The following is a 72,089-nucleotide window of genomic DNA, read 5'->3' on the forward strand; positions in this document are numbered from 1 at the left end:
GGATCTTTTATTGCATGACCCGGCTCCAGCATCCCAGCCTGAGCCGGAACAGGAGACAGAGAGGCCAGCCAAGAGGAAGAGGGTGATTCCCCTTGTCGATGATGCCGTTATAGAGTTGGAGGACCCGCAAGGAGGTTCCTCTAGCCAGCCCCAGATTCCAGTACAGTCCTAGGACATAGTACAGGCCTAGGTCCCAGTGGAGATACAGGTTGCAGAGAGCCAGTCACAGGTTCCCGAGCAGTCCGAGGGCCCATAGACCCATACTCTTGATCCTATGCAGACGGAGGGTCAGTAGGGAGTTTCTTTTTTACTCTCTATCGTTTTTTGAGCTTATTTTGGCTAGTTATCATTGAGGACAATGCTAGCTTTCATTTGAGGGGGTAGTCCTATTTAGATGATTTGGGTTGTATATATGACACTATTTTCTTTTATTATGCTTTCTTTTTTACTTTTGGTATATACATAATTTTACCATTCTAGTTTATTTTTCGTACTTTGAAACTTTGGTCTATATATAAAATTACTTTCTGATGTATATATTCATTCCCCCTTATGTATATTCATCTAAATCCCCTCTTATACATATTCATTCTACTTTTCTTATTTTCTCGTTCATAGCTTCTTATTTTATTTTGATAGCTTCTTATTTTGAGTTTTGCGTTCAATAAGCCTTTGGTTTTCTTAATGCCACGATTCTTTCCAAAGGTGGAATTTGTGTGAACCGGGTGGCTCTTCCCGATGATGGATGGCATGACAACCTTCTTAAGGGTTTGAGTCTGTTTTATTTTTGCTTTTTTGTGTAAATAGTAGCTAGTTGGTAAGGGTGCCTCAAGCAAAGCTTCACTTGGGCCTATCACATTTGCCTTTGATCCTATGGTCAAAAACAAATTGTTATGCATAGGATGGTGAAAGTTGTGACCTTGAGACTCTTGTGTTGGCCGATAATCATCAAGTGGTTTTTCGGGACCATTCGTGTTGCTCAAATCTTAGCTAAGGTTGTTGTGGGCCCCCGGCTCGGTCTCTTTAGCAATCCTATAGCTTGTGTGGTGAGAATTTGAATTGCAAGTCCAAGTCCCGAGACATTAGTCTAGAACTTGCCCTGAATGTTTGTCTAGGTGAAATTCTAAGTGTGGTTTGACTTGAGATGTAATTATAGGCTCTCCTTGATCCGAACGATATCTTGAAAGCTTCCATAGCCCACCAATGATAATATTCCTAGTCAACCCTTTTGAGCCATAGACCTTTTTCTTTCAAAAACCACGATATAAGCCTTTACCCTTTTTAAAAATACCCTCTCTTGGCACCCGATCTTTCCTTAGCACAAGGGAAAAGCATAAGTTTGTTTGAGAGACAAGGAATGCAACAAAGTGGTAAAAGGTACAAAATGAAGAAAAGGAAAGGTAAGGAAAAAGTAAGAAAAATCAAAAAGACAAAAAGAATGATCCATGTAGAAAAAAATGAAGGGATTCAATAAAAGTAAAGAAATGAAAGGTGTGGAAAGTTGAGAAAGGAGAAAAAGGTTTGAAATGAACAAGAAAGATGACATTGTGTCTGTCTGACTCCTAAGAAAGAAGTTAATGACTCAAAAAGTCTAGAGAATGTGTGCCTAAATGAAGCAAATGAAGTGCTAAAGGGAAGATGGAACCTACTTAGACTAAATATTTCCTACCCTAAACCAAAAGCCTTCACTATATCTCCACAAAAGCCCTATATGATTTTGAGTTGAATGAAGCTTACATTAGTGGTGACTCACATAAAAGGTAAGCTTATGGTACTTAGAGCCAGACTTGTGACCTTTCTTTGAGAGAGATGAGTGTGTTTTCCACAATCCTCGTTCTGAGTGCTACAATCTAAAAGTGAGGTCTGCTTAGGGAGAGTTGAGGAGTATGAGTTTGGGTTCCACAATGACCAAAGTAGTAGAAAGAATTTCTTTGATGGGTTGAGTCAACTCTTGATGCTCTTGTGTCGCACTAAATCCATGGTGTTTAGAAGGTCGAATGTTGTTAATGATTCATTTGAATTGAGGGAAATTTTTAGTCCCACTTGATGCTAGATGAGGTCACTCTAGGTCAGCTGAATTTTCTTGGATTTACTCTTAAGAGGTGGGTCTTGTTTTGTTTGCTTGAGGACAAGCAAAAGCTTAAGTTTGGGGGAGTTGATAACAAGGGATTCTAGTCCATTTTACACTCCATTTTACTTGAGTTTTGATTAAAAATATATACAGATTAATCCCAAATGCTTACATGTTAAACTTTGTTACAGGGTTTGGTCAAAAAGGTAACAATTAGTCAAAAAGGAGTGAAACATGCACAAGTACCAAGAACAAGTCCAAGCATAGTTAAAACAGATCCACTGTGGCCACAATCCATTTAGTGCGGTCCGCAGTGAGGAGAATCAGAGAGGTGCACTTTTGGAGCCTAAGGCAATGCGGACCGCAGAGGATTTAGTACGGTCACAGTGGCCTCTTTGCGGCCGCAACCCATTTTGTGCGATCCGCAAAGATGGGGGATCAGAGAGTTATGAGTTTGAAGATGAAGGCCAATGCGGTTCGCGGTCCTTTTTGTGTGGACCGCAACTGATGCCACCGCGGCCGCGGTGCATTCTATGCGGCCCGCGGTGGCCCGATTCAAAAAATGCGTTATCAAGATAAAAATCCTCATTGCGGTCCACGATGCATTTTGTGCGGACCGCACTACCTCGTCAAGGGTATTTTTGTCCAGAAAATTTAGCCTAGTATAAATACTTTCTTTTCACATTTTTAGGGTATCTTTTGTAATCTACTTTTCAGCAGAGCTCGTGAACGACTGTATTTGACTATTTTGAGTAATTTTATAGTGGGTTTATCATTGAATCTTCAATTATTAGCTTGTAATTAAATCTTATGAGTTATTCTTCATCTATTTCTCTGTTTTCTTTCATTATTATGAGTAGATAGACCCATTAGCTAGGGTTGTGGCTCAACCCTAGTGTGGGTATTTGATGGGTCTTTTGATTTAAGGCTTAGATATTTATGGGTAGTTGATATTTGGACTGATTTGTGTTTTCCATATTGAATTGGTGGTTGCAAACACTAATTTGTGCCTATTTGACTTGGCTTCTCCTGGAGAAAGAGAACTTAAGTCTAGGAAAATCGGTCCAACAAGGAATTGGGGTGTAATCAAGAGATTGATAGCCCCAATTAAAGGGTTAAACCTAGAGATAGTAATACCCGACTTGAGCCTATATTGCTTGCACAATTTTGACACCCAATTGGTCTTGAGAAAGTCAATTAGGGAAATTCACTCAAGCTACCGAGAGGTATAAAGTGCATAAATCTGTGCATTGGCCATATCACAATCCCCAACATAACGTCTTTGTCTTAGGCTTTAGATCCCGTCAAGTATTTACCTAGAAGAAAGTCACTTCCCTAGTGCCTCTTTAACTAATTAGAAAACCCTACAAGCAATCATTCTTAGTTTAATTTAGCTTATCATTAGCATAAATATTAGAAGTAATATCCAACCAAAAGAGGATTGGAAGAGTAATTAAGAGCATTACACATCTCTAGTTTAGATAGGAATCCAATTACCACTTCTAGCTCCTTGTGGATTCGATCCCGACCATCTCGGGTAAAAGCTTCTTCGACTACTCTCGCCACTCTGTAGTGGTGTAGGGTTGGCTCCCATCACTCGGCCTCTTCTGTTGGCTTGAGGTTCAAGAGGAACCTCATCCACTTGCTCATCCTCGACATCCATATCCCCCAAAGCAATATTTCTGAGCTAATTGTTTGCCATGGTTGTATCTACGATTTCTCAAACAAGTTAGTAACATGTAAGGAAAAGAAGATATTCCAAAAACACACCCAAATATAAAGATAACACCGTCTTTAACTCCCCGGCAACGATGCCAAAAAATTGATCACATCCAAATGTACACCTCAAAAGAGATATGACACGATTGTATGCAATAATAAACCCAATTAAGAGTCAGAGTCGAATTCATAGGGAGATAAGATGGGAGTTAGGGGTATATATTTCAATGTGAGTGATTGAATTATCTAGATTTCACTTTCACACAAAGATTTGTTTTCTACTTCTAATTTTACTCTAAATATTGCAAAATAAAGAAAAAAGACTAGAGATAATTGTTTTTGAGTTTTTTCTAAACTGATAAATAGCCTAGGGTTTTGACCATTACCTAAGTGTTTGCCTAATGGATAAAGACTTTAATGCTTGTTTCGTTGATTGGGGGTGTATTATAGCTATCAACTCTAATTTACCCACTCAATACCTCTCGGTCAAAGAGTGGTTTTTCCCAATTTAACTTTCTCAAGACCAAATGGGTATCACACAAAGTAGTTAATAAAAGCTCAAGTAGGGTTATGTATCTCTAGGTTGAACTTTAATTGGGTTAATCAATCTCTTGATTGACCCAATTCTTTGTAAGCTAAGTTATCCTAGACTAGGTCTCTCTTTCTCAAGTAGAGACTAAGTCAAATAGGCATGAACTAATATTTGCAACCACTAATTCCATAATTAAAGCATGAACTAAGCTAAATAATAAACACCCAACCATAAATAAGCACTAAATTAGATACACATAAGGTTTATACTAGGGTTGGGTCACAACCCAAATAAAAATCTAGCTACTCATACTTGGGTTTGAAAAAAATAGAGAAGAAAGACTAATTAAACTCATAATGAAATCTAAAAATGATTAAATCTATTGTAAAATACACCAAAGCAAAGTAAACTTCTGAAAATGGCAAAGAAAAACGACTACTGGACTTTCAGATGTTCAAACTTGACCTAGTTCGTGAAACTCGTCTATTTATACAAGGCTGAAAATCTCGTACAAAAATGCCCCTCGACAGGTTATGCAGTTGCACAATTCCATGTGATGTCCGTAGATTTTTTATCTTGGCAGGAAGTGGAGTTCTGCAGCCGTACATTTCTGAACTACAGTCGCGAGGCAACCTTCTGCAGTCTACATATTTAGGTCTGCGGCCGCTCAATTCTTGTGCAGTCCACAATATAAAGACTCCTGGATTTGGTCTTTTTGCACACTCTCTAATCTTCAACTCTTATCCCCGCTTTGCGGCTGCACAATTCATGTGTAGTCCGCAATTTGTACACTTGATTGTTGATTTTTTCTTCTTTGATTGTGACCGCAGATGGAATTCTGCGGTCCGCAATTTCTTCTGCGGCCGTAGAATTCCTTCTGCGGACCGCACCTTGTGTGCTTCTGTGCCCTTTATTGCCTTGTGCTTGGATTGTTCATTTTTGAGTTGGATTTCATCTCAGGAGCCTAAGTTCCAGCATTCCTGCAATTTTGCATAATTTCATTAGTTTTGGGGACACAATTCAATGCTTTTAGGCTAAAACAAAAACTAAAAGGCGTTAATAAGCAGTCAAAATCTCCACTTATCAGATGTCACATTGTTTGGGGGGAATATGATATAGTGGAAGATGATAACTCTCGCTTCCGAGTCCTACTTACCAATCTTAGTACCATGAGGTTGGGTACCAGGTCTTTTCTGTCTTCGGTTGATAAGCAACCAACAACTAGCACTGCTTTTGCCACAACTGATTCTCAACCTATAATGCCATTAGCTTCATCACCTTCTTTGCCACTATTTCTTTTGCCGTCGGCAACTGGTATATCATCTCCACCGGCCGCAGTTGTCCGAGAGGAGGATACCCCCTTCCCAAGTCTCTAGTTCATGGGAATTTGGGACATAACTATTCGGCCTCCTTCGATGATCCCCAAAGGAGGAGAAATGTTTCCCTCTCGGTTTCTACTAGATGCCATCTGCTGTCCCGATCGATGAAACTTGCTAATTATCTGAAGTCTCTGGATTCGGCAAAGGACATGAATAAAATACAGTCTCTCTTTCTCGAGAGTGTTTGGTGAACAATGCCATGCATAACGCATCGACAGTATGATCTTTGTTCCTTCTGTTGTTCCTTTTATCTGTTATGGAAAGATTTCTAATTTGTACTACTGTTTTGCAGGCTAACTTCCTTGCTTCCGAGGGGCTTCAGATATTGATCTTTGACAAAGAGAAACTTACCTCAAAACAGGATCAATTGTTGGCCGAGCGGGATCAAATTGTTTCTCGCCTCCCGGAACTGAAAGCATGAGTTGCTAAGGCCGTTGAGTTGGAGGCTCGGTTGCAGCAAAGCGAGCAAGAGGTAGTGACCCTTAGCCAAGAGGCCGCCCTGTTAAGGGTATGATTTGAAGAAGCTAAGGAAAAGTGTGTTGAGGTCCGAAATGCCATTCTTGCTGCTGCCAATCGCGAGCCTGCCTCTACTAATAGACTGGATAATTTGGAGGCAGCCTTAAACTCCAAAGCTGAAGAAGTCGCTGCTGCTGAGGAGAAGTATGCTCGGTTGGAAGATAGGCATAAGAGAGTCATAGAGCATAATAAAGTTTTTAAATTATTAGTGATCTTAATGTCAGCCTCTGGGCTGTTAGATCTGAGCGGGATAACCTTTCGACCGAGGTTGACCGTCTTAAGGAAGAACTTCAGTGCCGAGCGGCTTCCATCATTGTTGAAAAAACATGTTCTATGTATAGCATGAGGAGAAAAACCTTGGAAGAGGCCAACGTAGGCATCATTGACTTTGATGCCGAAATCGCCAAGGCCCATGAGTTGGAATCAACTGCCGGAAAGGGTCTCCCGATCCAACCTGATGCCTCTGACTCTTCTGGTTACGATTCCGAGTTCTTGGGAACTAAAGAAGAACCTGAAGGGGATGATGGTGAAGGCCAAGATCTTGAGCAGGCGGTGGATCCGCCTACTTCTCATGGGGGTGCAGATGTTTCTCTTCCTCTGGATTCGGGGGTGCAGTAGCTTTGCTTTTTGCTTTCTTTTTACTTTTCTTTTCTTTTCCATACCTTTGTACTCGTGCTATTTGGCACGTTTATTGTATATAAAAGTATTTTTTCGTTTAGGTATTGCACAATTTTTTCTTTTTACGTCGAGTTATGCGAGGCTTAGGGTGCAATTTTCCCTGATAGAATTTGGACTCGAGGCAGAAGTTCTTCTGGAATCAACCCTTTACCGTGAGGGTTTCATATGAGAGGGCCCTCTTATGTTTACAGTTCTCTTGAAGAGTATGTCTCCTTTTCATTATGGCACTAGCATTTGAAATACGTATTTAACTTTCAAATAATAAAATTAATTCATCATTCAGATAAGAAACAAGATAAAAATAAAAGGACTTTACTTTATTCCTTCCATTTCAAAAGTACATAAGTATTCGTTGTGCTAAAAAGAAATTGCCATTACTTTTGGCTAACTTGTACAACTTGTTTCTTCGGGGCTGGCCGCCCAGTCCCCGGTCCCAATAATAAAACTTTGTTCCCAGATTTCGTAGTCCCAGACAATGTGGCAGTTATTGCCACATTCTGATATCATTTCCCCCTCCCCAGTGTTTAAATGTGAAGAATACAAATTTGAACACTGGAATTCTTGCTCCTTTGAAGATTCCACTAGTGAATGGTTGGATAATCTTTTGTTCGATAGCAAACTTCACTCCCCATTAGGAATTTTGCTATTGAGACAACAATTATCTAACAATCTCCTAGTGGATTATCTAACAATCCCTCAGTGGCTTGCACTCTTGAACGGTCGGGTAATTTTTGGCCCGATAGCAAACTTTACTTCCCGGTGACAACATTGCTACCAAGAAAAAAACTATCTAACCTATAACGACCCGGCTGGTCATTTTAAAAATTAACGCTCCAATCCCCTATTAACTGCTTTCCCCGTGTTATTTTCTGCTATTGTGAGTTGTCGGGAGGATTCGTTTGGAGTTTTTGAGTGTTTTGGGACACTTAGTCCCTAAATGAGAGTTTAAGCTTTAGAATTTGGACCGTAGTCGGAGCAGTGTGAAGACGGCCGTGGAATGGAATTCTGTTGGTTTCGTTAGCTCCGTAGGGTGATTTCAGGATTAGGGGAATGTTCGGATTGTGTTTCGGAGTCCGTAGCTTATTTAGGCTTGAAATGCCGAAAGTTGAATTTTTGAAGTTTCCAGTTCGATAGGGAGATTTTGATATAGGGGTCAAAATGGAATTCTGGAAAGTTGAGTAGGTCTGGGGTGTCATTTGGGACGTGTGTGAAAAATTTCAGGTCATTCAGACGAGGTTTGATAGACTTTTTGATCGAAAGCGGAATTTGGAAGTTTTGGAATCCTTAGGCTTGAATCCGAGGGTGATTTGGTGTTCTAGCATTGTTTTGAGTGTTCCGAGGATTGGTACAAGTTTGCATAGTGTTATGTGACTTGTTGGCATGTTTGGTTGAGGTCCCGAGGGCTTCGGGTGAGTTTTAGGTGCTTAAAGGAAGTGGAATTGGACTTAGGAAAATCTGACGCTTTGCTGAACCTATCATAATCGCACCTGCGTGTATGGGACCACTGGTGCGGCACCATAGAAGCGGTTAGGGGACCGCAGGTGCGGTCTGAGGCAATGTTGAAATTGGTCACAGATGCGGCCTAGGTACAGCAGAAGCGACCAAGGTACCGCAGATGCGGCACCGCATCTGCGGGTAAGAGGTCGTATGTGCGGAAGTTGGACTTTAATGAAAAGTCACAGGTGCGATCCATTTTCCACAGAAGCAGTACCACAGGTGCGGTCCCATGGTCGCAGAAGCAGATTCGATGGTGAGAAAAAGGGAAGAACGAGGGTTTGAACTTAAAACTTAGAAAAACGATTTGGAGCTCGGTTGAGAGCGATTTCTCGAGGGTTTTTGAAGGAGAAACATTGGGTACCAATTTCTATCTTGATTTTAAATTTAGAACTATAATCTATTGTTATTTTCCTCTTCTAATTAAGGAAATTGGGAGTAAAAGTTGGGAAAATGGGAGAAGGTTTCCACAATTGAAAATTTGAGTGGGATTTTGACATCGGATTTTGGTGATTTTTGTTTGAGTGTGTTCGTGAGTGATCGAGGGTTCTGAATTTGTTAATTTTATCCAATTTTGAGACGTGGACCCGGGGGACTTTTTGGGCGATTTTCTTAATTTTGCGTGTTAGCTTCGAATTAATTAGTTAAATTAGTTACTTGAAGTTATATTTACATTATGCAATTACTTTAAATAGATTTGTGCCATTTGGAGTCGGGTACTCGTGGCAGGAATGTGATTTCGAGTTGATTGAGCTGGTTTGAGGTAAGTGGCTTGTCTAACCTTGTGTGGGGGAACTCCCCTTAGGATTTAGTATTGTTGTTATATGAGTGCCGTGTACATGAGGTGACGAGTGTGTACACGTGCTAATTGTTGAAAATCCCATTTTTATTAAGCTAATACTTACGTTTTATTGTAATTTGGAAAATACTTGTACTTGAAGCCTCTTGTTTAGATTAGGAAAGGCATGCTTACGTGACTTAATTCTCTTACCTGTCTAAATTGTCTACTTCTACTCTGTGTAGCATGTTAGAGTAGAAATTCCTGTTTAATTCTTGAATAGAACTGTATATTCTTCTGAGATGGTTGTGTGTTTACTTTGAGACTATAGGACGATATCCCGAGAGATCCCCTGCTTGTCTACTTTGGGACTACGGATCGGTATTCCGGTAGATCCCTCTGCACATTTATGATTGGGACTATGGGACAACACCTGGTAGATTCCCCGTACTAGATATTTGCTTTGGGACTATGGGAAAACACCTGGTAGATTCCCCGTACTAGATATTTACTTTGGGACTATGGATTGGTATTCCGGGAGTTTCCCTTGCACATTTATGATTCGGACTATGGGACGATATCCCGGGAGATCCTCTGGACATTTACATTTGGGATTACGAGACGATCTGGGAGATCCCCTGTTGCTATTTCTATGTACCGAGTTAGATTCTTTCTGTAATTTTATTTGTTATAGACTGATAGCATTTTAATTATATTATTGCATTCTATACTGTTTTACCTTGTTTTTCATCTATAATCAGTAGGGCCCTGACCTTCCTCATCACTACTCGATCTAGGTTAGGCTTGGCACTTACTGAGTATCGCTGTGGTGTACTCATGCCCTTTCCTGCACATGTTTTTCGTGTGCAGATCCAGGTTCTTCGGCTCAGCCCTATCTCCATTAAGGCAAGGCGATCTTCAGAGACTTCGAGGTATATCTATCGCGTCCACAGACCAAGGAGTCCCTCTCTATTCTCCCTTTTAGCTTTAGCTCTCATGTATTTACTTTTATTTAGATATTCTGGAGTTATAACACTTTGTAGTTATTCCATAGCTTGTGTATTCATGAGATTCCGGGTTTTGGGAGTTGATTCAGTTTGAGAGTTTATATTTGTATGTGCCGAGCAGCATCTTAAACGTTTTATTTATGTTTTATCCGCAGTTTTTGGCTAATTTTATCTTTCGTTTTCTTTTTTCACAAATTATTAGGCTTACCTAGTCATAGAGACTAGGTGCCGTCACGATAGTTCACGGAGGGCGAACTTGGGTAGTGACATAACCGCTCCGTAGTGACTCATGATCTGTATGCCTTGTTATTTCAAGGTCTTAATTTTGTTGATGAAGTTTCTTTTGTAGTATGCTTTTTGTTGCTGCCTCATTAAAAACCTTGCTAGAAAAACCCAACTGGGACAAAAATTGGACAAAGGGAAAAAGAGTGCAGCACATACTTTCAGTATAGGCGATGCTCTTCAACAATAGTACCTTTTGAGGTGTTCCACATTTCAGTTGCTCGGCAACTTTACTCCGTTTTGATTTTCCAATTCATATGACCTTTTCCCGGTGACAGTTGAAACCCGTAGGGGCCTTCCACGTTGGACCTAACTTTTCTACATTGAACTCCCGGGTGTTCTGAGTTACTTTCCTTAAAACCAAGTCTCCTACTTTGAAATGACGCAGGTTGACTCTTCGATATTAATATCTATCTATTCTCTATTTTTGGGATGCCATCCTTATATGTGCTTAGTCCCTGCATTCGTCGAGCAACTCCAATTTGACCTACAATGCTTCGTTGTTTGTTTCTTTGTCTGCCTGAAAATATCTCAAGGCAGGTTCCCATACTTCCACCAGGATTAAGGCATCCGCTCCGTATACAAGAGAGAAAGGAGTCTCCCCCGTGCTTGATTTGGCTATTGTTCGATACAGCCATAGTACTCCTGGTAGCTCTTCAGGCCATCTGCCTTTGGCCGCTTCCAATCTCTTTTTGAGATTTTGGATAATCACCTTGTTTGTTGATTCTGCTTGACCGTTTGCACTCGGGTGATAGGGTGATGATGTGATCTTTTTGATTTTCAAGTCTTCAAGGAATATTGTGACCTTTGCGCCTATAAATTGTGGCCCATTGTCGTAGGCTACCTCTTTTGGTATCCAGAATCTGCAAATTATATTCTCCCACAAGAAATGTACCACTTTGCGCTCGCCGAGTTTTTGGTAAGGACCAGCTTCAACCTACTTAGAAAAATAATTAGTTAAAATCAAAATAAATCTTACCTTACCGGGTGCTGGCGGCAGTGGACCGACTATATCCATTCCCCACTTCATGAATGGCCAGGGCAATAAAATCGAGTGTAGTAGCTTTGCCAGTTGATGTACTAGCGGTGCGTAGCGTTGACACTTATCGTATTTCTGAACATAAGCCTTAGCGTCTTGTTCCATCAGGGACTAGTAGTATCCTGCTCTAATTAGCTTTAACACTAAGGAATCCGCGATCGAGTGATTTTTGCAGATCTCTTCGTGGACTTCTCTCATGACATAGTTAGCTTTGGAAGCTCCCAAACATCGATCCAACAGGCCTTGGAAAGATCTTCTATATAATTGTCCTCCCTTGAAGCTGTATCGAGCTGCTTTAGAGCATGTCCAAGATGCCTTGGGATCTTCAGGCAGTTTTTTTGTGTTCGAGATAGTCAATGATCTCATTTCTCCAGTCCCATACCAAATTGGTTGCGTTTACTTCATAATAATCGTCTGCATCCAATACCAAATGCATAAGTTGCATGACTGTGCTGGAGTCAAATCCTTTTATTTCCGCAAATGATCCCAGATTGGCTAGTGTGTCTGCCTCTGTGCTTTCTTCTCTTGGGATGTGGGTGATTGACCATGCCCTGAACCATGAGAGCAGAGCTTGGACCTTCACTACATATTGTTGCATGCGTTCCTCTTTGGCTTTGAAGATCCTGTAGACCCGTTACTACCAATTTGGAGTTGCATTTGATTTCTATGACCTCAGAGTCCATTCCCCGGGCCAACTCGAGTCCTGCAATCAAAGCTTCATACTCTGCTTCATTATTAGTCAGAGGAACAGTTCTTATGGCTTGTCATAGGGTTTCCCCCTAGACCGAGCCTAGACCCTTTCATATCGAAAGTTCCGTCCGTGAACAAAGTCCAAACTCCTGATGTTGATTCTGACACCATCACTGCTTCTTTGGTAGCCAAAGGTAACAGTCCCAGACTAAAATCGGCCACAAAGTCGGCTAAAACTTGTGACTTAATCGCAGTCCTCAGTTTATACTTTATGTCAAATTCACTCATTTTGGCTTCCCACTTAGCCAACCTACTTGAATGTTTGGGTTTATGAAGGATATTCTTCAGGGGAAAAGTGGTCACCATGGTTGTCGGATGACATTGGAAAAAAGGCCTAAACTTTCGAGCGGCGATTACGAGAGCTAAGGCCAATTTTTCCAGATGTAGCTAGTGAATTTATGCTCCCTTTAAAATTTTACTAACATAATAGATAGGAGATTGCGTACTTTCCTCCTCGCGGACTAAAACGACACTTACCTCTACCTCCGAGACCGCTAAGTAGATCTATATTTGTTCACCTTTCTACGCTTTTGACAGTAATGGAGGACTCGATAAATACCTTGTCAGATCCTTCAGAGCCTGTCGGCATTCCAGAGTCCATTCAAAGTTATTCTTCTTTTTGAGGAGTGAAAAGAAGTGATGACATTTTTCCTAAGACCGGTAAATGAACCTGCTTAAAGTGGCCAGTCTTCTTGTCAACCTTTGGACCTCTTTTATGCTTGATAGCTGGTCAGGGATGTGTTCGATGGTTTAATTTTATCGGGATTAACCTCGATCCCCCTTTGGGACACCAGGAATCCCAAGAACTTACCGGAGCTGACTCCAAATGCACACTTCTCGGGGTTAAGCTTCCTGTTGTGCTTTCTTAGGATGTCAAAGGTTTCTTGCAGGTGTTTAAGATGATCACCTGTGTTCAAAGACTTAACCAGCATATCATCTGTGTAAACTTACATGGTTTTCGCTATTTTCTTTTCAAACATTTTGTTTATAAGCCACTGATAAGTGGCTCTGACATTTTTAGCCCGAAAGGCATCACATTATAGCAATATGTGCCGAAGTTCTTTATGAACGTAGTTTTTTTCTGTCAAGACCCAAACCGGTGGGCCGCGATGGGTGCCCGAGTCCTACCTGTCGAACACCCTTAAGCAAGCGTCTAGGATATAAACATGAATATCATCTGCTGAATTACGAGAATAGCATATATGAGGAAACCTGTCCAAAAGACATATATACATGCACATGCAAAATACATGGAGCGAGCCGACAAGGTTGCTATAGACAACTGCATAGCCAAAACTGGAAGCCGACAAGCCACATACTATCCAACTATACATAACTGTCTATAGATCTCTAACAGAATATACAACTATACAAGGGCGGGACTGGGACCCATCATACTCATATATGTATACAAACATAGCGTACCAAAATCCAAAGTAGCTCCAGATCAAATGGAGCACACCAACTCTCGCTGATCAAGGATCCTAAGAAGGTGGGGGACCGTCAGTTTGTCTACCTGCACCTGTGGGCACGAAATGCAGGCCCTGAGAAATAGGGCGTCAGTATGAATAATGTACTGAGTATGTAAGGCATGAAAATCAGTAATTAAGAGACATAGATGAAACATGGAATAAGGAATTCCGCCTGTAACTTTAAATAACTTTGTAAATCCTGAAACAGTTATAACGTCATGCACATGCATGTAAATGCCGTGTCGTGCATAGGTATAGGTGTACATAACATCATCAAGACTCTGAAGGCATCCCATCATATCATCTCGGCCAATGTGGGCAACATTATTAACGTATACCAGTTGATCAGGTGGTGGTAAGTATATAACATCATAACCTTTTCCCATATTTCATATATATATATATATATATATATATATATATACAAATATATACACGTATACAACGCCATCTGGTCATGGATTAATGTACATGTATAAATGAATGCAATGCATGAGAAGTACGTCTAAAATCCTTTGGAGAGTCATAAGACCATTTTACCTTGATTAATATCATGAAGTAAACTTTATCAACTTACGTATTTTCTAAGACCCATGAACAGACGATAGAATAATAAGACATATGGGAATTCAAGAACATAGGCATCTCTAATACTTTTATGAATAGAGTCATTTATGGAATTTGTGCATTTACTCGTTTTGTTTTTATCGTATGGATCATGCCAAAAAGAAAGGGATAGCCTTAAAATACCTGGAGTAGGGGAAAATTCATATGATATTCTTGGAAATGGTTGCACCGTACTCCCTTAGAATCGCAAAATCTCACGTTGCTAATGTGCTAAGAAATCTCATTGGATTTTGGTTGAAGAAATCACGTTGTAGCATTTTTGTAGGAATCTGCAGGAATTTGTATGAAATCACATTGCTAATATGCAAAATCTCACGTCCGATTATACATTCAAGCTTGTCGGTGGAGTCTTTGAGGTTAGTATAGAGTTCCTAATCTTTAGTGAGCCTTCAAACTTGCCTTCAACTTGCTGATTGCAGTGTTGTTAGAAATGAAAACATAAGACATGAAATGTCTTTTAATGAACATATTAGGTGGCAGTGTTATTGGAAATGAAAATATTAGACATGGAATTTCTTGTAACGAACATATTAGGTTGCCACCTAATTAAAAAGGACTAAGAGCCATTTGTTTGGAAAATGGCTTGCTGCCACGTGGGGGTGGGGGTGGGGGTGGGGGTGGGGGGAATTTTAATAGTTATCCATAACGTATTAGTTAATTAGGTAATATTCCGTTACCAGGTAATTAACCAATTACCCACATAATTAAGAATTATCTCAAATTACTTAAAATACTACTCATTTTTAATATACTTTATACATCATACTATCATGGTCATACGGTACATTGTATGGTACTAGTTCATAAATATCAGGTATTATAGCTCGGACCGTATTTTATCCCAATCCGACAACCTTCAACGAAACTCATTTTCTTTAATTCATGTACCCTTTATCCTTCATGGCGGTTGCTTATCCCTTGTTATAAATAGCCTAAATGCTTATAACCTCAAGATAACTTTATCCCCGAGGCTAAGTCGATTAACTTACGACGAAACTTTTACGTACGAAATGCGGGATATAACATCCTTTCCCCCTTAAAAACATTCGTCCTCAAATGTTTAACTCTCCAGAATCTAAATAAATTTTGGCAGAGTCGCCTTTGTAAAAATACTACTACCAACTCTTCCTGTAGAAACTCAATAATTCAAGCCACATAGGACCATAATCATCGATAATGACAATGGCCTCACACGACCAATGACAATAACTAACACAAGAATCCATACACATACCTTAAGGTTGTGATGTCTCAGTCGGATCCTTCTTTGGAAAAGGAAATAAGTGAGGATATCTAGACTTTATGTCTTCTTTGGTTTCCCAAGCCGTTTCTTCCACTTTATTGTTTCTCCAAAGTACTTTCACTGAGGCTGCGTCTTTAGTCCTCAACCTTCGAACCTGTTTGTCTAATATAGCAATGGGAGTTTTTTTCATATGATAGCTGCTATGTGACCTGAACGTCGTCAACTGATACAATTCTGGAAGGATCTCCAATACATTTATGGAGCATAGACACATGAAAGACTAGATGTACAGACTCCAAGTCCGAAGGCTAGTTTAACTCATATGCTACCTGGCCTACCTTGTGTATGATCCTATATGGTCCAATGTACCGAGGCTAAGTTTTCCTTTCTTACCAAACCTCATAACGCCTTCTACGGTGATACCTTTAGGACTAACCAATTGTCAAGCTGGGACTCTAAATCTCGATGTCGATTATCCGCATAAGACTTCTAACGGCTTTGAGCTGCTAATAGCCTTTCCTGTATAAGTTTAATTTTCTCAATTGCCTGTTGTACCAGTTCTGGTCCTACGAACGTAGTTTCCCCAACATCAAACCACCCTATAGGCGACCTACACTTCTGCCATAAAGAGCTTCGTATGGAGCCATCTGAATACTGGAATGGTAGCTATTGTTACATGCAAACTCAATAAGCGGCAGATGATCATCCCAGCAACCTTTGAAGTCTATCACACAAACTCGTAACATATCCTCAAGTGTCTGAATAGTACGATCAGCCTGTCCGTCTGTCTGGGGATGAAATGTTGTACTAAGACTTACATGAGTCCCCAATCCTTTTTGGAAGGACCTCCAGAAGTTAGCTGTAAATTGAGCTCCTCTATCCAAGATAATAGATACAGGGATACCATGCAGTCGTACTATCTTCTTAATATAAAGCCATGCATAATCCTTTGCGGAATATGTAGTCCTAATGGGAAAAAAATGGGCTGACTTTGTAAGCCTATCAACAATCACCCATATCGAACCGAACTTACGCTAGGTATGAGGTAAGCCTATGATGAAATCCATATTGATTACTTCCTATTTCCAAGCTAGAATTTCCATAGCCTGCAATAGTCCACCAGGTTTTTGATGCTCAATCTTGACCTACTGACAGTTAACTCTGCTATATCCTTTTTCATTCTGTCCCACCAATATACTCCCTTGATATCATAATACATCTTTGTCACTCCTAGATGGATAGAATAACGAGAATTGTGAATTTTTCCCATAACTAGCTGACGCAGCCCTGCAACATTAGGGACATATAATCGTCCTCGATATCTGAGGACCCCATCTTCTATAATTTCAAATGGTGTCTTCTCCTTCTGAGGGGTGGTATCCCTATAATGAGCTAACACAGGATCCTCGTACTGGCGTTCCTCTACTTTAGTTACTAAAGAGGATGTTGCCATATCCTGAATGGTAATTCCAATATCACCTAAGTCTAGTAACCGAACTCCAAGACTAGCTAGTTGATGAATCTCATGGGCTATTCCCTTCTTTTCTGGCTGTAAATATGACAGGCTACCATAGATCTATGGCTGAGGGCGTCGGCTACTAGGTTCGTTTTCCCCGGATAGTATAAAACATCAACGTCATAGTCTTTAAGTAACTTCAACCATCTCCTTTGACGTAAATTCAATTCCTTTTGCTTGAAGATATACTGGAGGCTCTTATGATCCGTATATATATCAACATGAATGCCATACAAGTAGTGCCTCCACATCTTTAGTGCATGAATCACCGCGGCTAACTCTAAATCGTGGGTCAGGTAGTTCTTCTCGTGCTTTCTTAGTTGTCTAGAAGCATAAGTTACAACCTTACCCTGCTGCATCAGTACATAACCAATCCAACGCCTGAAGCATCACAATAGATAACATAACCATCGGTCCCTTCTGGAAGCGTTAGAATTGGTGCTAAAATTAGTCTATCCTTTAATGCCTGGAAACTCCGTTCGCAAGCATCAACCCACTGAAACTTAGCTCTGAGTCAACTTACATAGGTATTCTAATCTTTTACAATTCATGAAATTCTTCCTTTTGAAAGCCCAAATGTCATCCTTTATCTATCACAATTACGCCATTATTCCACTACAAAAGCACCATTCCATCTCTTCTAAGTGCTACTGGTCTTAGACTCCTTTGAGTTCATTCAGGCTATACTGAGATTTCTATGACTTTAGAGAAACCATCAGCTCTCTTATTTTCATGCGCTTAATCCCAAGTACTTATCCATCCTCGTGACCTTCTCACTCACCTTTTCTTATCCTTACTCTTGTCTTCTTAAAACCTTGTCGCTATACCATACTTTAGCTTGTGACCTACACATATCTATTTATACTTATTCGCAACCATCCTTTAACTTGCTTGCACCATAGATTTTCTTATGTTATTCTAGAACATTAAGCGAGACATTACATACCACTCTTGACAAAGGTGCTATAAGAGAAGAAAATCCCTTTACAAGTCTCGTGTAATAATCTGCCAAATCGAGAAAGTTACGAACCTCCGTCGGTGTCATGGGTATAGGCCAAGTCTTTACTGCCTCAATCTTTTGTGTATCAACCCAGATACCTTCACCTGAAATGATATGGCCAATGAAAGCTACAGAGTTCAACCAAAATTCACATTTAGAGAATTTTGCATAAAACTTCCCTTTCTATAAAACCTTGAGCACAATATACAAATGATCTGCATGTCCAGTCTCTGAACGAGAATAAACCAATATATCATCTATAAATACGATCATGAACAAATCTAGAAAGGGTTTGAACACACGGTTCATCAAATCCATGAATACTACTGGGTCATTGGTCAAATCGAATGACATAACACGAAACTCAAACTGCCCGTATCTGGTCCTAAATGCTGTCTTCGGAATATCTTTATCCTTAACCCTTACCTGATGGTACTCGAACCTCAAGTCTATCTTTGAGAAACACTTGGCACCTTCTAACTGATCAAATAAATCATCAATCCTCGGGAGCGGGTACTTATTCTTGATCGTCATCTTATTCAACTGTCTATAATCAATACACATCCGTAAGGAACCATCTTTCTTCCTCACAAATAATACTGGTGCTCCCCACGGTGATGTACTAGGTTTGATAAAGCCTTTTTCAAGCAAGTCCTTTATTTGTTCCTTTAACTCTTTCAGCTTTGCGGGGGCCATTCTATAGGGAGAAATAGATATTGGATGAGTATCTGGTAGTAGGTTGATAGCAAACTCAATTTCTCGTTCTGGAAGAAGACCCAGAAGCTCATCAGGAAACTCATTAACCACATGGATGGAATTAATGGTTGGTGACTCTACTTTCACAGTCTTTACCTTAACTAAGTGATAATCATAACCTTTTATGATTATCTTCCTTGCCTTAAGATAGGAAATAAATCTACCTTTCGACGATGCCATATTACCTTTCTATTCCAAAAAAGGATCTCCTGGAAATTAGAACCGAACCACCTTTGATCTATAATCAACGTTAGAATAACAAGAAGCCAATCAATCCATACCTATTATAACATCAAATTCTACCCAACCAAGTGCCACGTACCTCATCCTTATTTGTTATCAAACTTATCATGAGTCATAACAGGCCACATCTATATATACATAACAACATTAGGACTTAATTCATAGAACTCATTCAAAGCATGAAAAGGTTTATATAGATGCATAAGGGCGACAAGGCCGTAGACATGTCATACCCAAAACTATATATAGGATACTATCTGCAAAACCTCTAAGTAAACATAACCATAATATATACAAGTCGGGACAGGGCTCCCTACGTCCTCGTAAAACAACCTAACATATTTAGAACCCTGAATTGGTAATACTCCAAGAAGAAGTGGAGCTCACCAACCAAAAGCTGACGTCTGGAGGAAGTCTATAGTAGAGGGTCCTTGCCTCGTCCTATATGAGATCCTCGATCAGACACACTTCGAAGCAGAATCATCATATCCTTATCAGTTACCTTCCTCCTCTTAGCCCGACTACTATCCTTTTCCTCCGCATATCCCATAATATACACTGACGAACCTTGATTGACGGACTCCCAAGACTGTGGACTATCTGGAGCCTCAAAAGAGTTGTGTCCACAAATACCCTAACATAGTTTTGAGCTTGAGGGGAAACTGGTTGTGCCAATCCATGCACCACTCCCCTTATACCCTGATTAATGGGACCTGATCATGAAACTAAGGGCCTTGGTGAGGTCGGAACTCCTCTCACCTCATCTACTGCCGGCAAAATCGAAACTACTTGAACCGATGACTCATATGGATCCTCGGATAGATCCTCCTCGATAGAACCCACGATCTCTGCTGGATCTAACTCATAGTGTAACTTATATCTCCTTCTAACACCTTCATATCTTTCGGACCATTGCTAGCAGCTTGCGTCTATTGTCTAGTAGTAATAGGCATCACTAAAAACATAAATAAGGTAAATATTAGGAGCGAATAATTATGACTCAGTTCTATCGCACAATCTGGATTAGAAGGAAAAGTAAACATCCTAAATATCCTGTAGCCTCCTACTTATAAGTGTGGTGCACAACACACCCATAAACAAGACTCTACGAGACACGGTCTGTAGACAACCCTAGGACATAACTGCTCTGATACCACTTTTGTCACGACCCAAACCGGTGGGCCGCGATGGGTGCCCGAGTCCTACCTGTCGAATACCCTTAAGCATGCGTCTAAGATATAAACATGAATAACATCTGCTGAACTATGAGAATAGCATACGTGAGTAAAACTATCCAAAAGACATATACATACACATGAAAAATACGTGGGGCGAGCCGATAAGGCTGCTATAGACAACTGCATATTCAAAACTAGAAGCCGAAAAGGCCTCATACTATCCAACTATACATAACTATCTACAGATCTCTAACAGAATATACAACCGTATAAGGGTAGGACTGGGACCCATCATACTCATATATGTATACAAACATAGCGTACCAAAATCCAAAGTATCTGCCGATCAAATGGAGCACACCAACTCTCGTTGATCAAGGATCCTAAGAAGAGGAGGGGACCGTTAGTTTGTCTACCTGCACCTGCGGGCATGAAACACAGGCCACATGAAATAGGGCATCAATACGAATAATGTACTGAGTATGTAAGGCATGAAAATCAGTACATAAGAGACATAGATGAAACATCGAATAAGGAATTCTGCTTGTAAATCTAAACAACTTTGTAAATCCCGAAACAATTATAATGTCATGCACGTGCGTGTAAATGTTATGTCATGCATAGGTATAGGTGTACATAACATCATCAAGCCTTTGAGGGCATCCCATCATATCATCTCGACCACTGTGGGCAACATTATCAACGTATACCAGCTGATCAGGTGGTGATGCATCAATAACGTCGTAACCTTTTCCCATCACACACACACACACACACACACACACACACACACACATATATACGCGTATATAATGCCATCTGGTCATGGGTCAATGTACATGTATAAATGAATGCAATGCATGAGAAGTACGTCAATAAAATCCTTCGGAGTGTCATAAGACCGTTTTGCCTTTGATTAATATCATGAAGTAAACTTTATCAACTTACGTATTTTTTGAGACCCATGAACAAATAATAGAATAATAAGACATATGGGAATTCAAGAACATAGGCATCTCTAATACTTCTATGAATAAAGTCTTTTATGGAATTTATGCATTTGCTTGTTTCGTTTGTATCGTATGGATCATGCAAAAAAAAAAGAAGAAGGGATAGCCTTAACATACCTGGAGTAGGGGAAAATCCGTATGATATTCTTGGAAAAGGTTGCAATGTATTCCTTAGAATCGTAAAATCTCGCATTGCTAATATGCTAAGAAATCTCGTTGGATTTTGGTTAAAGAAATCACGTTGCTAATGTGCAAAATCTCACGTCTAATTTTACATTCAAGCTTGTGGTTGGGGTCTTTGAGGTTAGTATAGAGTTCCTCATCTTCAGTGAGACTTCAAAATTGCCTTCAACTTGCTGATTGTAGTGTTGTTAGAAATGAAAACATTAGACATGAAATGTCTTGTAATGAACATATTATGTGACAGTGTTGTTGGAAATGAAAATATTAGACATGAAATGTCTTGTAATGAACATATTATGTTGCCACCTAATTAAAAGGGACTAAGAGTCATTTGTTTGGAAAGTGGCTTGCTGCCACGTGGGGGTAGGGGGCGGAGAATTTTAATCTTTATCCATAACTTATTAGTTAATTAGGTAATATTCCGTTATCTGGTAATTAACCAATTATCCACATAATTAATAATTATCTCAGATTACTTAAAATACTACTCATTTTTAATATACTTTATACATCACACTATCATGGTCATATGGTACCTTGTATGGTACTAGTCCATTAATATCGGGTATTATAGCTCGGACCATATTTTATCCCGAACTGAGAACCTTCAACGAAACTCATTTAATTCGTGTACCTTTTATCCTTCATGACACTTGCTTATCGCTTAATATAAATAGCCTAAATGCTTATGACCTTAAGATAATTTTATCCCTGAGGCTACGTCGATTAACTTACGACGAAACTTTTACGTACGAAATGCGGGATATAACATTTCCTAATCCTACGGGTTCATCTTGATTTTGTTTTACCTGGAGTAAGCATCGAGGAAACTCATTAACTCGTGCCTGGCCATCGCATTAATCATTTTATCAATGTTCGCAATGGGAACGAGTCTCTTGGGCATGCCTTATTTAGATTCTTATAGTCTACGCACATGTGAAATTTATTATTCTTCTTTAGAACTACTTTTATGTTAGCTAGCCAGTCAGGATACTTTACCTCTTGGATTGAACCGATATCGAGCAAACGAGTTACCTCTTCTTTGACGAATTTGTTTCTGACCTCGGAAATAGGACATTTTTTCTGCCTTACCGGAGGGATCTTAGGATCCAGGCTTAGTTTTTGAAGTGCCACATCCGACAGGATACCTTTCATATCCGCGTGCAACCACGCAAAAATGGCCAACATTAAATTTAAGGAATTCGATAAATCCAGACATGAACTCGGGGTTTAGTCATGTCCCCAAGTGGAACTTCCTCTCCAAGAACATTTTGAACGACGCGACTTACTCAAGTTCTTCCACTATGGACTTTGTTGCGTCCGTTTCTTATGGTACCTGGAAATATCTTGGTACATGATTGGATTTTGACGAATCCTCCCCTGGTCGACTTCGCTCGACTCGGGAGCAGGCGTCGGTTCCTGTAATTGCTATGCTGCATGCTCCTTCCCTTTTCTACTGGAAACTTAGATTGTATTTATCTCCCTTGCTGTCGGTTGGTTGCCTCTTATTTGTTTAATTCATCGCCTCGATTGAGTTAGGAATTTCAGTAATTGATGGAACAACCTTTATCTCATGCAACCATGGTCTCCCCAGAATAATATTTTAGCCTATATCACTATCCACTACTTCAAAGAGTCTCGTCTTCATTACCCCCTTGGCATTCGTGGGCAGCAAAATCTCTCTTCGGGTAGTCAAGCTTGCTAAATTGAACCCGGCGAGGAGTTTTGTGGCTGGAATGATACTTCCGGTCTGCTTGGCTTGCTCCGGCACTCTCCACTGGATAATGTTGGCCGAACTTCCTGGGTCTACACGTTTAATTTTAAAATCTAACACATTAAGAGAGACTACCAAGGCATCATTGTGCGGTAGAAGTAGTCCATCTGCATCTTCCTCTATGAAAGTAATATCGTCCTCCGCAACTTCCCGGAGTCTCTTACTGTGGGTTACTGATACCTTCGTCTTCTTTGCCACCAAAAATGTCATACCATTAATCTCGTTCCTCCCGAATATCATGTTGATCATCAGACGAGGAAGATCTTCTCCTGCTTTTGAAGGTTCCGCGTTATCATGATTGCGATCGTAGTTGTTGTCACGACCCACTTCCTATTATAGACCATGATGACGCTCAACGTCGTCTCTAGGCAAGCAAACAATGAACTATCCATGTAATTGTTCATTTTAATAATTTAAAATTCATTGATTTAATTGATTAAGAGAACGATTAATAGGTGATTGTAATAATGTAAAACATGAAATAAATGAAAGTGTGAAGTAGTGAATTTAACAATCAAAACCATAAAATATCTACTAGAATCTCCCAAAACTCGATGTCACAAGTGCATGAGCAAACTCGTAGAATATACAAAACCTCCTATACTATTGTCTGGAGTAATATTGACAGAAAAATCAACACAACAAGAAGAAACTCTAGGGGATGCAGAACGGGCATAGAGAGCAGTTCACCACTAAGTCTCTAGGCAGCGGGGGTACGCGCCTGTATGGTTGCCAGATGCACCTGTCTCAGATCCTGCACGATTAGTGCAAAAGTGTAGCGTGAGTACATACACAACATGTACCCAGTAAGTATCTAGTCTAACCTCAGAGAAGTAGTAACGAGAGGTCAACATCGACACTTACTAAGGGTCAATAAATAAAGTGCAGAAGTTATAAATAGGCATGGAATACATCAGTAATAATGCAATAATAAACAATAAATGAGTGGTTCTTAACTAGATATCAATTGGAATCTCGAACGATCACATACTAATTTTAACAAATAAGAGCCAATCAAGTAATTATAAATTCTCAAGTCATGGAAGTAATGTCAAGTATAATCGGACTCCAAGTAATATCACGCATGATTTATGCCGAGATTGTACGACCCGATCCAGAATAGTGTGTACAATACCAAGGGTCGACCGTGTTTCACCCCATATTTTCGTACGTGGAAGTACGCCATAAATAAATTGATGAAAGCTCGGAAGGGAGATGTTACATCCTGCATTTGTTTTGTACGTTAAAGTTTTGTCGTAAGTTAATCAACGTAAGTTTGGGAATGAGATTATTTTGGTATTATAATTATTATGCTATTTCAAACAAGTGATAAGTAAATTCGTGAAGATGAGAGGGTAAGAGAATCGAAAGAAATAAGTTTTCGTCGAAGTTTGGCATTTTGAAGAAAAAAATACGGTCCAAGCTATAATACCACGTATTTATGGGCTAGTTCCATACAAGGTACCACATGACCGTAATAGTAAGGTGTATAAGATGTGTTAAAAGTAAGTATCATTGTAAGTAATTTGAGATGATTCTTAATTATGTGGGTAATTAGTTAATTATTGGTTAGTGGGAGATTAATAAATTATCAATTAATTGGAATTAGATAAGTTTGAGGGATCTTACCTTTAACGTGACAACCCATGAATTTATTGATAAAATCCACTAAGTGACTCATACAAAATATAGAAAGGTGTTACATTATTAGAGCATGGAAAGGTTAACATTTTCTTTAGCCTTCTACACGTGAATTCCTTAAATACATTCACCTTAACAATACAAGATAATGTTTTCTTACCCCCCCACCCCTTAAGATTAGAAGATGAAGCATCACATTGCAGAGAGATTGCATGTGTGATTTGCAATGATCGGAGCAACAATGGGAAATTTTGCAAATTATAAGAGAGTACGGTGCTATCTTTCTCAAGAATATCATACGGATTTTTCCCTACTCCGATCTTGTCATCACGTGTTTTGTCGCAATTAACGTGTGTTAGAAGGATTGTCAAGAGAATCGACCCAGGTATGTTAAGGCTATCCCTTCTTTCTTTTTGGCATGATCCATACGATACAAACGAAATGAGCAAATGCACAACTTCCATAAATGACTCTATTCATAGAAATGCTAGAGATGCTTATATTCTTGATTACCTATGACTTATTATTCTATCATCAATTCCTGGGTCTCAGAAAATACGTAAGTTGATAAAAGTTATTTCATGATATTAATCAGTGGCATAGTGTTCTTATGACACTCCGAAAGATTTTATTGATGTACTTCTCATGCATTACATTCATTTATACTTGTACCTTGACCCATGACCAGATGGCGTTATATACGCGTACATATGTAAATTATATGTATATGGGATATAGGAAAAGGTTACGGCATCATATACGCACAACCACCTAATCAACTGGTATACATTGATAATTTGCCCACAGTGGCCGAGATGATATGATGAGATGCCCTCAGAGGCTTGATGATGTTATGAACGCACATACTCATGCATGGTATGACATTTATAAGCATATGCATGAAATTTTAAATATTAAAGGATTCACAGAGCTATTCAGACTTATATGTCGAGTCTTTTACTCCATGTTTCTCTCATGTCTATTATTTACAGATTTTCATTCCTTACATACTCAGTATATTATTTGTACTGATGTCCCTTTTGCTCGGGGACACTATATTTCATGCCCGCAGGTCTCGATAGACAGGTCAAGAGTTCTCCAAGTAGGCTATCAGCTCAGCGGAAGATTTTGGTGCGCTCCATTTACTCTGGAGTTGCTTATTTGGTCAATATGATTTAGACATGCATTGATTAGTATGGCGGGGCTCTGTCCCGACCTTTATGATATTGTATACTCTTAGAGGCTTATAGACAGATGTCATGTATATGGATACTTGTATGGCCTTATCGGCCTATGTTTTGAGTTTACGAATGATCATGTTGGCCTTGTAGGCCCGTATGTCACATATGTAAGTTTTTATATCAGGTTGGGTCATTCCATGTCGAGTATTCTCTCATGTTTATTCCACTTATCTCACGACAACCTCTTCGGCTCATTTACTATGATAGTATGACATGAAATATATATTATGTTGGTACTCAGTTGAGTAAGGTATCGGGTGCCCATCGTGGTCCATCAGTTTGGGTCGTGACAAAAGTGGTATCAGAGCAGTTCTATCCTGGGGAGTCTACAAGCCGTGTCTAGTAGAGTCTTGTTTATGGGCGTGTCGTGCACCATACTTATAAGCAGGAGGCTACAGGGCATTTAGGACTGTCACTCTTTCTTCTTACTCTAGATCGTGTGGTAGAACTCAGTTGTAAGAACTCAATTTCCTAAACTGTATCTTATTCATAATACAACTATGCCTACATTTAGAAAGACGGTCGGTAAGAGATATAGCTGTGGAAGTGTTGAGTTAGAGGAACTCGATTTTGCATCTTGCTTATGATGAGTAAATGTGATGTCTTCAGCAGATCATGCATGTACTAAAAGGTGTAAGGTTCTTGATAAGGAGCTTTAAGGCAAGAATACTTATCCACTCTTAAGGTAAAAAGGAATAACAGAATCGGAAGTTAGACACAAGTTTCAGCAGGTAAAAGAAGCAAGGTGAAAAAGGGTACGAGGTACCCATTAAAAAAGATTATCATTATTTACCATTCAGGAAGGGAGATATAAGCATTTTGAGTTACCTTCAATAGTAACAAATATATGTACAATCAGCTACACCAATCTTAGTTATGCCCTATGGGAGCTAATAGATATAGTTTAAGAGAAGGACGGGTTATTAGGATCCGACTGGGGTTAGAGTAACCCAAAATAGTGAATGGATTGTTTGCGTTAGTTGACATTTCCGAAGGATATTGCAAATGTGCTAACATGTCTCTTTGTGAGACACCAGATGATGCATTCTAAAATAGTACAGCTAGATATAGGTACAATAATGATAAGCATTGGAAGCCTGGAAGGGATAAAAATACCTTAGTGTAGCTCCCGTCCCTGGTAGAGGAGAATGCTAGGCAATTCAAGAAGCTAATGGATGGAGCAAGGGGAGCTAAAAGCAAAATAATATTTTGTTCGAATTTTCAGAATAAAGTGATAGACAGAAATGTTAGCAAGAAAATAAGAAGAAAGTTAATGAAGCATTATGAGTAAAATGTGGTACATGGAGGACAACGGTGGATAAAAAAATGATAGTATTACAGAGTCTATAGTCAAGTGAAGGAAAAGATGAGAGATAACAAGCCTTGAGACAACAAGAGAGTATAGGCCATAAAGTCATATCCTCATTTCGAGAAATAAGTTCGTGACTCCAACGCAACTACCATAAAGGAGAGTTAAACCCCAGAGTAATAGAAATCATTATAGGCTGGTGAACAAGATAAACTAAACATGAATTAGGACCTAAGTGATTTGATAATAGTCAGCATCATGAGAATTTTGGATTGCATTCCGGCAATAATAGAATGGACAATAGAAGAAGATTTATGAGGAATTTTAAGAATGGTCGTTTAGGAAGACACTTCCCTAAAGCAAGCAATATGAGCAAAGTTAATCTTAAGGGACTGTAGGTGCTAGTTACACTAGGTGTCTCCCTCGTCAGTAAGGAAATTTGTTATCCTTGGTATAGAACGATTACCGCAAGGAGAGTGAGGGTCATCGATGATGTGAAAAAATGCCAAAGATGAAGAGGTAAAACATTTTTACGTAAATCATCGTAGCACTAAATGTTAGTACTCCCCTAAAGGGGGGAATATGAAGTGATGTGGCATGAAGTCAGAATTAAAGGGTTCTAGTAATTATGGAATGGTAAAGGAAGAATGCGATAAAAAATGAAAAAGATACAAGATTGCACTTATTTAAAGCCTATAAATATGCTACAATTCCAGAACATTATGCAAACACGACGTCAAGAAAAGGAAGTAAGGGTCCCTGCCCAAGATGTTATTGATAGATAAGGAGTCAGTGCGAGACATAAGTTAAGACAAATGAAATAACCCAAGAAAGATTACGCGGAATATTGATATGAGAATGGGCCAACGAGTAGTCAGTAATTGATTCAGGGAGAGCCTAGTTATGGCTAAATAGGAGGTTATAGACGAGTTAGCAGATCGTGCAAGATAAACATAGTAAAACCCAATATGGTGAATTCAATCTCACAAATATGACATCGTGATCCTTGAGAAATATTCAGATAGGTTTTGGGGTAGTTAAAGGTACCATATGAGTGTTACTGAAATAAAAGAGAAAGCCACAGGGAAGACAGTAAAAATATTAAGTTCAGAAGCAACCCTACAAGTACACGAGCGTAAACTACGGATAATTATAGGCGAGAAAGGACAACAATTTTTTTTTGTCAAGTATTCGGTGGAATTAGCTCGTAGCTTTACAAGAGTCAGAGAATCCTCCCTAAGTACTACAATGAAAGACTAGCTGAGAAAGTAAGGAAGAAAGCTTTAACCTAAGCTCAGTGACCTAAGGATGAAATGGTCTTATAACAACATTCTCACAACAACATTGTATGTACTCCACAAGAAAATGGCACCTACCGTGGCTAATGAACGGGAAGTAAAATCAGAAGTGATATTTAAGATCATATGAGTTGTATGGAATTCCAATATGTAAGGGCACTAAGATAAGCTAAGTATGTACACAAAAAGAGGGCAGAAAAACCATGAAAAGTAATTGCTTACATTTGAAGAAAGTTGGGATGGAACAAAAAGGATTATTCGATTCATGATCCAGAGTTAGTTACGTTATGAACGCACTTAAGAGTTTGGAGTTTGGTAGCAGACCTCAGTAACGACAAATCGGGTTAAGAGTTATGGTATATTACGACCTACTTAGATGCAGTAAAGTCATGCGGATAGATAACCGGACTTATGAAATAAGATATAGCAATATTCATATAAAGTACCGAGTGAAGAACTTTAATATACTTATAAATGCCCAGAGGGACATCTTATTAAGCTCTGTATATGTTTACCAAATGAGTCCTAGAGGTTGGCTAGAAGCTGGAGGAAAAAGGAGAGAAGAGTCGCATAGGCACATTTACAAAGTCAGAGTCGTACAGGTTGCATGATAAAAGGGTAGCAACAGTTAAAAGATTGGAAGAATTCCGATCACGAGTCATGGTGTGAGAAAGAGGCTTAAAAGGGGGGAATGCCCTGCCCTTTGGAATTATTCACAGAACAAGTGCCAAGATGGCAAGGAAAGTACTAAAGTATTCGGAAGGCATAAGTCATGAAAATGATAAATGCATCAGTCAACATTCGAGGACGAATATTCCAAAGGGGAGAATGATGTTTCACCCCATATTTTTGTACGTGAAAGTACGCCAAAAATAAATTGATGAAAGCTCGGAAGGGAGATGTTACATCCCGCATTTTTTTGTACTTTAAAGTTTCGTCGTAAGTTAATTGACATAAGTTTGGGAATGAGATTATTTTGGAATTATAAGTATTATGCTAATTCAAACAAGTAATAAGTAAATTCGTGAAGGTGAGAGGGAAAACAAATCGAAGAAAATAAGTTTTCGTCGAAGTTTGGCATTTTGAGGAAAAAAATACGGTCCAAGCTATAATACCACGTATTTATGGACTAGTTGCATACAAGATATAAATGACCGTAATAGTAAGGTGTGTTAAAAGTAAGTATCATTTTAAGTAATTTGAGATAATTCTTAATTATGTGGGTAATTGGTTAATTATTGGTTAGTGGGAGATTAATAAATTATCAATTAATTAGAATTGGATAAGTTTGAGGGATCTTACCTTTAACGTGGCAACCCATGAATTTATTAGTAAAAGCCACTAAGTGACTCATACAAGATATAGAAAGGTGTTACATTATTAGAGCATGACAAGATTAACATTTTCTTTAGACTTCTACACGTAAATTGCCTAAATACATTCACCTTAACAATGCAAGATAATGTTTTCTTATCCCCCCTGAAGATTAGACGATGAAGCATCACGTTGCAGAGAAATTGCATGCGTGATTTGCAATGATCGGAGCAACAACGTGAGATTTGGCAAATTATAAGGGAGTACGGTGCAATCTTTCTCAAGAATATCATATGGATTTTTTCCTACTCTGATCTTGCCGTCACTTGTTTAATCGCAATTAACGTGTGTTAGAGGGATTGTCAAGAGAATCGACCCAGATATGTTAAGGCTATCCCTTCTTTTTTGGCATGATCCATACGATACAATCGAAACGAGCAAATGCACAACTTCCATAAATGACTCTATTCATAGAAATGCTAGAGATGCTTATATTCTTGATTCCCCATAAATTATTATTCTATCATCTGTTCGTGGGTTTCAGAAAATACGTAAGTTGATAAAAGTTATTTCATGATATTAATTAGAGGCATAATGGTCTTATAACACTCCGAAAGATTTTATTGATGTACTTCTCATGCATTACATTCATTTATACATGTACATTGACTTGTGATGCTGTTATATACGCATATATATGTAAATTATATGTATATGGGATATGGGAAAAGGTTAAAGTGTTATATACGTACTACCACCTGATCAGCTGGTATACGTTGATGATTTGCCCATAGTGGCCGAGATAATATGATGGGATGCCCTCATAGACTTGATGATGTTATGAACACATATATCCATGCATGGTATGGTATTTATACTCATATGCATGATATTTTAAATATTAAAGGATTCATAGAGCTATTCAGACTTACATGTCGAGTCTTTTACTCTATGTTTCTCTCATGTCTATTATTTACTAATTTTCATTCCGTACATACTCGGTACATTATTGTACTGACATCCCTTTTGCCCGAGGACGCTACGTTTCATGCGCGCAAGTCCCGATAGATAGGTCGAGAGTCCTCCAAGTAGGCTATCAGCTCAGCGAAAAATGTTGGTGCTCTCTATTTGCTCCGGAGTTGCTTATTTGGTCAGTATGATTTAGACATGCATTGATTGATATGGCGAGGCTCTGTTCTGACCTTTATGATATTGTGTACTCTTAGAGGCTTGTAGACAGATGTCATATATATGGATATTTGTATGGCCTTGTCGGCCTATGTTTTGAGTTTACGAATGATCATGTTGGCCTTGTAGGCTCGTATGTCACATATGTAAGTTTCTATATCAGGCTGGGTCATCCCATGTCGAGTATTCTCTCATGATTATTCTACTTATCTCACGACAGCCTCTCCGGCTCATTTACTATGATAGTATGACACGAAAGATACATTACGTTGGTACTCGGTTGAGTAAGGTACTAGGTGCCTGTCGCGGCCCATCCGTTTGGGCCGTGACAAAAGTGGTATCAGAGTAGTTCTGTCCTAGGGAGTCTACAAGTCGTGTCTAGTTGAGTCTTGTTTATGGGTGTGTCGTGCACCACACTTATAAGTAGGAGGCTAAAGGGTATTTAGGACTGTCACTCTTTCTTCTTACTCTAGATCGTGTGGTAGAGCTTAGTTGTAAGAACTCAATTTCCTAAAATCTATCTTATTCGTAGTACAACGATGCCTACATTTAGAAAGACGGTCGGTAAGAGATATTGCTGTGGAAGTGTTGAGAGAATACTCTACGAACTTCGATTAACGGCTACTACATAAGGATAATACTCAAGGAAGATATAATTTCCACCAACAGTCTAACCCGCCAAAACTCAAAGTAGTGAAACTTAGTCTTTACAAATCCTTCATCCAATCTTCAAATATAATTTAAGGAATTAAACTAACAAGTTGGGTCTAAATAGTGCAAGAAGCACATGGTAGAGTCCTAAAACTACCCGGACATAAGCATGATTTTAGCTACATGCGAACTCTCATCACATTGTGCGCACCTAGCATCCACAATTATTAACAAACAATCACTTATAGCACCTAGTGGGATAATTTCCTCTTACAAGGTTAGGCAACAAACTTACCTCTTTTTCAAGTCCTCTTCCAGGTCCACAATTCACACTAAATCCTCAAATCGGTGCCCCACAATCCGAAACTAGCCAAATATTATATAAATTAATCAATATATGCTCAAAAGTCTATAATTTAGCTATTAGAGTAATTATCCAACCAAATTGGAAGATTCCTAAAATTCACCCCGGGCACGCGTGCCCGGATTCCAAAAAAATTTATAAATAAAAGTTACTTATAACCTCACGAACACAAATATATAATTTCTACTCAATTCCATAATCAGTTTTGTTGTCTAATCCTATTTTTATCAAAACCTAGGTTTCTCAACTAAATCCTATAATTTCCATAATTTATATGTTAAAATCTACCCAAAATCGTGTATTAAACTCACATTAAGTGAAATCGGCTAACCCAAAGTGAAATGAGAGAAGATGAACCCAATCTCCAATTTAAAAGAAGTCTCTGCCCAGCTGACCATTCTCCGCGATCTCGAAAGAAGCCTCGCGATCGCGAAGGGAAACCTAGCCCAGGCCCTGAGATCCTTATTCACGAACACGACTTCTCTCTCGCGAACGCGAAGGCTTGACTGCTTGAGTTTCGCGAACGTGAAGGCTTAACTCGCCTGAGCTTCGCGAACACAGGGTCCTCTTCGCGAACCGCAAAGAGTAACAAAGCTGCCCCTCCAGGCCCCTTTTCCCCTCTGCGAATGCGGGCCCTTTTGCACGAATGCGAAGGCCATAGGTCCCAGACTTTCATGAACGCGGACTAGGTATCGCGAAGCGAAGAAAAATTTCCAAGTCCCCCAAATTCCTTCTCCGCGAACATGACACAACCTCCGCGATCGCAAAGAAGGAAACCAGAACCAGCAGTGACAAATTTTTGGACTTAACTCAGGGTGGTCCGAAACTCACCAGAGCCATACGGGACCCCGCCCACTTGTACCAACAAGTCCATAAACATAATACAGACCTGCTTGAAATCTCGGAATGCGTAAAACAATATCAAAACTAAGAATCGCAACCCAAAACCAACTTGAATCCAATTATGAACTTCAAGCTTTTCAACTTACTTTGAATGCACCGAATCATACTTAAACTACTTGGAATGACACCAAATTTTGCGTACAACTCATAAATCATGATACAGAACTATTACTAGGCTTGAAATCCCAAATGGACCTCAATAACACCAAAATCTACTCTAAACAAAATTTAAAGAACTTGAAAATTTCAATGTGTCAACTTTCAACATTAAGCGCTGAAACACTCCCAGATCATCCAAAACCCGATCCGAACACACGCCCAAGTCCAAAATCATCACACAAACCTATTGAAACCATTAAATCCCCGTTCCAAGGTCATTTACTAAAAATGTTGACTCAAGTCAAACTTGGCCATTTTAGGCCACTATTAAGGAACCAAGTGTTCCGATTTGAACCTGAACACTTCCAAACCCAAGTCAATCATCTCCGCAAGTCATAAAACAGTAAAGACACCTACGGGAAGTCTTAATTAGGGGAACGAGGATCTAGAATGTAAAATGACCGGTCGGATTGTTACATTCTCCATCTCTTAAATAATCTTTTGTCCTCGAACGGGTCTAGAATCATAATTGGAGTGCTGAATAGGTGTGGATATCTACTCCGCATGTCCTCCTCAGTATCCCAAGTCGCCTCCTCGACTGGTTGATCCCTCTATTGGACCTTTACCGCAGAAATCTTCTTATACCTCAACTAGAAAATCTGCGTGTCAATAATGGCAACTGGATCCTCCTTATAACCCAAGCTCTCATCTAGCTGAACCATGTTGTAGTCTAACACATGCGACCTATCGGCATGATATTTTCGGAGCATAGAGACATGAAAAATAGGATGAACTCCCGATAGATTAGGAGTCAAAGTAAGCTCATAAGCAAGCCTCCTCAACTCGCCTCAACACCTCAAATGGGCCATTAAACTTTGGGCTCAGCTTGCCCTTCTTCCTGAACCTCATGATTCCCTTCATCAGAGAGACTTTCAGGCGAACCTTATTGTGCATCATAAATGATAAATCACGCGCCTTCTGATCTGCAACTCTTCTGCCTGAACTGTGCTGTGAGAAGTCGCTCCTAAATCAATTTTACCTTCTCCAAGACATCTTTCACTAAATTAGTGCCATATAACCTAGCATCGCGGGGCTCAAACCATCCGATGGGTGAACCACATCGCCGACCGTATAAAGCCTCAAATGGAGCCACCTCGATACTGGACTGATAACTGTTGTTATATGCAAACTCAGCCAAAGGCAGGATTCGATCACACAGCCCTCTAAAGTCAATCACACATGCTCTAAGCTTATCCTCCAGGATCCGAACTGTCCGCTCCGATTACCCGTCGGTCTGCGGATGAAAGGCTGTAAGCTCTACCTAGGTACCAAACTCGCTCTGTACTGATCTCCAAAAATGCAAAGTGAACTGAGGGCCTCTATCTAAAAGGATGAAACAGGCACATCATGCAACCGGTAAATCTCCTGAATGTAAATCTGGGCCAAACTCTCTGACGAGTATGCAGTCATCACTGGAATAATGTGTGCCGACTTGGTCAGCCTGTCGACAATAACCCAAATGACATCAAACTTCCTCAACATCCGCAGCAACCCAACTACAAAATATACAGTGATGCGCTCCCATTTCCACTTCGGTATAACCATCTGCTGAAGTAGACCAACTGGCCTCTTATAGACTACAACTGGACTCTAGAGTCACAGAACACCATCATCACCGATAGTAACCTCCTTGGCACCACCCTATAGTACCGTCTCCCTAAAAACTAGCAAGTGCGGATTATCGTACCGACGAAACTTGATCCACTCGAATAACGAAGACTAAGCCAAAATGCATGTAAGAACTCGACTGGGCTTTGAAGTATCCAACCTCACAATTCTGTTAGCCAAGGACTGAATGTCCAAAGCTAATGGCCTCTCCTCCGCTGAAATGAATGCCAAACTACCCATACTCTCGGCATTTCTGCTCAAGGCATGCACAATCATATTCGCCTTGCCCGGATGATAAAGGATGGTACTATCATAGTCTTCCAATAACTCAAGCCACCTGTGTTACCTCAAATTGAGATCCCTTTACTTGAACAAATACTACAAGCTGCGATGATCAGTGTAAACCTCACAGAACAACCCATAAATATAATGCCTCCAGAACTTGAGGGCATGAACTATCGTGGCCAAATCCAAATCATGTGCGGGGTAATTCTTCTCGTAGGGCTTCACCTGACGTGAAGAATATGCAATAACTCGCCCCTCCTGCATCAACACACAACCTAGGCTAACGTGTGAAGTGTCACAATACATAGTATATATCCCTGAACCAGGAGGAAACACTAATATTGGTGCTGTAGTCGATGCGGTCTTGAGCTTTTGTAAGCTCGCCTCGCAATCATCGAACCAAAGGACTATAAGAATGGAGAACCCTTCTGGTTAAATATAGTCAAATGTGTCACAATAGATGAGAAGTCCTCCACCAACCGACGATAATAACCTGCTAACCCTAAGAAGATCCTGAACTCGGTCGATGTGGTAGGATGAGGCCAATTCTACACTGCCTCGATCTTCCTAGGATCCACCTTAATACCCTCATCTGATACCACATGCCACAAAATCTACCCAAAAATAGTACTTGGAGAACTTAGAATATAGCTTCTGTTTCCACAAGGTTTGAAGCACAATATGTCATCAATGAAGACAATGAAAACTGAGTAAATATATGGCCTGAACACCCGGTTCATCAAATCCATAAACGCTGCTAGCACGTTGGTCAAACTGAAGGACATTAGTAGAAACTCATAGTGGCTATATCTAGTTCAGAAAACCGTCTTCGAAACATCCGAAGCATGAATCTTCAATTGATGATACCCAGATCTCAAGTCGATCTTAGAGAACACCCTGGTACCCTGCAACTGGTCAAACAAATCATCAATACGCGCCAACGAGTACTTGTTCTTAATGCTAACTTTGTTCAACTGCCGGTAATCAATGCACATCCACATAGTCACATCCTTCTTTTTCACAACCAACACCGGTGCACCCAAGGGCGACATACTCATCCAGACAAACCTCTTCACTAGCAACTCCTTAAGCTGTTCTTTCAACTCCTTCAACTCTTTCGGAGCCATGTGGTATGGTGGAATAGAGATGGGCTGGGTACCTGGTGCCAAATCAATACAAAAATCGATATCACGATCTGGTGGCATGCCTGGTAGATCAGAAGGAAACACAACGGAGAACTCCCACACTATGGGCACTAAATCAATCATGGAATTCTCTATAGCAATATCCCGAATGTAATCCAGATAAGCCAAACAACCCTTCTCAGCCATATGTCGAGCCTTCAAGAATGAAATAACTTTGGCATTGCCAAGGTAATAGTGTTGGCATGGCAATCTAGAATGACATGGTATAGAAACAACCAATCCATGCCTAGGATGACCTCAAAGTGGGTCATGTCGAGCAATTGAAGGTCCGCTCTAGTCTCATAACCACAGAAAGTCAAAATATATGACTGGTAAATCCGATCCACAACTACAGAGTCGCCCACTAGCGTGGACACATATATAAGAGCACCCAGGGACTCACGAGAGACACCCAGAAAATGAGAAAACAGAGATGAAACATATGAATACATATACCCTAGATAAAATGGTACCAAAGCATCCCTACTGCAGACAGAAATAATACCTTTGATCACGGCGTCTAAGGCTACTGCATCTGGTCTGGCTGGGAAGACATAGAACCTAGCTTGAGTGCCACATAATTGGTCTCCACCTCTAGGGCGACCCCTACACACCTGCCCTCCGCCTCCTATCGGCCGGACGACTGGTGCGATAGCTGGTGTGGTTATCATGGGCTGATGGCCTTGCTGTACTGCCTTGCCGTGAAGCCCGGGGTAGAATCTCCTCATATGACCAAGATCCCCACACTTATAGCAACCTCTCGGTGTGGAAGATGAATGACCTTGAGTCTGACCCTGGGAACCTGAACACCCACTAGAAGAACCCTGAATAGACGGTGGATGGTAGGAGCTCTCTAAAATGGCTCTGAAATAGGGCCGCATCGGAGCACCCTAAGAAGGCGGCGGTGCTGAATAAGTGGGCCTGCTAGACTAGCCAATCACAAACTGCCCTCTGCCCTCAAATGGAGCACCACTGAACCCTCTAGAATATCGAGGCCGCTTGTCCATCGGCACCTGCTCTCAGCCCTGTTGACGAATACTCTCGATCCTCCGAGCTATCTCTACGACCTACTCGTAAGTAGTCCCTATCTCAATCTCACAGGCCATAGTGACCTGAATACCATAGTGCAAGCCTGAAATAAACCACCGTACTCTCTCTGCATCGGTAGGGAGTATTATAAGTGCATGGCAAGACAACTCAAATAATCAGGCCTCATAATCGATCACAGACATCTGAACCTGTTGGAGTCACTCGAACTGACCTCGTAACTCTTCCCTGTGAGAGGGTGGGATATATCTCTCCAAAAAGAGACGTGTGAACTGGTCCCAAGTCAAGGGAGGAGAACCTTTTGAGAAGATAGGACTCCCACCATCTACGTGCCTTGCCCTCCAGCCGAAAGGTGGTAAAGTCTACCCTGTGGGACTCTAATACTCTCATGTTGTGAAGTTTGTCCCTGTAGTGATCAATAAAGTCTTAGGGGTCCTCATGTCACTCACCGCCAAAGGTAGGAGGATGTAGCATGGTCCATCCATCCAATAGCTTCTGCGGCTTGCTTGTCGCAGCTGGTATGGGCTCTGGTATAGCCGCTGTAACGGGTTGAGTCCTGTCCGCGGGTAGTGCACTCGGGGTCTGATATACGACAACAACATACCTTGGAGCATGAGTGGTAAGGGTCTGCGCTCCCCCTCCCGCCTGAGATGTGGCTGGGTCCGCTGGAAATAAACCAGTTTGTTTCATAGAGTCTTTGAACCGCAGCATACGACCCATGACCTCCTAGAATCCCGGTGTAGAAATGGAATCCACCAGGGCCCGCTCAGCTGCAGGTACTTCACCCTGCTCCTCAATAACAGGATCCTCCACTGGATCCGCTGGTGGCACAACAGGAGCAACTCTAGGACACCTTTGTCCCCTGGTAGGAGCTGGAGCCCTCCCTCATCCTTTAACAATAGGGGGAGCATCTCCTCCACCACAGGGTACATCTGCCGTGCGCGTTCTCACCATTTGTGAGATAATAAGAGAAAGATACTTAGCACAACATCAACTGCACAATAGGAGATGCAGAAAGAGAAGTTTCCTAACACCCTATAGCCTCTCGAAGATAAGTAGGGACGTCTCCATACCGGTCTGCAAGACTCTACTAGGCCCGCTCATGACTTGTGAGACCTATGTGAACATAGTGTTCTGATACCAAACTGTCACGACCCAATTCCCACTATAGGCCGTGATAGCGCCCAACGTTGCCGCTAGGCAAGCCAACAATGAACTATCTATGTAATTGTTCATTTTAATATTTTTAAAGTCATTGATTTTATTGATTAAGAGAATGATTAATAGGTGATTGTAATAATGTAAAGCATGAAATAAACGAAAGAGTGAAGTAGTGAATTTAATAATCAAAACCATAAAATATCTACTAGAATTTCCCAAAACCCGGTGGCACAAGTGAATGAGCAAACTAGTAGAATATACAAAACCTCCTATACTACTAGCTGGAGTAAGATAGCCAGAAAAATAAATAAAAACAAGAGTAGACTTTGGGGGCTGCAGAATGGGTATAGAGAGAATCTCACTACTAAGTCTCCGGGTAGCGGGGATACGTGCCTGTATGGCCACCAGATGCACCTACCAGAACGATTAGTGCAGAAGTGGAGCGTGAGTACATAAATAACATGTACCCAGTAAGAATCTAGTCTAAACTCGAAGAAGTAGTGACGAGGTGTCGACATCAACACTTACTAAGAATCAATAAATAAAGTGCAGAAGTTATAAATAGGCATGGAATACATCAGTAATAACACAATAACGAACAATAAATAAGTGGTTCTTTAACTAGATATCAATTAGAGTCTCCAACTATCACATACTAATTTCATCACATAAGAGCCATCAAGTAATTATAAATTCTCAAGTTATGGAAGAAATGTCAAGTATAATCAGACTTCATGCAATATCACGCACGTCTATGCCGAGGTCGTACGTCCCGATCTAGAATAGTATGTACACTACCGAGGGTCGACCGGAGCAAACCATAGAGGCATATATTATACTGCCAAGACGTTCGACCCGATCCAGAGAAAGAGAGAATACTTTACGAACTTCGATTAACAACTACTACATAAGAATAATACTCAGAAGGTATAATTTCCACCAACAATCTAACCCACCAAAACTTAAAGTAGTGAAACTCATTCTTTACAAATACTTTATCCAATTTCAAATATAATTTAAGGAATTAAATTAACAAGTTGGGTACAAATAATACAAGAAACACATGGTAGAGTTCTACAACTACCTAGACATAAGCATGATTTTAGCTACATGCGAACTCTCGTCACATCATGCGCAGTAGCACCCACAATTATTAACAAACAATCACTTATAGCACCTACAGGGATAAATTTCCTCTTACAAGGTTAGACAACAGGCTTACCTCATTTTCCAGTCCTCTTCCCGGTCCACAATTCACACTAAAGCCTCAAATCGATGCCCCACAATACGAAACTAGCCAAATATTGTATAAATTAATCAATATATAATGAAAAGTCTATAATTTAACTATTAGAGTAATTACCCAACCCAAACGGAAGATTCCTAAAATTCAACCCGGGCACGCATGCCCGGATTCCAAGAATATTTGTGAATAAAAGTTAACCATAACTCACCAACACAAATATATAATATTTACTCAATTTCATAATCATTTTTGTGGTATAATCCCATTTTTATCAAAACCTAGGTTTCTCAACTAAATCCTATAATTTCCACAATTTATATGTTAAAATCTACCTAAAATCCCCGTATTAAACTCACATTAAGTAGTAATTACTTACCTTAAATTGATAGGTGAAAAATGCCTCTCCAAGAGATCCAAAATACGGCTAACCCAAAGTGAAATGAAAGAAAATGCACTGAATCTCTAAAAACAAGTCTATACCTAGCTGACCCTTTTTCGCGATCGCGAAGGGAAACTTGGCCCAGACCCTAAGATCCTTCTTCATGAATGCAAACTCTCTCTCGCGAATGCAAAGGCTTGACTCGCCTGAGTTTCGTGAGAAGCTGCCCCCCCCCCCGAAGGACCTTTTTCCCTTATGCAAATACGGGACTTTTCACGCGAACGCGAAGGCCACAGGTCTTAGACCTTCGCCAACGCGAACTGGGTATCGTGAATGCAAAGAATAATTTCCCAGTCCCCCAAGTTCCTTCTCCGCAAACGGGACACAACTCCGCGATCGCAAAGAAGGAAACTAGTACCAGCAGTGATAGATTTTTGGACGCTTTAGGTGGTCTGAAACTCACCCGATCCACCTAAGACCCAGCCCAATTGCACCAACAAGTCCATAAATACAATACGGATCTACTTGAACCCTCGTAATGCGTAAAACAATATCAAAACTAAGAATCGTACCCCAAAACTAAATCGAATGAAATTATGAATTTCAAGCTTTTCAACTTACTCCGAACGCGCCAAATCATACTTAGACTACTTGGAATGACACAAAATTTTGTGTACATGTCATAAACTACCATACGGAACTATTCCCAGGCTCGAGGTCCCAAACGGACCTCGAAACACCAATGTCTACTCCAAATCAATTTTAAAGAACTTGAAAACCTTCAGTGCGCCAACTTTCAACATTAAGCGCCGAAACGCTCCCGGATCATTCGAAACCCGATCTGAACACACACCCAAGTCCAAAATCATCATACGAACCTATTGGAACCGTCAGATGCCGATTTTGAGGTCTACTAAAAATGTTGACTCAAGTCAAACTTGGCCATATCGGGCTACTATTAAGGAACCAAGTGTTCCAATTTCAACCCGAACCCTTCCAAATCCAAGTCAATCATCCCCACAAGTCATAAAACAGTAAAGACACCTATGGGAAGTCTTAATTAGAGGAACAGGGGATCTAGAAAGCAAAACAAATGGTCAGATCGTTACATTCTCCACCTCTTAAAAAAATTTTTGTCCTCGAACAGGTCTAGAATCATACCTGGAGTGTTGAATAGGTGTGGATATCTGCTCCGCATGTCCTCCTCGATATCCTAAGTTGCCTCCTCGACTAGTTGGCCCCTCCACTGGACCTTTACCGTAAAAGTCTTCTTATACCTCAACTGGCGAACCTGCTTGTCAATAATGGCAACTGGCTCCTCCTCATAACCCAAGCTCTCATCTAGCTAAACCATGTTGTAGTATAACACAGGTGGCCTGTCCGCATGATATTTCCGGAGCATAGACACGTGAAAAATAGGATGAACTCCCGATAGACTAGGAGGCAAATCAAGCTCATAAGCAACCTCCCAACTCGACTCAACATATCAAATGGGCCAATAAACTTTGGGCTATGCTTTCCCTTCTTTCTAAACCTCACGATTCCCTTTATCGGCGAGACTTTCAGCAGAATCTTCTCGCCCACCATAAATGATAAATCACGTGCCTTCTGATCCACGTAACTCTTCTGTCTGGATTGTGTTACGCGAAGTCTCTCCTGAATCAACATTACCTTCTCCAAGTCATCCTTCACTAAATCAGTACCATACAACCTAGCCTCGCAGTGCTCAAACCATCCGATGGGCGAACGACATAGCCGACCATATAAAGCCTCAAATAGAGCCATCTCAATGCTGGACTGATAATTGTTGTTATAAGCAAACTCGGCCAAATGCAGGAATCGATCTGACTACCCTCCGAAGTCAATCACATATGCTTTGAGCATATCCTCCAGGATCTGAGCTGCCCGCTCCGACTACCCGTCGGTCTGCGAATGAACGGCTATGCTGAGCTCTACCTGGTACCCAACTTGCTATGTACTGCTCTTTAGAAATGCAAAGTGAACTGAGGGACTCTATTTGAAATGATGAAAACAGGCACACCATGCAACCGGACAATCTCCTGAATGTAAATCTTGGCCAACCTCTCTGACGAGTACGTAGTCATCACTGGAATAAAGTTTTCCAACTTGGTCAGCCTATCGATAATGACCCAAACGGTAACAAACTTCCTTAACGTTCTCGGCAACCCAGCTACAAAATCCATAGTGATGTGCTCCCATTTCTAGTCTGGTATAACCATCTGCTGAAGTAGGCCACCTGGCCTCTGATGCTCACACTTAACATGATGGAAATTTAGGCATCTCGCTACTTACAAAACTATGTCCTTCTTCATCCGTCGCCACCAATAATGTTGCCTCAGATCGCAATACATCTTCATAGCACCTGGATAAATAAAATACTGAGAACTGTGTGCCTCCTCTATAATCTTCTCCCTTAATCCATCAACTTTAGGAACACATAGGCAACCCTAGAGTCGCAGAACACCATTATCACCAATAGTAACCTCCTTGGCACCACCATGTAGTACCGTCTCCCTAATAACCAACAAGTGCAGATCATCATATTGACGAGCCTTGATCCGCTCGAATAATGAAGACTAAGCCAAAATGCATCCAAGAACTCGACTCGGCTCTGAAATATCCAACCTCACAAGTCTGTTAGCCAAGGACTGAATGTCCAAAGCATATGGCCTCTTCTCCGCTGAAATGAATGCCCAACCACCCATACTCTCGGCCTTTCTGGTCAAGGCATCCACAACCACATTCGCAGCCCGGATGATAAAAGATGGTAATGTCACAGTCCTTTAGTAACTCAATCCATATGCGCTGCCTCAAATTAAGATCCCTCTACTTGAGCAAATGCTACAAGCTGCGATGATTTGTGTACACCTCACATGACACCCCATAAAGATAATGCCTCCAGATCTTGAGGGCATGAAAATCATGTATGGGGTAATTCTTCTCGTGTGGCTTCAGCTGACGTGAAACATATGGAATAACTCATTCCTCTTACATCAACACAAACCCAACCAACATGTGAAGTATCGAAATACACAATATTCATCCCTGAACTGGAAGGCAACACTAACACCGATGCTGTAGTCAATGTAGTCTTAAGCATATGAAAGCTCGCCTTGCAATCATCGGACCATCGGAACGGAGCATCCTTATGGGTAAATTTAGTCAAAAGTGACACAATAGATGAGAAACCCTCCACGAGCCGACAATAATAACTTGCTAACCCCAAGAAGCTACTGATCTCGGTCGTTGTGGTAGGATGAGGCCAACTCTGGACTGCCTCGATCTTCCTAGGATCCACCTTAATACCCTCACCTGATACCACATGCCTTAAGAATGCCACAGAATCTAACTAGAACTCGCACTTGGAGAACTTAGCTTATAACTTCTGTTCCCGCAAAGTCTGAAGCAGAACTCTCAAATGTTGCTCGTGCTCCTCCATACTACGCGAGTAGATCAATATATCATAAATGAAGATAATGACAAATGAGTCAATATATAGCCTGAACACCCGGTTCATCAATTCCATAAATGTCGTCGGGGCGTTGGCTAAGCCGAAGGACATTACTAGAAACTCATAGTGGTCATATCTAGTCTGGAAAGCCATCTTTGGAACATCCGAAGCACGAATCTTCAGATGATACCCAAATGTCAAGTCGATCTTAGAGAACACCCTAGAACCCTGCAACAGGTTAAACAAATCATCAATATGTGACAACATGTACTTATTCTTAATGGTAACTTTGTTCAACTGGCGTTAATCAATGCACATACGCATAGTACCATCCTTCTTTTTCATAAAAAACATTAGTGAACCCAAGGCGACACCCTCGTCCTGACGAACCCCTTCGCTAGCAACTCCTCAAGCTGTTCTTTCAACTCTTTCAACTCTTTCAGAGCCATATGGTATGGTGGAATAGAGATGTGCTAGGTACATGGTGTTAGATCAATACAAATATTGATATCACGATCTAGTGGCATGCCTGGTAGATTTGAAGGAAACACATCGGAGAACTCCCGTACCATGGGCACTGAATCAATCGTGGGAGTCTCTGCAGTAGTATCACGAACATAAGCCAGATAAGCCAAACAACCCTTCTCGACCATATGTCGAGCCTTCAAAAATGAAATAACCTAGCTAAATATACTGATAGATGAACCCCTCCACTACAATCTCGGCAACTTTGGCATCACCAAGGTAATGATGTTGGCATGACAATCAAGAACAACATGGTACGGAGACAACCAGTTCATGCTTAGGATGATCTCAAAGTCAGTCATGTCAAGCAATACAAGGTCCGCTCTAATCTCATAACCACAGAAAGTCACAATATAGGACCGGCAAATATGATCAACAACAACAGAATCGGCCACTAGCATGGACATATATATAGGGGAAACCAAGGACTCACAAGAGATACCCAAAAAATGAGAAAATTGAGATGAAACATATGAATACGTAGACCCTTGATCAAATAGTACCGAAGCATCCCTAGTGAAGATAGAATAATACATATGATCACGGTATCTAAGCCTATTGCATCCGGTCTAACTGGAAAGGCATACAACCTAGATGAAGTGCCCACCTGCCCTCCACTTCTGGCTAGTCGGACGGCTGCTGTGGCAGCTAGTGCAGTGATCATGGACTAATGGCCCTGTTGTGCTGCTATACTGACCCTGAGTCTAACCCTGGGGACCTGAACACCCAATGGAAGAACCCTGAGTAGCCGGTGTACGGTAGAAGCTCTCTAGAATGGCGCTGGAATATAGCTAAACTAGAGCACCCCGAGAAAGCGGTAGTGCTGGATATGTGGGCTTGCTAGATTGGTGCCTCACAAACTGACCTCTACCCCCAAACGAAGCACCACTGAACCCTCCAGAATATTGAGGTCTCTTGTCCCTCTGCACCTACTCTCAACCCTACTGATGAATACCCTCGATCCTCCGAGCTATCTCCACGACCTGCTCGTAAGGAGTCCACATCTCAATCTCGCGGGCCATAGTGACTTGAATACCACAGTGCAATCCCGCAATAAACGTCTTCACTCTCTCTGTATCGGTGGGGAGTATCATAAGTGCATGGCTAGACAACTCAGAGAATCTCGCCTCATAATCGGTCACAAACATCTAACCCTACTGGAGCAGCTCGAACTGACCCCGTAACTCTTCCCTCTAAGAGGGTGGGATATATCTTTCGAGAAAGAGATATGTGAATTGGTCCGAAGTCAAGGGAGGAGAACCTGCTGGTCTATTGAGAAAATAAGACTGCCACCATCTACGGGCCCTGCTTCCGCTGAAAGGTGGTAAAGTCCACCTTGTGGGACTCTAATACTCTCATGTTGTGATGTTTGATATACAGAAGCAGCATACCCTGGAGCCTGTGCGGTAGGGGTTTGTACTCCCCCTATCGTTTGAGATGTGGCTGGGTCTACTTGAAATAAACCAACCTACATCATAGAGTCCATAAACTGCATCTACGGCCCATGACCTCCTGGAATCCCAGTGCGGACATGAAATCTGTCGGGGCCGGCTCAGCTGCAGGTACCTCGCCCTACTCCTTAATAACATGATCCTCCACTAGATCTACTGGTGGCATACCAAGAGCAACTCTAGGATTCCCTTGTCCTCTAGCAGGAGCTGGAGCCTTCCCTCGGCCTCTGCTTCGGCCTCTGCTTCGGCCTCTAACAACATAGGGAGCAACTCCTCCACTGACAGGTACATCTGCCGGGCACGTTCTCATCATCTATAAGAGAATAAGAGAAAGATACTTAGTACAACATCAACCGCATGATAGGAGATGAAGAAAGAGAAGTTTCCTAACACCCTATATCCTCTCGAAAATAATTACGGACGTATCCATACCGATCCGCAAGACTCTACTAGGCCCTCTTATGACTTGTGAGACATATGTGAACCTAGTGCTCTGATACCAAGCTGTCACGACCCAACTCCCACTATAGGCCGCAATAGCGCCCAACGTCGGCAAGCCAATGGTGAACTACCCATGTAATTGTTTATTTTAATATTATTAAAGTCATTGATTTTATTGACTAAGAGAATGATTAATAGGTAATTTTAATAATGTAAAGCATGAAATAAACAATATAGTGAAGTAGTGAATTTAATAATCAAAACCATAAAATATCTATTAGAATCTCCCAAAATCCGGTATCACAAGTGCATGAGCAAACTAGTAAAATATACAAAACCTCCTATACTACTGTCTAGAGTAAGATAGATAGAAAAATAAATACAACAAGAAGAGACTCCAGGGGCTGCAGAACGGGCATAGAAAATAGCTCAACACTAAGTCTCCGGGTAGTGGGGGTACTTGCCTATATGGCTGACAGATGCACCTACCTCGGATCCTGTACGATTAGTGCAAAAGTGTAGCATGAGTACACAAATAACATGTACCCAGTAAGTATCTAGTCTAATCTCGAAGAAGTAGTAAGGAGGGGTCGACATAGACACTTACTAAGGGTCAATAAATAAAGTGCAGAAGTTATAAATAGGCTTGGAATACATCAGTAATAACACAATAATGAACAATAAATAAGTGGTTCTTTAACTAGATATCAATTAGAATCTCCAACTATCACATACTAATTTCAATAAATAAGAGCCATCAAGTAACTATAAATTCTCAAGTCATGGAAGAAATGTCAAGTATAATCGGACTCCGAGCAGTATCACGCACGATTTATGCCGAGGTTGTACGGACCGATCCAGAATAGTGTGTACACTACCAAGAGTCGACCAGCGCAAACCATAGATACATCTATTATACAGCCGATGTGTTCGGCCCGATCCACAGGAAGAGAAAATACTCTACGAACTCCGATTAATGGCTACTACATAAGAATAATATTCAAGGAAGGTACAATATCCACCAATAGTCAAGAAACCCGCCAAAACTCAAAGTATTAAAACTCAGTCTTTATAAATCCTTTATCCAATCTTCAAATATAATTGAAGGAATTAAACTAACAAGCTGGGCACTAATAATGTAAGAAACACATGGTAGAGTCCTAAAACTATCCGGACATAAGCATGATTTTAGTTACATGCGAACTCTCATCACATCAGGTGCACGTAAAACCCATAATTATTAACAAACAATCACTTATGGCACCTACGAGGATAATTCCCTCTTACAAGATTAGGCAAGAGACTTATCTCATTTTCAAGTCCTCTTCCCGGTACACAATTCACACTGAAGCCTCAAATCGGTGCCCCGCAATCCGAAACTAGCCAAATATTATATAAATTAATCAATATATGCTCAAAATTCTATAATTTAACTATTATAGTAATTTCTCAACTCAAATTGGAAGATTCCTAAAATTCACCCCCGAGCCCATGTTCCCAGATTTTGGAAATTTTTGTAAATAGAAGTTACCCATAACCTCATGAACACAAATATATAATTTCTACTCAACTCCATAATCATTTTCATGGTCTAATCCCATTTTTATCAAAACCTAGGTTCTCAACTAAATCCTATAATTTCCACAATTTATATATTAAAATCTACCCAAAATCCGTGTATTAAACTCACATTAAGTAGTAATTACTTACCTTACAATGATAGGTGAAAAATCCCTCTCCAAGATCTTCAAAATCGGCTAACCCAAAGTGAAATGAGAGAAAATGAACCCAATCCCTAATTTAAAACAAGTCTCTGCCCAGCTGACCCTTATTCTCAATCACGGAAGAAACCTCGCGATCATGAAGGGAAACCTAGCTCATGCCCTGAGATCCATCTTCGTGAATGTGAGGTCTCTCTTTCAAATGTGAAGGCTTGACTCACTTGAACTTCGCAAACACGAATAGTAACAAAGTTGCCCCTCCCATCCATGTCCTTTTCCCCCTACGCGAACGCGATCGGTGTCGAAATCATCCTTTGATTTCCCTTTATTCTTCTTCCGGTCTGACCCTTGGTTAATGGCAGGAAACCAAGATGATCATCCTTAATTCTTATCTTTGACTCGTAACGGTTGTGAAAATTCTCCTATGTTGCTTGGAACTCGAGCACACTTTCTTACTTTCTTTCAATTTCTAGGAAGCGTCGAAAATTTTCGGATTCAGTCCTTTTGTGAATGCTTCAGTACGGCCGATAACAATATCCGTTCTTTCTGGAATATGGTCACAAACTCTCACAACAATTTGTACTCTCCTTGTGCAATTCTAAATATGCCGGTCTTTCGGGCCTGTACCTTTCTGGCCCCGGCATGGGTCTTGATAAAAGAATCTACGAGCATTTTGAAGGAATCTATTGAGTGCTCGGGAAAGAGCATATACCATGTCAGGGCCCCCTTCATGAGGGTCTCCCCGAAGTTCTTCAGTAAGACTGACTCAATCACATGCGGAGCTAAATCGTTCCCCTTCACTGCCGTTGTATAAGTGGTAATGTGCTCCTCAGAATCCAAAGTCCCATCATACTTTGGCACATCTGGCATTTTGAACCGCTTCGAGATCAATTCTGGTGTCGCGCTTGGTTTGAACCACAACTGGGTATATTTCTTTGAGTCCGGTCCTTTCAGCACTGGTGGTGCGTCCGGAATTTGATCCATTCGGGCATTTGTTTTCCTCATAAATATCATGAGTTCGGATTAAAGGGGTCATTCTTGTTGTTACCGGATCTGCTACCATTCTCCAGGGCTCTGTCGAAGCCGGCTTAGCCCTCGGGGTGTTGTTACCGACCCTCTGTGTTGTTTGGTTTGCAAAAGCACCAGGAGGAATCAGACCTCATCCATTCGCGTTGTTAGAAGCACCCGACAATGTCTGCCTCAACTCTGTCATTACCTGATCCTGTCGTGAGAGCTGGCCCATAATGGCTTTTTGTTACTCCCTCAGGATCCTTATTGTTTCAACGACGTGCTCGTCTTCAACATCATCAAGAGTTTCTTCTCAAACATGTCGTGGATATTGACCGCCATGGACCGACGTGGCCTCATCTTAGGAGAAATTTAGATCTAAAATTGGAACATTCAAAGTAGATGGAAATAATTGATAAAGTAATTCTTGGTAGAAGTTTTAAATGAACAATTATGGCACCTACAAAAGAATTTCAGCATGAAATCGGAAAGGAGATGAGAAAAAAAAATTCCATGCTAGTTGAGCGGATGAATAAAACTTAAAGAAGATGAAAGGGAGTGTGAGAAAAGAAGATGAAAGTGACTTAAAGAAGAGTAAAGGAGACAAAGTGGCTGAGATGATGAGATGGAAGTGAGGGAAAAGTATAGGGTGTTGGGGTTTTGATGAATGCAAGGAAAGTATCTTTTCTAGAATAGTGTAGATATGTAGTCATTAATATATTATATTAATATTAATAGAAAAATAATATTTCTATGATATGTGAGAAGTTGATGAGAGGGTATAATGACAACAAGTAGTTACTACCACTTTTTGCATTGAGTAGATGAAAAATCGGATCTGAAATTGAAACACCTAAAGTAGATGAAAAAAACTGATAAATTAGTTCTTGGGAAAAAATAGGAGAAATTTAGATCTGAAATTGGAATATTCAAGGTAGATGGAAATAATTGATAAAGTAACTCATTGTAGAAGTTTTAAATGAACAATAATGGCACCTATAAAAAAATTCAGCATGAAATCGGAAAGGAGATGAGAAAAAAAATTCCATGCTAGTTGAGCAGATGAATAAAAATTTTTTTTTTGGTAAATAAAGAAATTTATTTAGAATATAGAAACTTAGTAGTCATTACAACATGAGATTTGTCTAGGCCACGCAGTGCCTATCCCATCTCTTTCAAAAACTGAAATAGCAAATACAGGCGGATAATAATATAACATTAAGTTAGCAAAAGAGTCCAAGCTGCATCCATTCTTGGCTAAGGTGTCCGCTACTCCATTAGCTTCTCTGAATGCATGCTTCAAGGGTGGCGTGCCCGCCTCAGATAATAGGAACATGCAATCATCAATAATATTTTGATAAAGGCAATTATCATTGTTTATCAGGTTGATAAGTTCCTGGCAGTCCGTTTCAATGACTAAAGGGGATAGTCTTTTTTGGATGGCTAGTTTTAAGACTTGTAATAGGGACATGGCTTCCATTTGGATATTCGTAGCGTAGGCAAATCCCATATTGAATCCTAGTATCCAGTTTACATTGCTATAATCCCTCCTATACCCCCTCTACCAGGGTTACCTAGGCATGATCCATCTATGTTTAGTTTGAAGGTTCCTATGTAAAGTGGTTGCCATTTAATGAGGATGGTTCTTTTTGGTGTCCAAATAGGACTCCAATTGCTTAGAAAAAGGAATTCTTGAGTACTATTGATTACTTTGCTAATTTTAGGATATGGGCTGCTTTTGTGAAATATATTTTCATTTCTAGTGGTCCATAAGTACCATAGGAGGAAAGGTAAGAAGACAGGCCAAGTGATGTATTGATTATAGCGCTTGTTTGAGTTTAGTTGATGTTTTAGCCAGTAAAAAATAGAGAGTTCACTATCCGAAGGTGGGGTAGTTGTGTTTTATGTGATATTGCCTCCAGATTTCTTTTGAGTGGGTGCAATAGAAGAGCATGTGTTTTATGTCCTCCTTTTCAGTTCCACATATGGTGCAGATGTCAGATGCGCAGATATTACGTTTTGCTAGAAAGGTGGCTGTTGGGAGTCTATTGAGGGTGAGCAGCCACATGAAGTATTTTAGTTTGTTCAGGGTGTTACTTTTCCAGATCCACTTAAAGTCAAGGTTGTACTCTTCAATCTGAGTATCCTGGTGAGTAATAAGATCATAGGCTGCCTTGATGGAGAAAGAGCTATAACCTAGGGATTTCCATTTGATCTTATCCCTACTTGACTGGGATTGTTGGATATAAGTGCTATGGATTTTTAGGGTTATATCTTCAGGTAGTTGAAAGGATAATTTTGAGAGGTTGAAGTAACCATCCTGAATGATGGATTTTACCTTCATATCTCCTTCCCCTCTTTGGAAAGGCCCATGGATACTATCCCTTAGTGTGTTCCCGTGGTTTATCCATCGGTTGTTCCAAAGGTTTATGTTTTCCCCATTACCTATAATCCATTTGTTCCCTTTTTGGCAAATCTTGTTTTCTTTACAGATGTTTTTCCAGATGTGTGAGGACAAAGGATTGGGAGTGGGTCTGATGTTGTGGTTGGTTTTCCTATCATATTTATTGCACAGAACTTAGACCCATAAGGCGTTCTTGTTGTTAGAGTATCTCCAGGCTAGACTGGTACTGAAGGCCTCATTTTTACAACTGGTTTTAAAAAGCCCTAGGCTTCCCTGTCTTATTGGAGTAGTGACTTTGTTCCACTCAAGCAAGTGGCATTTCTTTTTTCCTCCGTACTTCCCCATAGAAAATTACGTTGGATGGAATCTATCTTATTTTGGGTAGCTCTTGGTAGGTTGAAAATTTGCATGTTGTGGTTAGGAATGGCTGCAAGGGTTGCTTTAATGAGGGTGGTTCTTCCCGCTAGGTTTAGGAAGTAGGTTTTCCATCCTTTTAGTCTGTTGTTTAGATTTTCGATAATGAATTGGAAGTCTATTTTGGATAGCCTCTGGTTTGTCATGGGGAAACCTAGGTATTTACCTACTGAGTTTGATATTTTCATGTTTAGGAACCTGCTGAAGAGAAATTATTTGTCCGGGTGGGTGTTCTTAGAAAAGATTATTCTAGATTTGCTGAAGTTGATGGATTGGCCGGAGAACTTACAGAATTTATTCAGAGTATCTATGAGGGAGTCACAGCTTTTTTGATTGGCATCCATCATAAGAATGATGTTGTCAGCAAAGAACATGTGAGATAATTGGGGTCCCTTTTTTGACAGGGTTATGGAGTCCCATCTACAACAGTCTACTTTGTGGTCAATGAGTCTAGAGAGCATTTCCATGCATATTATGAATAGGTACGGGGATAGGGGGTCCCCTTGCCTAATGCCTCTAGTAGAGGTAAAGAATTCTATGCTTGAACCATTTATGAGTATGGAGATGGATGTGGAGGATACGCAGGACATTACTAGCTCAATTAGGTCATCTGGGAAGTTAAGGGATTTCAGGGAGAATCTAATGAAAGACCATTCTAGTTTGTCAAAAGCCTTTTCTAAATCAATTTTAATCATGATTTTCCCTTTCTTCCCTTTGGTATTATTGAAAAAATTCTGGACTTCATACACTATTATGGCATTGTCTGAGGCTCTCCTTCCTTTTATAAAGCTTGTTTGAGAAGGATGGATAATTTTGTTGAGCAAGAGTTTTATTCTATTAACAATAATTTTTGTTACGACCTTATAGGCAGTATTACAGAGGCTAATGGGTCTATATTACCTTAAGGTTTCAGCATTTTGATGCTTTGGTATTAAACAAATGTAGGTACTATTCATGTCATCAGTCATTTTTTTCTTTGTGAAGGATTCTTTACAGAAGTTGACCAGAAGGTTGCTAGTTATTCCCCAGAATTTTTGGTAGAAAAAAGAGTGGATACCGTCCGGTCCAGGTGCCTTTAATGGTTTAAAAGAGAAAAGGGCATCTTTACTTCCTCCTCATCAGGCTCTCTAGTGAGGGGGAATGGTCAGTTGGGGTAATTGAGGATAGGGCAGGCGTGTATATCAGTGTTTTTTGGGAGGAAGTATGATTAGTGGTATATAGAGTTTTATAGAAATTTGTTATGATATGGGTAAGTTCCTTTGGGTTGTGGAACCAATTACCAGCCTCATCTCTAATGCTAAAAATCATATTTTTCCTTCTTCTTTGCAGAGTTGTGAGATCGAAAATTTTTGTATTGGCATCACCATCTTGGATCCACTGGATTCTAGATTTCAGTTTCCAGAATTCCTCTTCCAGTTTGAGGAGTTTTTGTAATTCTTCTAGTAGTTCATTTTCTAAGTTAGACAAGAAGGTGCTAGTTGTATAATTTGGAGATTTTTGAATACCTTCTATTCTAGCTTGGATTTCATTTTTTTTAAAGATATTTCCAAAAGTATCCTTATTCCAGGCAGTGGTTTTGTTAGTAAAGTTGTTAATAGCAATTGATATATTAAGCTGATTTGTCCAGCAGTCCATTACTAATCCCTTAAAAGTGGGATGGGATAACCACATGGTTTCTAGTCGAAATATATTATTGCTACTGCTGGGTCTTTTGATAAGGTCAAGATGTATGGGACAGTGGTCAAAATAGGTTCTTATGAGGTGTTTTACACAAGCTTCAGGAAACATACTGATCCATTCACTATTGGCTACAAATCTGTCAAGTCTCTCCATAATGAAAGCATTTTTATTCTTTTTCCTCTTATTTAACCAGGTAAATTTTGGGCCTTTAAAACCTAGGTCTATTAATTTACAAGTATTAAGGCAATTAATAAACTTAGAAATTCTATTGTTATTGACAGGGAGGCCTCCAAATTTCTCGCTTGCTCTAGTGACCTCGTTAAAATCTCCTAATACTAACCAGGGTCTTTTATAGTTGCTAGCAACTGTTTTTAGGTTATTCCAAAGAGTAATTGTTTCCTCTAGTAAGCTACTAGCATAAATAATTGAGCATAACCAAGTTTTAGGAAGAATTTTTACCTTCACTATAGCATGGATTTCTTGATCAGTTCCCCCTATTTGGTCCACATTGACTTCATCACTGTTCCGCATTAGTGACATTCCTCCTGAGTTTTCTTGTGCCGCAACCTGTGCTAGATTGAAAATCCAAAATCCTCCATGATGACATGATGATCAGATAATCTTGTTTCTAGTACTGCAACCACACTAGGTTTGTGATAATAAGCATGGATCTAAAGGCTCTTCGGAAATCAACATTCCCTGCTCCATGACAATTCCAAGAGATAAAACTCATATTTAGGTTTCTATTGTTTGAACTCATATCCCAGTTGGGAAGGGAGTTCCCCCTGCTCGATGTTCCTTCTTGGCTCATCCAAAAGTTGGAGAAAATTGTCGGGACCAACACCATTGCATATTGGTAGATCTCCGGAGTCCTCAATTTCTATAGTTATTGAGTATTTCCTCAAATCCAGCGGGCAGCTTAAGATAAACCTTTTTTCTTTTCTTGCTTTGAACACTAGGGTTTTTGGTGACCTTAGTACTCCACGTTCTACCACCCTTTCCATTGGACTGTCTTCCTCTTCTTCCTCCTCTTCTCTCTCCACGTTGGGTGGGTAATTCTAGTGTATGGGTGAGGGGGGTGTTGCTGGGGTGTTGTGGGCAGCTTGGTGGCTCGGTATTAGACCATGCATGTTTGGGGTAGTGCCATGCATGGTCTGGAATAGGGGAGTTGGGTTTGGGGGAGGTTGGATATTTGGGAAGAGGGGTGAGTGTGTGTTGAGAAGATTGAATGGTTGGAGAGGATTCCATGGCTGTTGGTTCTGCCATGCAAGATGAAACCATGGTGATGGCATTCCTTGATGAAGGGTTAGTACATGGTTTATACAAGGATTGTTTATTATGTTCCCCATGGCTATTCTCATCCCTTCCGCTATTATTTGAGCCAAGTAACATGGGTCCTCTATTTGTATGATTATATCCTCCCTATTGATCCTTAAGCTCATGCTTAGTCTGTGTCCCATTAGACCTTTTTCCGACCAGCTCTGGGGAGTGTGGTTTGGTTGTATTGGTAGGGTTGTGAATAGTGTTGGTGGTTGGGGTGGTTGTGGAGTCGATTGGGGTGGGTTGAAGGCATGATTGTGTCTTTAGTGTTGTTCCCGTATCCAAACATTCCTCCTTGTTCTTACATTTCTCCTATGGTAGTTGCTTGGAAGCCTTGGCATTTTTGGTGGAAATGTTGTTTGAACTTGAGCTTGTGTTAGGATCACTCTTACTGGACGAGGGAGGGTCTTGTATAGGTTTTAAATTGTTAATGTGGTAATGAAATAACCACTGGAGAATTTAAAAGGCTTGGCTCATTAATGTGGTCATTAATTCCTATGGTTGGGGTTATGTCAAGGGGAGTGATTTGGTTTAAATCCAAGGACATTGGGGAGGGAGATTGATGTGAGGGACGAGTAGGTTCTAATGGAGAAAACCTATTGCTTGTAGTTGTGTAACCGTTATTATTTGATATACTATAAATGGTGGAGCCTAGTTGTTGACCTAAGGGTTGTAGTTTAGTTGATGGGACTTCATAGTCCATAGAGGAAAAGTGGGACGGGTATTTTTGTACCGAGATTTCCGTGACAAAGTTGTTGGTCTCGTTTGATGGGTTGGTTTTATTATTGGGTAGGGTAGCAAGGGTTGGATGGTATTCTTTTGTAGGGCTAAGGTCTTTGTCCAGGGGTTTATTCATGTAAAAAGGAAGGTCTTTGTCACTTGTCGAGGGTATCATGGTTAGAGTAGTTGATGTAGTAGCAGACCTATGATTTGCTAGGGACCTTTGGGGTAGAAGGGTTTTACTATTGTGTTGAGACAAGATGCTTGTGAAGGGTGTCTTTTGTCTAGTGGGTAAACGCCCTAAGACCTTGTGAGAGTCCATTTCCATCTGTGGGTTGTTCAAGACATGTGGGCTATGTTCTTCAACAGTAGGATGCATGGGAGGTTTGGGAGTCAAGGTACTATGTTTTCCCAGGTCCAGCTTTTTTCCTTCTATGATGAGAGACATGGTCCAATTTTCAACCTTTGTAGTGATGGACTCAATATCCTGTGGTGTTTTTTGGTATTGCTGGGCATGGTATTATTATTTTGAGTCTCTATTCTTTTGTTTGGGCGGGATATTAAGTTGTGTCCTAGGCGTCTGCAGTTTGTGTATAAGATGTTGAAGCCTTCATACGTTATTTTTTGGTAGTGTTTACCTAGTATTATATGGGTCTTTAAAGGTTTTTTCATTGGTACTAGGATGCATAGTCGAGCATATTTTCCCCTAAGAGCTGAGGAGGTGCATGCATCAATACGTATGAGTTCTCCTAGCTTGTTCCCTATTTTTTGTAGGATTTCATAGTCGTAAAATTCCGTAGGAAGTTCAGGTAGTCTATCCCAAATAGCCGAGTATGTTAGTGAGGCTTCCGATGCTACAAATCTAGGCTCCTATTTTCTTATGGTGAGAAACTGGTTTCCTATGAACCAAGGACCCTCGTGAAGAGCTTTATTGTAATTTTCTTGATTGTTAAATTTTATAAGATAGTAGTCGTATCCCAGGTCGATAAGGGAAATAGTTTCGTTTGGCTACCAAATCGCTTGAAGCTTACGTTGAAGGAATTGGTACCCAACTCTTTTCCCAAAGACCTTAACTATAAGGGTTGTTTCCCAGTTCCTATATAATCTCTCTTTATCTTCAGAGGTTATGGGAATGAAGATATCCTCCTCTTCTTTGAGGAAAGGATTTTCAGTTTCATCCATGGTTAACAAGTCCATGTTTATGTCATTTTGGATGCATATGTTGTTTGAAAGGTTGCTGAAAGTAGGGTTGTTGTTTAGTATGCTTAGGAATGATTGTTTTTCTTTGTGGTATTGCCCAGTTTCCGGTGGTTGAGATGTTTGGGTGGTATTAGGGTTCATACTTGTTTGGGACGTATTTGGATGGATAGAGTTGAGGCTCATGTTAGTTGGAGATGTGGTATCTCCGCTCATGCTGTTTGATGAAGTTTCCATGTTGTTTAGGTCATTGAGTGGGTAGGCATGGGGAGTATTGAGGAGCATATCTTATATTTTGGGGAAGAAGAAGATGGAATTTGTTTTCAGAGAGAGGCTAGAGTTTCTCACTCTAACCCATGGATGCGAATTAGATGAATAAAACTTACATAAGAGTAAAAGAGATGAAAGGGAGTGTGAGCAAAGGAGATGAAAGTGACTTAAAGAAGAGTAAAGGAGACAAAGTGGCTAAGCAAATGAGGTGGAAGTGAGGGAAAAGTGTAGGGTGTTGGGGTTTTGATGGATGCAAGGAAAGTATCTTTTCTAGAATAATGTTGATATGTAGTCATTAATATATTATATTAATATTAATAGAAAAATAATATTTCTATGATATGTGAGAAGTTGGTGAGAGGGTATAATGACAACAAGTAGTTACTACCACTTTTTTGCATTGAGTAGATGGAAAATCGGATCTGAAATTGAAACACCCAAAGTAGATGAAAAAACTGATAAATTAGTTCTTGGGAAAAAAAGTAGGAGAAGTTTAGATCTGAAATTGGAACATTCAAAGTACATGGAAATAATATTCTTGGTAGAAGGTTTACATGAACAATAATGGCACCTACAAAAAAATTTCAGCATGAAATCGGAAAGGAGATGAGAAAAAAAATTCCATGCTAGTTGAGCAGATGAATAAAACTTACATAAGAGTAAAAGAGATGAAAGGGAGTGTGAGCAAAGGAGATGAAAGTGACTTAAAGAAGAGTAAAGGAGACAAAGTGGTTGAGCAAATGAGATGAAAGTGAGGAAAAAGTGTAGGGTGTTGGGGTTTTGATTGATGCAACGAATGTATTTTTTCTAGTATAGTGTAGTATGTAGTCATTAATATATTATATTAATATTAATAGAAAAATAATATTTCTATAATATGTGAGAAGTTGGTGAGAGGGTATAATGACAAATATACCCTTGGTCGACCAACTTTTCATTTCTATATAATAGAAATTCCGGGATAGATCTTCCCTGGGCGGATGGACATATGCAGTACCGAGTGGTTGAGAACTTGTGAGTGGAGGTATACATAATATTGATCATACTATCTATGCATTAGTACTTAGAGGTTCCTGAGTTTTATACTCTATACTGTTCATACTGTGTTTAGTTACTGCTAAGAATTTACTTGAACTACAAACATGTCTACTTTCTGTACAATTAAATGTTGCTACCTGTTGAGGTTTGATTCGTCACTACCGTCAGTCCATAGTTTGGACTTGTTACTTACTGAGTTGGTGTACTCACGTTACCTCTTGCACCTTGTGTGCAGATCCAGGTGTTTCGGGCCACGGTAGCGGCTGTTGATCATATCAGTTGGAGACTTTCCTTGGAGATTGCGAGGTAGCTTCCTAGCGACCGCAGTTCCTCCTTCTCCTTCCTTATCTTCCTTGTAGTACTTTTGTTGGATGTTCTTATACTATGTAGTCTCGTTTATTTCGAACAGTTGTAGTATTTTGCTCATGACTTAGTGACACCCGAGGTCGGGCTTGTACTTTCTTTCCGCTTGTTTGGATTTTCACTTTATATGTTTTATTAGATTTCTGTTAAAATTATTATTTTACTTAAGCTTTAAATGAAATATGGAGTAAATGGGTAATAGTTGGCTGGCCTAGTATCACGATATGTGCCATCATGACCGGGTCAGTTTTTAGGTCGTGACATGTTTATATCAGAGCCTATGTTACATAGGTCTCACGGGTCATGAGCGAGTTTAGTAGAGTCTCGCGGATCAATACGGAGACGCCTGTACTTATCCTCGGGAGGCTGCAGAACCTTTAGGAAAACTTCACATTCTTGAATTCTTATCGTGCGAATCTGTTGATTCTGGTACTAAACTTCTGTTATTCTATTCTCTCACAGATGGTGAGGACACGTGCTACTGGTGAGGACGGACGACCACCAGTACCACCAGTTGGGGCCACTAGAGGCCGAAGACGCGGTTGAGGCCGTGGTAGGGGCAGGGGTGTAGCCCATACAGCAGCTAGGGCAGCACCTGCAGATCCACCCGCTGCCCTAGTTCATGATCAGGATCTAGCGGGGGATGCTCCAGCAGCACCAGCTTAGGCACCGATTGTGCCTATTGTTATTTCGGGTCTCCAGAAGACCTTGGCTCAGATTCTGACCGTGTGCACCAGTCTTGCTCAGGTAGTCGTAGTTTCTACTACACCAGCTACTTCTCAGGCCGGGGGAGGCACCCAGACTCCCACCACCCGTACACCCGAGCTGGTTGTTCAGGGACCCAGACACCGGAGGCACCACCAACCCAGCCGGTTGCACCTGCTCAGGATTTTTTGGTTCCAGTTATATCTGATGGCGAGCAGCGTCGATTGGAGAGGTTTTGTAGACTTCAGCCTATGACTTTCAGTGGCATAGAGGGTAAGGATGCCTAGGGTTTCTTGGATAAGTGTCAAAGGATGTTGCGTACAACGGGTATTCTGGAGACTAGTGGGGTCTCATTTACTACTTTTTAGTTTTATGGAGCTGCCTTCATTTGGTGGGAGGCTTATGAGAGGTGTAGGCCTATTGGTGCACCGCCCCTTACCTAGCATAAGTTCTCCATTCTCTTCCTAAAGAAGTATGTACCGCATTCCCGCAGAGAGGAGCAGTGCAAGCAGTTCAAGCATCTGCGTCAGGGGGATATGACCGTGTCACAGTATGAGATGAGGTTCTCCGAGTTGGCCCACCATACTATCAGGCTAGTTCCCATAGATAGGGAGAGGATCAGAAGGTTCGTTGATGGCCTCAACTATCAGCTACAGATTTTTCTGACCAGGGAGAGAGTATCTGGTGCTCATTTTGAGGAGGTGGTTGACATTACTAGAGAGATAGAGTTAGTTCGCCTCCATGAGCGAGATGAGAGGGAGGCCAAGAGGTTTCAGGGATCTAGTAGCTTTAGTGGTGTCCCTTCGGAGGTCAGCACGGTAGAGGCAGTCCATTCAGACATGCTCAACCAGCCTGTTCAAGTTACCGTGGTGGGTCATCTGGACATGGTTCTCACAGTTCACATCAGGGTCACTCGTCTCTCAGTGCCCTTCCAGCTCAGAGTTCGACTCAGGCACCATCAGTTCAAGGCTCATCTATGACTAGTTCTTCTAGTGGGCATCCCGGCACATGGGGATCCCTTCAGTCCTTACTGCCATTTGTTGGGAGAGGTTGCTTCGAGTGTGGAGATTTGGGTTATATTAAAAGGTTTTGTCCCCGCCTTACGGGAGGTTCATCCCAGCAGAGGAGTCAGCCTTTGGCTTCAGCACCAGTTACTTCCCCACCCACTCAGTTAGCTCGAGGCAGAGGTCAGTCAGCTAGGGGTCCCCTAGAGGGGGAGGTTGCTTCAGATGCTGTGATTATAGGTATTATCTCAATCTGTCACAGAGATGCCTCTGTATTATTTGATCCCGGTTCCACTTTTTCATATGTGTCATCATATTTTGCCCATTATTTGGATACGTCCCACGCGTCTCATATTTCATCTGTTTATGTATCTACTCTAGTAGGTGATACTATAGTTGTGGATTGTGTATATCAATCGTGTGTAGTGACTATTGGGGGTTTAGATACCCGAGTGGATCTCTTGGTACTTAGTATGATTGACTTTGATGTGATACTGGGCATGGATTGATTATCTCCGTGACATGCTATTTTGGACTATCATGCTAAGATAGTGACATTGGCTATATCGGGGTTGCCACGGATTGAGTGGCGAGGTTCGACGAATTATGTACCTAGTAGAGTGATTTCATTTTTGAAGGCCCAACGGATGGTTGGGAAGGATTGTCTTTCTTATCTGGCTTTCGTGAGAGATGTTAGTACAGAGATTTCTACTATTAATTTAGTCCCACTAGTGAGGGACTTTCTAGATGTGTTTCCTGCAGACATGTCGGGCATGACACCGGATAGGGATATTGATTTTGGTATTGATTTGGTGTCGGGCACTCAGCCTATTTCTCTTCCACTGTATCGTATGGCACCGGCGGAGTTGAAGGAGTTAAAGGAGTAGCTTTAGGAGCTCCTTGATAAGGGGTTTATTCATCCTAGTGTGTCACCGTGGGGTGCACCTATCCTATTTGTGAAGAAGAAGGATGGCACTATGAGGATGTGCATTGATTATAGGCAGTTGAACAAGGTCACAGTCAAGAACAAGTATCCTTTGCCTCGTATTGATGATTTATTTGACCAGCTTCAGAGAGCGAGGGTGTTCTCCAAGATTGATCTCCGTTCACGGTATCACCAGCTGAAGATCAGGGACTCAGACATTGTTAAGATAGCTTTCAGGACCCGATATAGTCATTATGAGTTCCTTGTGATGTCTTTTGAACTGACCAATGCCCCAGCAGCGTTCATGCATTTGATGAACAACGTGTTTCGGCCTTATCTCGACTCGTTTGTCATTGTGTTCATTGATGATATTCTGGTGTACTCACGTAGTCAAGAGGAGCACGCGGAGCATTTGAGAGTTGTGTTGCAGAGATTGAGGGAGGAGAAGCTTTATGAAAAGTTCTCCAAGTGTGAGTTTTGGATCAGTTCTTGGGGCACGTGGTGTCCAGTGAGGGTATTCAGGTTGATCCGAAGAAGGTCGAGGCGGTTCAGAGTTGGCCCAAACCGTCCTCAGCTACAGAGATTCGCAGCTTTCTTGGTTTGGCGGGTTATTACCACCGGTTCGTTCAGGGATTTTCATTTATAACATCACCCTTGACCGAATTGACTCATAATGGTGCTCCATTCATGTGGTCAGATGAGTGTGAGGCGAGCCTTCAGAAGCTCAAGACTACCTTGACCACAGCTCTAGTGTTAGTGTTGTCATCAGCTTCAGGTTCTTATTCAGTATATTGTGATACTTCGAAAGTTGGTATTGAGTGTGTTTTGATGCAGGAGGGTAGGGTGATTGCGTATGCTTCTCGTCAGTTAAAGCCCCATGAGAAAAACTACCATGTTCTTGATTTGGAGTTGGCTACCATTGTTCATACGCTGAAGATTTGGAGACATTATCTGTATGGTGTGTCTTGTGAGGTGTTTACTGATCATCGTAGCCTCCAGCACTAGTTCAAGCAGAAGGATCTCAATTTGAGGCAGCGGAGATGGTTGGAGCTGCTAAAGGATTATGATATCACTATCTTGTACCATCCGAGAAAGGACAATGTAGTGGTCGATGCTTTGAGTAGGAAGGCGGTGAGTATGGTGAGTTTGGCATATATTCCTGTTGGGAGAGACCTCTTGCAGTTGATGTTCAAGCCTTGCTAATCGATTCGTGAGGTTGGATATTTCAAAACCTACTCGGGTATTAGCTTGTGTGATTTCTCGGTCTTCCTTATTTGATCGCATCAGAGAGCCCTAGTATGATGATCCTCATTTACTTGTCCTTAAGGACAAGGTTCAGCACGACGATGCCCGAGATGTGACTATTGGTGATGATGGGATTTTGAGGATGCAGGGCCGGATATGTGTGCCCAATGTAGATGGGCTTCGGGAGTTGATTTTAGAGGAGGCCCATAGCTCACAGTATTCCATCCATCCGAGTGCCACGAAGATGTACCAGGATTTGAGATAGCATTACTAGTGGAGGAGAATGAAGAAGGATGTTGTGGAATTTGTAGCTCATTGTCTCAATTGTCAGCAGGTGAAATATGAGCACCAGAGACCGGGTGGCTTACTTCAACAGATAGATATTCCAGAGTGGAAGTGGGAGCGGATCACCATGGACTTTGTAGTTGAACTCCCACGAACTTTGAAGAAGTTTGATGCTATTTGGGTGATTGTAGATCGGCTGACCAAGTCTGCACACTTCATTCCGGTGTGTACTACCTATTCCTCAAAGCGGTTGCAGAGATCTATATCCGAGAGATTGTTCGCTTGCATAGTGTCCCAGTTTCTATCATTTCAGATAGAGGTACTCGGTTTACTTCACAGTTTTGGAGAGTCGTGCAACAAGAGTTGGGTACTCAGGTTGAGTTGAGCCAAACTTTTCACCCTCAGATGGATAGGCAGTCCGAGTGTACTATTTAGATATTGGAGGACATGTTACGTGCTTGTGTCCTTGATTTTTGAGGGTTGTGGGATCAGTTTCTACCGCTCGCAAATTTGCTTATAACAACATTTATTAGTCGAGTGTTCAGATGGCTCCATACAAGACTTTATATGGGAGACAGTGTAGATCTCTAGTTGGTTGGTTTGAGTCGGGTGAGGCTAGGTTTTTGGGTACAAACTTGGTGCAGGATGCTTTGGACAAGGTGAGGTTATTTAGGAGCGGCTTCGTAGAGCACAGTCCAGACAAAAGAGTTATGCTGACAAGAAGGTCTGTGATGTATCTTACATGGTTGGGGAGAAGGTTCTACTGAAGGTTTCACCCATGAAGGGTGTTATGAGATTTGGGAAGAAAGGTAAATTGAGTCCATAGTTCATTGGGCCTTTTGAGGTGCTTCGGAGGATGGGGAGGTGGCTTATGAACTTGCTTTGCCCCCCAGCTTATCGAGTGGGCTTCTGATATTTCATGTTTCTATGCTTCGAAAGTATATTGGCGATTCGTCCCATGTTTTGGATTTCAGCACGGTTCAGTTAGATGGTGATTTGACTTATGATGTGGAACCAATGGCTATTTTGGAGTGTCAGGTTCAAAAGTTGAGATCAAAGGATATAGCTTCAATGAAAGTGCAGTGGAGAGGTCGGTCCGTGAAGGAGGCTACTTGGGAGACCGAGTAAGAAATGCGAAGCAGATATCCTCACCTATTTGAGGCTTCACGTATGTTTTTTGAATCGTTCAAGGATGAACATTTGTTTAAAAGGGGGAGGCTGAACAAGACCCGGCCGGTCGTTTCATGAGGTACCACTCCGTCTTCCCTATTTCTACTTCTTTATGTCTTGTTCAGTGGTATTATGTGGTACCGGGTTGGTTAGTACTGGTTCGGAGTGGTTTTGTATAGGAATGAGATACTTAGTCTCTTAAGTTGGCCATTTAGTTGGAAAAGTCAACCGGAAGTTGACTTGTGAGTAAACAATCTCAGAATTTAGTTTTTATGATTCAGATAACTTCGTGAGGTGATTTGGGACTTAGGAGCGTGTTCGGAATGTAATTTGGAGGTTTGTGGTAGATTTAGGCTTGAATTGGCGAAATTGGAATTTTGGCACTTTCCAGTTGGTAGTGAAAATTTTGACATCAGGGTCGGAATGGAATTCCGAAAATTAGAGTAGGTCTGTTGTGTCATTTGTGATGTGTGTGCAAAAGTTTAGGTCATTCGGAGGAGGTTTGATAGACTTTTTGAGCGTTTGCAGAATTCAGAAGTTTTTGGAATCCTTAGGCTTGAATCCGAGGGTAATTTGGTGTTTCGGCGTTGTTTTGAGTGTTCCGAGGATTGGTACAAGTTTGAATAGTGTTATGTGATTTGTTGGTACTTTTGTTTGAGATCTCGAGGGCCTCGGGATGATTTCGGATGGTTATTTGGAAGTTGGAAGTTAGAATTTGCAGCTGAAGCTGCTGAGTTCCTGTCAAAATTGCACCTGCAGTTAGGGGACCGCAGGTGCGATGATCGCAGAAGCAAGAATGAGCTGCGGATGCGACCACAAGTAGAAAGGGCAAAAGTCACAGATGTGGAGGAAGGAACGCACCTGCGTGACCGCAGGTGCGGGTATTGAGTCGTAGGTGCGGTTGGGGAATTTAAATGAAAAATCGCAGAAGCGGTTGGATGGAGAGAAAAAGCGGTCCCGCAGATGTGGGAAATGGACCGCAGGTGCGGTATAACTGGTCAGAAGGTATAAAAGGGTCCCCTTCGTGAATTTTGCTAAGTTTCTCCATTTTTGAAGACGGGAAGAGAGCTAGGGCAGTGATCTTTCAAGGGATTCGAAGGTTTTCAGTTGGGTAAGCTTCTTAAGCTTTATTACTTGTGTTTATGGCCATTTTTCTATTGTTTAATCATGGTATTAGTGAAAAATTAGGGAAGAAAGTTGGGAGATTAGGGCTTGGAATTGAAGACTTTGATTTAGGAATGTGAGGGGTCCTTTGTGGTCGAATTTTGGTGTATGTGGTATGTATGGACTTGTGAGAGTGTAAAGATTCCAGTTTTGTAAATTTTATTGGAATCCGAGATGTGGGTCCAGGGGTCGGGTTTGGCCAATTTTGGGGTTTTTGAGTAAAATTGATAATTTTCGTATGGGTTTTACTCCTTTAGTGTATATTGATGGTTATATACTGATTTTGGTTAGATTCGAGGCATTTGAAGGCCGAATCAAGAGGCAAGGGCGTCGCGGGCTAGAGTTTGTCTTGGTTTGAGGTAAGTAACACTTCCAAACTTAGTTTTGAGGGTTCTAAACCCCGAACTATGTGTTCTATAATTACTATTTTGGTGACGCAAATGCCAAGTGACTGGCGTGTGGGCGTTCACCGTGAGAATTGCAGCCTGGGTCATTCCATGGCACTGCTTAATGACTCTTTCATGTTGATATCTGTGTTGAAATTATGTGATTAAGTTAATGAGCTGCAAATTATGCTAATTATCATGTTAAGGCTTCACACTAACACTGTTGAGACCCAAGAGGTCGTTTCTTGTTGTCATGTAATTAGATTCATTTACATTCTGTACTCAGTCCTGTTCATGCATATTCTATCATGCCTCAGTCTCGATTATTGCTATTTGACATATCATATCATTGTCGAGCTAGTATCATGACATCTTTGAGCCCGTGTTTGTGAGACTAGAGAGTAATGATTGTGTGTGGCCGATAGCCTGATATTGAGTGACAGTATGGGATCAGGCTGCACGCCGCAGCGAGATATTGATCATGCCTTCGTTGGCTTGATATAGCGCTTGGGGTAAGAGAAGCCCCTCCGGAGTCTTTACACCCCCAGTGAGTGCAGTTGATGATATTGAGGGATGGATCTTCCCTGGACATGGATCTTGTCCGAAGTATTTATACCTGGAGATTGATCTTCTCCATAGGGCTGGAATGGCCTTCCTCGGTACTGGATGACTACGGTCAGTAATGTATATATATATATATATATATATATATATATATATATATATATATATATATATATATATTACGGGATGGATCTTCCCTGGGCCGGATGGCCATATGCAGTACCGAGTGGTTGAGCACTTGTGAGTGGAGGTATACTTAACATTGATCATACTATCTGTGCATTAGTGCGTAGAGGTTCTTGAGTTTTATACTCCGTACTGTTCATACTGTGTTTAGTTACTGCTGAGAATTTACTTGAACTACAAGCATGTCTACTTTCTGTACAATTAAATATTGCTATCTGTTGAGTTTTGATTCGTCACTACCGTTAGTCCATAGTTTGGACTTGTTACTTACTGAGTTGGTGTACTCACATTACCCCTCTGCACCTTGTGTGCAGATTCAGGTGTTTCGAGCCACGGTAGCGGCTGCTGATCATATCAGTTGGAGACTTTCCTTGGAGATTGTGAGGTAGTTGCCTGGCGATCGCAGTTCCGCTTTCTCCTTCCTTATCTTCCTTGTAGTACTTTTGTTGGATGTTCTCAGACTATGTAGTCTCGTTTATTTCAAACAGTTGTAGTATTTTGCTCATGACTTAGTGACACCCGAGATCGGGCTTGTACTTTCTTTCCGCTTGTTTGGACTTTCACTTTATATATTTTATTGGATTTCTGTTAAAATTATTGTTTTACTTAAGCCTTAAATGAAATATGTAGTAAATGGGTAATAGTTGGCTGGCCTAGTATCACGATTGGCGCCATCACAACTGGGTCAGTATTTGGGTCGTGACAACTTCATTGTATCTCTCGCCTTCTCAAAATTTAATCCCCCGGTTATATTCACATGGTCTTGGTATTGGAGAAACCACTCATAAACAACCTTCTCCATGTATGAAAATTTAACTGGCTTATACCGCTTGATATCCCTTTCTTTTTCTAAGATAGCCAAAAGATACTCAGCTAATCATTTGAGTGTGTTTGATATTGTACCTTGACTAACTTTCAAATGAAAATTTTCATCAAGCCACAACTACAAATCTGTGTGAGTGCATGTAGAATGATCTCTTTTGTACTCACATAATACTTTACGTATTTGATCTGTCGTTGTTGATTTTGTGTCATCTAAAAGCAATTGTTGGGTACGGTTTGAAAAAATTTTCTATGTTGCTTATATATTTATTCTCTCACCATCATACATTAAATGTTTTTAGTAAAAATACAATGAATAATATTTGATTATTAAGAAACAATGAACATTACAATGAATCATTTGATTAAACAAATATCATAATAATTCATATATCATACATTATACTTTATGTATAATGAATTTATTTTTTATATTAATTCAATAAATATGATACATAAATTAGTAAGATACAATGATTTCGATGTAATTAAAATTACCTTCATTGAATCTCGAAAATACTCTTTAAATTAATAAATATTAATTTATCGATTAATAATACCTCTAAAAAATAATAATATTTTATGGTCCCAATAATACTAATTTAGAGAGGTTCTACTATATTAAGTATTAACCTTTGTTGACAACCAAATTCTTGTGTGACATGCCAAATGAGGAATTAAGAATATCTAAAGGTATTCAAGATTTAATATATATATATATATATATATATATATATATATATATATATATATATATATATATAATATTTAATTAATAATACAATATAATTTTTAAATAAATTGTGTCCAATTGACCACCCTTGAGCTCAATGGCAGAGTCAGAATTGCATATAATAGAATTCAAGAAATTACTAGATTAAATCACACCTAGTATTTAAACCTATTATAATTCAAAGCAATTTTTTTATCCTTTTTATCATTACACTATAATTTTACAATATGTTATGGGGATTTAATATTTTATATAGGACCAAAAAAAAGTTTGTTTGTACCTTTTCAGCATAAAAAAATCAATTGCTTCTTGCCGAGACTTAGCTTCACCACACGCTTGAGCGTATGTTGGCTCCATCAAGGGTGACATGTTGGTGAGAGAGGGAATGAACTTACAGACTGTCTAAGAGCCTGTTTGGCCAAGCTTCTCCAAGGACAACAACATTATCTTTAATAAAAATATTTTTTTTTAAATGTTGTGGAGTTTGGCCAAACTTTTAGGAAAATAAAAAAATATGTTTGATTAGAAGCAAAAGTTACTTTTGAGAAGATGAAAAAAGTAGATTTTCATCAAATACTTCTTTCGATAGCACTTTGAGAAAAAAATACATTCATAAGTAATTTTTAAAAGTTTGACCAAGCTACTCAAAAGTGCTTTTAAATTGATTAGCCAAACACATCATGCATTACTTTTGAGATACTTTTCAAAATAAGCTACTTTTAAAAGTGTAACGACCCGGCCAGTCGTTTCGGCAGTTACAGCCCCGTTCCCTCATTTTCTACTTCATTTGTGTTCTTCAGCTATATTATGTCTTACCGGATCAGTGGTTTCGGGTCCGGAGTGGTTTTGGAGTGAATTGAGACATTTAGTCTCCTAGATGAAGGTTTAAGTTGGACAAGTTGACCGGATATTGACTTATGTGTAAACGATCTCGGATTTGAATTTTGATGGTTCTGTTAGCTCCGTTAGGTGATTTTGGACTTAGGAGCGCGTTCGGAATGTGTTTTGGAGATCCGTAGTAGAATTAGGCTTGAATTGGCGAAAGTTAAAATTTTAGAAAGTTTGACCGGGGAGTTGACTTTTTGATATAGGGGTCTGAATACAGTTCTAAAAATTTTCATAGCTTCGTTATGTCATTTATAACTTATGTGCAAATTTTAAGGTCAATCAACTTGAATTGATAAGTTTCCGCATCGAATATAAAATTTGGAAGTTCTTAGTTTTATTAAGCTTGAATTCGTATGTAATTTATGTTTTTGATGTTGTTTGAGGCGATTTGAGGATTTGACTTAGTTTGTATGATATTTTAAGACTTGATAGTATGTTTGGTTGAGGTTCAGGGGGGCCTCGGGTGAGTTTCGGGTGGTTAACAGATCATTTTTGGACTTTGGTTGATGGCTGATATCTGCTGATGCGATTTTCTGGTTTTTCTGCATCTGTCAAAAATCAAGGTGGTCCATAATCGAGGGCATGATCAAGAGCATGATCGAGGGAAAAATAGAGGGCAAGAGCGGGGGCAGCCTGGACAGAAACTTTAAGTTATAAAATAAGGGGACTTCATCATATTTTCCAATTTTCCAATTTTGACGAATTAGAGCTTGGGTAGAGGCGATTCTTGAGAGATTGTTTCAAGGAAAAATATTGGGGGTAAGTGATTCTTACTTGGTTTTGGCTATATCCCATGATTATGTCTTCAATTTCATTGTCACGATCCAAACCGATGGGTCACGATGGGCACCCGGTACCTTACTCAACCGAATACCAACATAACGTATCTTTTCACATCATACTATTATTGATAACTGAGCCGGAAGGCTGCCGTGAGATAAGTAGAATACAACATGCGAAACCAACTTATACATAAGACAAACTAGCCTATAAGGCCAAAATAACCACTCGTACACTTAATATAGGCCGACAAGAACATATAAACTTTTACGTACATGACATTTGTCTACAAGCCTCTAAGAATACACATCTAAATCTGACTAACCAAACAAGCAACTCTGAAGCAAATGGAGCGCACCAACATCTTCTGCTGAGCTAATAGCCTACTTGGAGGGATCTCGACCTGTCTATTGGCACCTACGGGCATGAAACGTAACATCCCCAGAAAAAAGGGATGTCAATACAAATAATATATCGAGTATGTAAGGAATGAAAATCAGTAAATAATAGACATGAGATAGACATGGAGTAAAAGACTTGACATGTACGTTTGCATAGTTCTGTAATTCATTTCATTTTTATAATGTCATGCATATGCGTATAAATGTCATGCTCTATAATGTCATGCATTGTGCATTCGCTCGTTTCGTTTGCATCTTATGGATCATGTCAAAAGAAGGAAGGGATAGCCTTAAAATACCCGGAGTAGAAAAAAATCTGTATGATGTTCTTAAAAAAGATTGCACCATACTCCTTTAGAACCGCAAAACCTTACGCTGCTAATAGGTAAACAATTCTCGTTGGTATATTTAAAACCCGTAGGAATTCAGCGCTCTATTATAGCATTCCTTTTGTAGGAATTTGTAAAGATCCCGGTTACTAATGTGCAAAGTTCATGTTTGAAATGTAACATTATTTTGTATTCAAAAAAATTAGAGTGAGGTGTTTTGTATGCAAAATATAAAATGAAGTGTTTTGTATTATTTTGCCACTTAATCAAAATGACTATAAGTCATTTGGTTAAAAAGTGGTTGGCTGCCACATTCTTGCTTAGGTATTTATCGAAAGTTTTTAATTAACCCCCCACTAATTATTAATTAACTAGTTAATGTCCCATTACCTAATAATTAACCAATTCCCCACATAATTAAGAATTATTTCGACTTACTTAAAATACTACTCACTTTTCACATACCTTACTATCATGGTCATGTGGTACCTTGTATGACACTAGTCCATAAATACCGAGTATTCTAGCTCGGGCCGTATTTTATCCCAACATGCCAAACTTGGACGAAAATACATTTTCTTTGACTTGCTTCCCCTCTCACATTCACGAATTTACTCATCACTTGTTTGAAATATCATAATCCTTATAATCTCCAAATAATCTTTTCCTTGGACTGATGCCAATTATCTTACGACAAATTCAACGTGCAATACTACAGGGTGTAACATCATCGTAATTTAATACTGCAGGATATAATATCAATGTAATATTGCGGGGCGTAACATTATTCCCCCCTTTGGAACATTCATCCTCGAATGTTGGTTGATGCACTTATAATTCTCATAACTCATAGCTCTTGTGAATACTTTAATATTCTCCTTTCCATTTAGGCCTCTTTCCCATGCCATGACTTGTGATCAAATTCCTTCCAATCTCGTAACTGTTTCTGCCTCCTATCATGCATCCTCTATGATACTGACCTTGTAAGTGTGCTTATGTGACTCTTCTCTCCTTTTTCCTCCATCATTTACCCAATCTCTAGGCCTTACTTCGTAAACATATACAAGGCTTAATAGGATGCCTCTCTGGGCATCTATAGGTGTACTGAAGTTCTTCGCTCGATACTTTGTAGAGCTTGCAAATATGGCTATATCTTATTTCATAGACCTGGTTATCCATTCGTATGACTTTACTGCATCTACTTAGGTCATACTATACCATAATTCTTACTTGGATTTATCGTTACTGAGGTCTGCAGCCAACATCAGGTTACTCTCTTTGTTTATCCTTAAGACTGATGGTCTAATCTCATCTGATACTGTTGAACTTTTATCCATCTATTGTTGATTTACCTTAATGTTGATTCATCATCTACCACTGATAACTTGATCTTTTATGTAACACCGCCTCTAGAGCTCGCGTCTCACCGGGGGCATCTGGAGTAATTAGATTGATCCTCTTAGGGGTGATACTATACTTCCATAACCGTACTTTATCGCATTCTAATGTGACTCACCTTATATGGTTATTTTAGTCCCTTACAATTCGTGAAATCCTCTTCCAATCATTACTCAAGCGAAGGCTCAAACATCATCCTTTATTTACCATAATTACACCCTCATTCTACTACCGAGGCAGCATCCCATCTCTTCTAAATGCTACTAGTCTTAAACTCCTTTGAGTTTATTCAGGCTATATTGAGCTTTCTATAACTTAGAGGAATCATCAGCTCCTTTGTTTTCACGGCTTAATCTCGAGGACTTATCCATACCACTACTTTCACCTTTTTACTTGCCTTCTTCGTATCCTTACTTTTGTTTTTCTAAAACCTTGTTGTTCTATCATACTTTAGTTTGCGATCTATTCCCTTTTGCTTTTATGGAATATCAAGCAAGACATTGCATTGTCTCTAACTCTTCTTTTACTCTCTAATTAGATTTTTCGGTACTTAGAAACCATAGGCTGGAAAGTATGCCACTGACGATGCCGCTATCATTCCTAGATATTGAATCCCCGTGCTTTTGGCCTTATATCCGAAGTATGGACTATGCACAACCTTCTACATCTGAGTATCTCATACGTCGTTCACCTTTACCTTACTTTAAAGTTTCGCATCATATCTTCTATCTCCTTCATGACCTTCCTTCCATATAGGTAGAATTCACATCCATAATTTGAAGCTCTATTATAATACTTGCACCTCTGGTGCCTATACAATCCGATGGGAGTTCCATACTGAATTCTTATGAGGCT

At 40.3% G+C, this 72,089-nt stretch overlaps 1 protein-coding gene across 1 annotated transcript; it reads right to left on the minus strand.

The window, feature by feature from the left end:
* Positions 1-10,943: 10,943 nt before the first annotated feature.
* Positions 10,944-19,039, minus strand: LOC138877732 (uncharacterized). The gene is made up of 8 exons (XM_070157363.1): positions 18,880-19,039; positions 18,050-18,231; positions 17,000-17,136; positions 16,737-16,909; positions 13,057-13,152; positions 12,764-12,824; positions 11,878-12,046; positions 10,944-11,393 (listed from the first exon to the last, which is right to left on the minus strand). The coding sequence occupies exons 1-8, from the start codon at positions 19,037-19,039 to the stop codon at positions 10,944-10,946; spliced, it is 1,428 nt and encodes a 475-aa protein (XP_070013464.1).
* Positions 19,040-72,089: the final 53,050 nt, after the last annotated feature.

Source organism: Nicotiana sylvestris, chromosome 9 (assembly GCF_000393655.2).
Source record: "Nicotiana sylvestris chromosome 9, ASM39365v2, whole genome shotgun sequence".
NCBI lineage: Eukaryota > Viridiplantae > Streptophyta > Magnoliopsida > Solanales > Solanaceae > Nicotiana > Nicotiana sylvestris.

Bases quoted from the DNA above. Each gene is read 5' to 3' on its own strand.
- LOC138877732 (XM_070157363.1), bottom strand. From the start codon at position 19,039: ATGGCATCGTCGAAAGGTAGATTTATTTCCTATCTTAAGGCAAGGAAG. The intron at 17,137-18,049 runs GTATGTAATGTC...TCATATTTACAG, and splicing joins TAGCACCTTTGTCAAGAGTG to CCAGAAAAGAAGGGAATAGC. The intron at 12,047-12,763 runs GTGAACAAATAT...CTCATGGTTCAG, and splicing joins ACTGTCAAAAGCGTAGAAAG to GGCATGGTCAATCACCCACA.